This window comes from Macrobrachium rosenbergii, chromosome 8 (genome assembly GCF_040412425.1).
Source record: "Macrobrachium rosenbergii isolate ZJJX-2024 chromosome 8, ASM4041242v1, whole genome shotgun sequence".
Classification (NCBI taxonomy): Eukaryota; Metazoa; Arthropoda; class Malacostraca; order Decapoda; family Palaemonidae; genus Macrobrachium; species Macrobrachium rosenbergii.
The window spans coordinates 67411606-67466649 of NC_089748.1; the positions used below are offsets into that span (position 1 = coordinate 67411606).

Here is a 55044-nt window from a genome sequence, read left to right on the forward strand (position 1 = left end):
AGCTTATTATACACCAAATCACCACCTGAATAAACAGATAAAATCATAATTAAAACTTGGTAAAAAGAATATGAGGTTTTGTTTCTACACATCACACAGCAGTCAGTGCACTTACAAAAACCTTCAACAAATATTTCCAGAAACCTCCATTTTTTAGAGCTAAAAATACCGTTAAATATTTGAATACACTTTCTTGAAGAAACTTATGAGTATGAAGAAGAACCATAACAAATTTTCAAAATACTATGAAAAGGCAGAGGAAAGATAAAACTTACAAATTATACTGTGCTTCTACTACCAATATTATAAAGGATAACCATGAAAATAAAATTCACCATAAGTTACTCTGGACAACCATAGTTCTAAATTATGGTGGTTACATACCTCTGGAGTTCAGCTGCCCACCTGAAGGTTTTGCCATACTTAACATAAATTAAAGAGTATAGGAATCGGAGAAACTTAAAAATGACAGACGTTAAGTAAACCTCCACCAGATCTTTTAATAGGTGGATGCAAAAGCTATTTTACTTCATACCTTTTCTATTCCACAGAAGAAAAGTTGAGTGTCTCTAAAATACTACTGAAATTAATTTCCTGATGCAGGCACACTCGAGTCATTAATAAATACCAGCTCAAGAAACCAAATCATAAGCTTGTAGACTTGTCCTGAACAAACAAATCCAAACAAAGAGTTACATCCCAACAGAATTGTCTGATGGTCACACAACCATGAAAAATGATTAAATGCAATTACAACATGGTTAAGCACAATCTATCCCAAGAAACCAAAACTTGTCAAAACTTAGAAAGTAAGTTGCTTCAACCACAAATATAATAGTCATAAAATTCATGACACATATATACCATAAATCAGAATAACAACATATCTGAAAGATACTAGCAAAAGCTTGAAGAATGGAAAAAACAAAACATAAGACACTGGAATTGGTAGTACAATCTACAGTGCATGAGAACTATTTAGGAACTGGTTTGTATATAGTAGAAAATTTACAGTAGTCTCATAAGACAGTAAACATTAAGATAGGATCTCTGAAATTTTCCAAAACCTGAATACTTTTCACCATTCTACCAACACAACCTACTCGGTTATGGCAATTAGTACAGGTTACAGCTATACACTTCAAGATTTGAAAAAATTAACTGTACATTTTACAGTACAATTACACAAGTTAACCTTCTGAATGACTATGTATTCATTGAGATTTAGTATAACTACTACAAAAATTACTTGCCCAGGTACTAGGAAACAAATTCCTGTAATCACAGTAACCAAGAAAAATATGATTATGGCATTCAGTTAAGGGGATGACAAGACAAAACACTGAAGATAGTGATCTTCAGTTGTAAAAACTAAGCAATTTGATAAAATCATATATCTTTGTTCTTACAGGCCATTTCCAATTACACTGCTGGAGCACAAACATACTATTCATTGTCACACAGCTGCTCTCTACATCAATGTACTCTAACAGCACCTATGATATGTTTCAAATACAAAGAAGTAGGATCAAGACAAACATACCTTAAGTACAGTCAAAGCTCTTTCCTACATATGGATTAGGACGGACTCAAATCTTGAAAAACCAAAATGTAGCAGTGTGAAGTTACATGAGGAAGGGAGAAAACAGAAAGAAATATATCCATAAAATCACAGAAAGAACTTCTGACATCGAGCCTAATACCACTAGTTATACAAAAGACAATGGAACATTTGCTGGACCCCAGATACAATTGCACAAAAGTCTGTTGTCCAACTTACAAGGATTCCTGGCGTCAGAAAAGCTTGCAACCCAAAAATTTACCCATAGCAATCTCTGCGATCATAACTATATAATGTAAGCCTATATAAAAAAAAAAATTCCAAAGCTGTCAATAGTAAATTCATACAAACATAAAATAATAATTGGCAGCATAATTAGAGGAAAACAGATTGACATCATAAGCACTTATGCCCTATACTCATGATCTGTGAACCAAATATAAATGAGCCTTGACTGAACTACCAATTTTTCTTAGTGTAAAAATCATCTATAAAATTTCAGACCCTCTGTTTATAATAGCCATTAATTTAGTGATGCACATATTTTTCAAATGGAGTAATACTGGATTGTCTCCAATATTTTAAAATACCTTTAAATATATCTGGTTTTCTGTTTCTCTTGTTCTATCAAGATTATATCTATCACACTGATCAATGCCCTACTCTGGAGAGTTTCCCTAGGTAGTTAACCGTAAGTCTCCTAAAATACCACTTTTCATAAGTTTGAGTTCATCTTCTTATCCATTTGTATTTATTCTAATGCTGACATATTGACCACAAAATAAAATGACAATGCATGAATTTCCATAAAAATGGTTTATTTTGATCACTGCTGGAGTTTTTAAAAGGCAAGTTACCTACCCTTAATATGGCCAAAAAATATATGTTTTATAATGCAATCTGACAAAAATACACAATTGTAACCATACTGAATTCTGTATAACAGAAATCCTTCATACAGCATGGCAAAAAGTTATAAACATCATCAATTATATACACATCTATGTAACAAAAAATAAAATAGCTCAAAAATTCCTGCATATTCAGTAAGACCACATGCAAATTATGCCTACATTTAACCCTTGACTAACAAGAAAGAGATTAACCAAGTCACGAGAGAAACATTTTTCAAAAGATCTGTTCGACCTGTTCATTACTTACATCACAACTACTGGTTTCCTCTGATATCAGCTAATACCTTTCTTGGAAAGTGGAGGTAATGGCACTTTAGCACACAATTGAAAAAAGCACAAAAGTACTGCATAGAATTCACTGATCACAAAATGTAATTTACTTTTAAAAACGAAAGGTCTTTGTCCATGGGTAATCAACTTACATTTTAAACTAAAAATATCAGCAATAACCATTGTCAATACAATGATTAGAAGTGTAATAATAAAACAATACTATAATATTTCAATCCATCACAGATATTTGGACATCCACCTGAATTTTAAAGTCAACAATATGCTCTCAGAGTATTCTAAATAAGAAAAAATTCCATCCTTACGGGAAGCCCACATTTAAAGGATAGTAATTTTTTGATAATTTGGCTTTTCTTGTTAAGCAACTTATCTTAAGAATAATAATAATACAAGTTACTTTCAAAACACAGTAAAATGAAATACCTAAATACTATATATCAAATAGGTACATCAACTGTACTAATATCAAAGATTTAATCTAGTTGTAATATACTATTTATGATTCTCAAAAAATAAAAAATTCATTTGGGTTTACATGAACTGTATTTTATATCTTACTGGTGCAGTAAAAACAACAGCTCGGCCCCAAAGTCCCACCAAAATACATTGTTCATTTATGGCCACTAACCTTATCTGTACCACTTAGCACATTGAAGGGCTTCTGCATTTTCTATCCACTTAAGCACAACCAAAAACAAGAAAAAAAGTACCATTATAAATCACTCAAAAGGGAATTCCCTTCACAGTTTAGCACAAAACAGTCCATTGACATGACTTTTGACAAGAATTCAACCTTTCATGATGACTGGAAAAACACGACAACGCGTAATACCCATAATGATGTATGAGCATGATGTCTACTATTTCTATTGTGTTGAAACTGGTAAAGTAGCTTCCCTGTAGATATCCTGCGAGTTATTTTCAGTGGTGTGGAGAGGATGCTGTTGCACATTTGAACTAAGATCGCAAGTTGAAAATGGCTGGGAAGATGCAGATGTGCAAGGAACTGGGTTTGGGGAAGTTTCAACACCTGGACCTTTCTGATGCTCAGTTGTTCTTGTTGGAATGGAACAGTTCATGATCTGATGCTGATATAATGGTTGTGTGAGCGTAACAGGTGACTGATGCTGTGTGGTGGAAGACAACTGTGATACTGGAACTGGGGGATGATGAGCATGTGGAAAATGCTGAGGAGGAAGTTGAGGGACTGAATTGGGTGTTAAATACGGATGCTGAGGTTGTGAAGTAAATGATGGAGGAAAGTTCACTTGTCTAGATGAAGTCAATGAATTACTTTGTGCCATGGACCAAGTATACTGGTACGTGCCAACTAAAGCTGGCATGCGAGTGTAAGGAGAATACTGATGGTTTCTATGTTGCGCTGGCACAGAGGACGGGTAGTGGGTGGGGCTAGGGGCCACCTTGCCTCACTGATACATAGTATGCTGATTAAAACCCCCTGGAATGCCTTGCTGCTGCTGCAACATATTCTGCTGAAACTGTTGCTGGTGATTATGTTGAGGTGTGGACATAGGGAGAGGTAACATAGGCCCTAAAGATACGTAATACGGATTATGTAAGTTTAGCGGTAGTGGAGGGGCAGCTGCCGGAGGAGCTGCAGTAGCTCCAGGGGGTTGATGGGGAGGTGGAGGTTGCATTGTTGGTTGTCCTTGATGATTAGTTTGTAAATTTAAAGGTTGTTGTTGAGCAGGTGGAGGCTGCTGCTGCTGACCTAAACCAAACAACAAATTTGGCTGTGCTTGCTGAGTCATATATGTTGCTAAAGAGTTGTGTAAGGTAGATGTTGCTCCCATTGCAGCCATTGAGGAAACTGGTGCAGATGAGCCATCTACCCCTAGGTTCATTAAATTTGGCTGTGGAAAAGTGAAAGAAAATACTTAATCCTTAAAATACTTTACTAAACACCTGAAATTAAGGAGCCCACTATTTATATATTCTATTCAATTTTACTGTTACACTGAAAGCTCCTAATTTTACTTTTAAAAAACTTTAGATGCACAGATAAAAGTTCTTAAACACTAGCTTCCCCTACTTTCCAAATGTCTGCAAATCATTTCTTTAAACTTTACCAATATCCACTGAATCTTTTGCTTTTTAATACTTGCAACACTTTTGTTACTGGATGAGTGTTAACATATATCTATAACTTAGATAACAAATAATTCCAAATCCCAGTGAACTCTTGGTGCATCAACATAGTAAGCTTACCTTGCATGCTTAGATAAACCTACAATAAATCATATATTCCAGATAATTCTTGACTTACTTCTGTCCATACAAAAACCAAAATCCTGCTACTAAAAGGCTGGGCCAGTTTTATTATATACAGTATAGTTCTTGTACATAATAGTCTACATTCATTTATGGATAGAAGACCATTTTTTTATGATAAGACAATGATTAACAGATAATTATCTTTGATATTTTTATTCTTTTGGAGCATAACTGTTAATGCAATGGAAAACAAAGCCTTATCTACCACTAATGTCTTGTCTGGACATAATCATCCTCTGCACTACTGAAAAGTCATTATGTTCAAAAAAATTTATCTTTTAATACAAATCCCTCATTCAAATACATCCAGTACCCATGGTTTTCCAATGTCCCAGTCTCTTCAGTCTTTTGTTTTCCAGACAAAAGAACCTACATAGCATTGCATTTGTGCCACAAATTGTTGGAGCCTGGAATATTAGCTGCATGGTCAATGGGGAACACTTGTTAATGAATGATGAGTTTGAATGGAAAAAAATAATAAAATAAAAAATAAAAAAATTTTTATTTAATCTGCTGCACCACCAACTTGATACTCTTATACAGCCAATATCCCAATTTAGGAAGGAGGGTCAAGCTGATGATGTCCTAGAATGCCGGCTATGACCTGCAGAGTCCATGGAGTTTTTGAGGGGTTATGCTAGTTAAGGAACTCAATTCTCTGATCAGTAAAAGGAGTCTAATATGAAAGGAAGACCTCCTGTGAGAATAAAATAAGGAGCTTGTAATGTGTAGGTGCTGACTGACACCAAGAAGATAAATCATTTTGTGAAACATACTTACTAATAACCCCCAAAACATCTCAAAGGATTCCATGTATGACATAAGGAGAGGAATTAGAAAGATTACAAAGGCCTGTAAATCCTATCCTAAAGGTGATACCTGCCTGCTGCTTCAACTGGTTTCAAAGACTAAGTATCCAGCCATTTTTAAATTACATCCATTGGTTCCAAAGAATATTTATACATCCTTTTTTATTATTTTTAAGTCACATCCCTAAGATAAGCGTAGCAACTGATATCTGTGGAGAGAGCTTTGGTTTTTGCACATCAGAATTCTTTTGCCTTTTATTACATCATTCTGGGTCCCCAGAACTGTTCTGAACCAGACATTGTGCTCCCTGGAATGTTTCATAGAACATGTTGTGGAAAGAAACATTATAGGCAAATCACTTCTGGAATCCCCAGTCCTGATGTAAAGGCAAACTAGCCTCTGTGTCTGTTGTGTACAAAAGAGCAATTTCGGAGAGAGGTGTTGCTGTAAAGTCCAGGATGCCTGAAGTCCAAGTCATCATAATGAAGTTGGCTCCAAATGACAAACCCTGATAAATTCAGCCATTACTTTGAATGACTCTACCACGGGCAAGTGAATCTCACTGACCCTTACTGAAGATGCAGAAACTTGAAAAAAGACCATCGTAAGTGTCAGGTAGATCAGGCAGTGAGGCCTCCTCAATAGGGATTTGGTAAGGCTCTCCCTATTCCAAAGAAAGGTCTCAGGTGGAAAACTTTGATTATTTCTGGAAGTGTCTTTTAAGACCCAATGATGATACTACACCTAGTCACCAGAACTCAAAAGATGAAACATGACATAAAATTAATTTGTATTTTTCATAGCTAACAAAATAATTTATTATAATGTCTATAAAACAAAAGGATAGCCACTATTTAGGGATAGTAGCAACAACAAGATTAATGCCACTCTCACCACACCAACTACATAATTGGTACAACTTAGCTTGGAGGAGATTGTTGTCTGAAGCCTTGCAAGGTCTGACGACAGCTTATAGCCTCCATGTGTAGATACAATGTTTTCAAGTCCCTGTGGAATCTCCAAAAGTGTGGTTAGTGAGACAACTTTACCCAAAGGAACTCATCCAGTGGTTGTCTATTAAAAGGGACAGGAGATAGGAGAACTATTCTCACTGAGGTCAAAATGGGGCTATAAAGTCACTGTCAGGTTCTTGGAGGTTCTGAAGCTTGCCTTGAACCTTCCTAATAAGTCCAAAAGGTGGAAAGGCATACAGTTTAAGATTGTCCTAAAAATGCACCATAACATTAGTTTCCAGGCTACCTGGTCTTGCTGAGCAGTAAACTAGCAGTATGTAACTAAGGTTCATTGCTGATACTGTCACCATAGTGCCAAGCAGATCACCAGAAGGGAGAACCTGTTTACTACTTTGAGGTTGTTGGCGACCATGTTTTCCCTTTCTGGAATGAAGCCGAGTGCTATCTTGACACTCTTGTACCACTGATTCCTTACATAACCCAGTGTTGCAGAGTTGTCAAACAATACATTTACTACCTTGCCTATACATAATGAGTAAAAGCTTAGAGGATTAGGAACACACCTTTAATTATACAAAGTTGATGTGCTGTACCCTGTCCTGTATAGACCAATTTTTCATTAGTTGCTGATTTAGATGGTGTGCTATCTATTCTTACCTTACTTTGAATTTTCCATTAATTGCTGATTTAGATGGTGTGCTATCTATTCTTACCTTAGTTTGAAGTATTTATGAACAGCAATATCTCTGGGAAGTAAAGGATTGTTAACCCCCTTAGTAGAGGAATTCTCTCTAAACCTTTCTTACTGTCTCCTCTCTAGAGTCATCCAGTTGGAAGTGGAAAGCAAAAAGCTTGTAGATAGTATTCTACACAGTCACTGCTGCCTGTCCCTCCAGTGCAGTCACTTGGTTGGCAGCCAGTTCCCCTAGCAAGAATTATGATATGATGGTCTGACTAAGATCACAGTTCCCACATGGTTCTTCATGGCTGTCTTGGTTACAGGCAAGTGTCTAGCTTACTGGAGAGTTGCCTAACAAGTCCTCCAGGAACAAGGACAGCTTTAAAAAAAATAAAAAATCCAACAATCATTGAGGTCAGAAGGTAGAAAGTCATAGGGTTCCCTCTTCTTCACCATCTTAATGGTTCACAGATATTGCACCATCTACATGTGAGGGATGAAAGCACAACCAAGACACACCAGCATCCTCTTGGCCTAAGTGATGTCACCAATGTTTTGGCTCCTGACAGAAATGCTCTGACTGCCCCTAACTTCTATTCCTGACAATTCACCACAACCAATAATCTCTGAAGAAAACAACTGGTTGTGTCATTCTCAGCTACAATGAAGTTCACAGAGGATGGGGAGAGTAAGAGCAGACGATGCATCAATATTAGACAAAGAATGACGTACCTATGAAGAGCAGTCCTGAATATAATAATACTTCTGTAACTGCTGGTCTGAAAGTGAAAGGTATGGAACAGCTATTGGTTTATCATTTCCCTTGCTGGAGTCTCCCCCTGCCATCCTCAGCTTCAGGACTGCTTTGGGTTTGTCAACAATTGCTATGTGCAGAACTTGAGTCTTGCCAGCTGGAGTTTTTGGAGTCCTAAGTGTTATGGCCAGGATAATAACAGACTTCAAGCCCAAGGTCATGGGTATTCCACTTACTCCATAGAAAAGTAAGAGGTATCTCCCTGAAAAATCTCCAAAAGTTACGGAAGATACCTCGCTGAAGACAAAAAAGACAAACTTGGGAAGACTTCTTTGCTAGTGCCCACCTCCAATTCAACAGTGGAATGTCAAGGCTTTGATCCTCCAAGTTCAATGTATGTTGTGGTTCCCAGACTGTATCTTGATTGCTCATACATGTGCAGTAGCAGTAACGGACTCCCATAGCTGGTTTCCTTTGTCCAGGGAACTAAAAGGTCATGATCTCACGTTCCAGCAACGGTCTGTTATTCCTGTTACTGCTGCTACTGCACTCCTGAGTCTGGGTAATCACATGATACAGTCACATGTTCCAGCTGTTGGTATGTCAATCTCGGTACTGCTACAGCTTCTAAGATGTACCAGAGCACCTGTGCTGTTGAACAGTTACAGCTCTGTCTTGATTTCTGGAGTTGACATTGTCAAGTCCTAATGAGAATCAGTCTTATGATGACAAAAGTGCTTAAACCCAAGGTAGCTAGCAACCATGCATTTCCCGGCTGGAATAACTGTCCTTCTCACAGCTGAGACCTATACCATGTCACTGAGGTCAACATATCCTGAAAAGATGTCTGTCAATAACCAGGTCCTGGATGCAGGATACTGTATATTCATGCCAAAATTGCAGTGGTAAAAAAAATGGGAGTTGAGCTGATCAGCTTTCTCAGATGGTGCTGCATTTAATCTTTAAGAGGAAAATATGTGCTCTCTTTAAATGGGTCATGTCACTGTTTTCTAGAGCAAGTTGGCTAACATGGTGGCGTGGATTGCATCAGGTTGCTTGAACACAACCTTATCTGAAGAGGAGTGTTCACTGATCACTATCAAATAAAATCCTGATGTCATCAAGATACCAAAACTGAAGACACTGGTGAGGAAGAACAGGGACATCAGAGGTAGCACTCCTGACACATCTCAGCTTGCATGATCTTCTCTACCGAGTAAAAATAGTCAACTGGGGGAGAGACCAATTCTTTCACAGCCTTCAAGCAAAGTTAGGTGAGCATAGCTCTGTGATATTCACTACACAACAGTTGAAGGTCCATATCAAGGTGAGACATAAATACTCAGCAGAGTTTACCTGGCAAATCTTAACATTCTCATAGGCTTCTTAAAGACAAGATGAAAAGCTAAATAAAATAACACAATAGTAGGCGAAACAACGCTAGCATCAAACACAAAGGTAGGGTCATGTAATGCCAATAACTAAGAATACAATGGTGCTTCAACTTATTGGCTTTCGTTAATTATTAGATGCAGCCAAGTCCAGAAAAATTTAATAGAATAATCCGTTAGTGAGCTAGACATAGTGGATCCAGAAATGAATGAGTCCTCATACTTGCCTGTCTAACCAAGTAATCTGTGGTTTCTTTGAGTCCAGGGTAGCTGACCCATCATGGCCCACTCTGTCTCTTTACCTTCTCCCACTCCCTTGAACAGATTGCAAGTGTTTGTCTGCCTCATAAAGAGACCACACTTCATATCAAAATGCTACCTTTTATGTCTATAGTAATATTGCCACACAGCATACTGGCTGAGCTATTCTTTGGGGAGTTTTTACTGTGATACAATTTTTCTTTGTGAATGAATATAAGCATAATGAAACAACTGCCGAGTTTTTGTTTTAGTAATATCATGCTCATTTATATGAAGATCAATTATTCATAGGCCTTGTAAATGAAGTTAATTATCAGTTATGTCAGGCTAAGTTGTTGACTATATGTCCACATAAACCTTTCCTTGATTTTTTTTGAGAATGAGTTTTCAACCTATATTAACAAAATTCTTAGAAAACACTGACTATCAAATACATACAGATGTAATAAGTATAATTAATACATCAAGATGATATAAGTGTAATTCTTAATATAAATGCCATTTTTATATATATATATATATATATATATATATATATATATATATATATATATATATATATATATATTTAATTCATAAATATAAACAATGCATCTATAAAATACATGAAAAAGTGACAGACATAAAACTGACATACATTAATCTTATGATTCCTAGCTGACTCTTGACTTTAGCTTACTACTGTTCATGTTGCTATTAAGTGGAAACATTATGCATTGAAATGTTTGTGTATGTATATAAAATAATATATCAAATATAAAATTATAAAATAAATAGAATACAAAATTACTTATTGAATGATAGAATATAAAATACTAAAATAATACATGACAACAATACCAGATATAAAATTTTCCAATGTTAATCAACATTTTTTTTTTAACTGTTACTGTGCATACAATACTGGTGGTGACCATGACAACACTATTATTGCCTATAAGTAAATATCTAAAGTGGTTGACATTAAGTGTCTTCACAAATTGAGTTTAACATCACTACATTTTTTGTGAGTACTCTTCATATCCTGACACAGGAAGGTGAAAATCGATATGTGCAATCAATAAAAACATGATCCTTGTATTCTGATAAAAACTGTTGCTTTGAACAAGAAACACTACAAACATAAACTTACTTGATAACCTGCTGCTGCATTACTAACAGGTGGATGTGTTGAGGTAGTGGCAAAAATTGTCCCTGGAGGTAATGCAACTGTACGACTCATATCTGTAGGTCCTCCGTTATTTACATTGTGACTATTATTCATGCTGTAGTCCTGTGGCATGACCTAGAAAAAAAATTACAAGAAACATCATATTTCAAAGAACGATAAAGTCAAACCAGCAATACAACTAATTTAACCAGTCCCATATTTGATAAACCGATCAAAAACTTAGAATTAATTGTTTACAAATAAAAAATTCCACAGGTTGCATGTACATACTCTTCAATGTTTAGCCATTTCCCCTAACCAGGGATGGCTCCAAGGGAAAAACAACACAACCGCCACTGCCACATTCATACTCGAACAACTAAATCATGGATGAACCCCTAGGCAGTAAACTTTCACAATTTTAGCTACAGTACTACATACACCTACAAAGAAGTAACATCAGCAGCACTTCAATCACTCAACAACACATCTATTCATCTCTATTTTGCACACAAAATTCAGTCACACTTCTTGGATTTTAACCCTTAAGGGACGGATTGAGCCTCAGTGTGAAGTAAAACAGGATTGGGGAGGTGGACACATTGAGCCTGAGTGTGAAACAATATTACGTACCACTGATATGGTAAGAATGTGGCGAGAGAGAGGTGCCAATACTTCTATATGCTATAAATTCACTAATGGCAACTTTTATACTGACCTGAGAGTCGGGCCAGTTGCCGCAGAAGTCTTTTCAGTTCAGTAATACTTCTGACTTGGAGGGGAGAAGTACTGCATCTCTCTCTCACATAAGTCTTTTTGTAAATTTGCTTGTAAATATATGAAGGGGTTGCTGTTGTTTTTTGTTTTTGTCTTTTACGATAGTATGCCGGTTGTAAATGTAACTTAACAAAGAAAATTGCAAAGAAATATTAGAAAAAGCATGTAAAAGTATAAAAAAAGTTACTGAATCTTCCTTCTTGTAAATGTACATGAATATTTTTCAACAAATAAGCAAAAAAATTTGTTACTGCTTTTATTTCTTATCTGTTTTGATATTGTGTGAGCAGTAATAATAATTTTACATAATGCAATAAATTTATTACAAAAAACATATATAAGTTGGTAAAATTTACGATTGTCTTGTAAATGTGGCCCCCAAAAGGGGTTGTAAATAGTCATTTTCAACTTCTCGTGGAAGGTAGGGAAAATTTTAAAGATTTTACTATTGATACAGTGTGCATGTACATGTCATTCTCTTTCCACTGATGTAATTTTTTTTTTTATTTTGCCGACCTCAAAGTTTCCCCAGTCTGGGGTGCTGCACACTGATAAATTATGCCGTCCCTTAAGGGTTAAGGCCCTTCTTTACAATAACTCTTCCATCCAAACTATCTAACTATTTAAAAGTCTTTTATCATAGATCTTAGAGTAGCAGAAGGCTGTGTGGTGGTTGTTATAAATCTTAGATTAGTAGAAACCCGTGGTATATTTTACTGAAATACCTCTACGTACAGCTAAAAAAAGAAATGAATTCGAAAGAATATTAATAAATAACCTGTTGTTGTGGAGGGGGAGCAGGTGGTTTAGGCTTTGGTGTTTTCTTTTTCTTCTGCAACATAACGCTCTCAATGCTACGACGGAGGTCACCAAGAAGTCGCTTACAAGCATTGTAGTCAAAATTTTTAAATTCGTCAAGGAATATTTTTCTATAAAGCCACTGCTTTACTTTAGGTTTGTACTCTCTACTGGGATCTGGAAAATACAAAATATTCACACATCAAAAGCCAAGAAATAAATGTCATCTTGATGAAAAATACTGTAATACTCAATATAATTATTTACACACACTCACTATAAAATAAAAATTACAACTGTTAAGACAAAAAATATACTGTACATATTACTTTTATAACATGTTTCTAAGTCTAAATTCACCCTAAATATTGTGACAATTCTCTGGTTATACTGATAGTTTTAGTGAAGTTCCAACATTCTACAGTAATTTATAAAAGTACTAGTAAAGCACCAAAATAAATATGGCTGGATAGTGTTTGGATTTTCCATTTTCATAAATTTGGATTCAATAAATCACTATAAAAATGGTGAAATTTCTTACTAAAGTGATACTGCAGAACATTACTATTGCCACTTGGTAGTTAAAAGCTTGGCACTTTTAAAGGTCCTTAGTCACTTATCATATCTTTCATTTTCTTAAATGTTGGTGACAGATGTGTTCATTCTGGCAGAAGTGCTATACAAACATTGAGGTTTCAAAGGAGCACTTCAGCCATTATTTTCCCTTTTTGTCACGCAAGTTTCAAAAAGTTTTCTAGACCAACTTTCATTGTGCATTGAAACATCAACCTTTTGATTCACTGGTCTTACTAGAGTATTGTATAATTTAAAAATGACATTTTTATGATAAAAATTACATTTTTATAATTAAATAAAGTTTTATATATACTTACCCAGTAATTACATAGCTATTAGTTTCTTTTACCCGGCAGCTTAAAATTTTGAAATTGCGGGTCCCGCTAGTTTGTTTTGGTTATGGCGACATGCCCCGCCCACTTTTGGGTGTAAGAAATGGTACAACATAGCAAAGAGCTTCAATTTGTTTATGCCCTTATGTCCAAGTGAGGGGTAGTAGGCGGGCTCCAATCATGTAATCACTGGGTAAGTACTGTATATATAAAACTATTATGAAAATGTCATTTTCATATAAGTAACTTACCCAGTAATTACACAGCTGATTCCCACATTGACTGGAGGTGGGAAGGTTGGACATATCTACACCAAAACATTACTAATAGTAATGAGTTTGAGGACAGAAATTTGCTAACATTGAAATCAATGCTGTTGAACCTTACCTGAGAGCTGCTACAGGTAGATACTGCCTCTGAATAGCGCTCATCTTATCCAGTAGAGGCGAGGTGGCAAAGCCTTGAGGGCCTACTACTACAGTGGGTGCTTTGTAGCGATGGACTAATTTCCGAGGGCTAGCAAAGTAAAACAAGATGCCCTTGCCCAGGGTGCAGTAACATAAAAAATAACCAGAGCAAACAGTCACCATCATCACCAAAAAACCAAATTAAAAACACCAATACCCAAACATTAAAACCAAAAGACTGGAGGGTACTCCAAGTACGTAGCACTCCCAGGCTCCCCAAAAACTCAACACCCTAAGCAAGGGGAAGAGATCAAAGAAAGGACATTGCTTTCTATGTTTCCTCCCCCAACACCACGCCAGCCGCGTAAAACGGACCCTAGGTACTGCACTGATCGTAAGTAGTTTCAATATCCCTTAAGTAATGCGATCCAAACACCGACTTGCACTTCCAAAACATCACTTGCACAACTGACGTGAGGGATAAGTTGCCCTTAAACGCCAAAGATGTAGTGTCCGCTCTTATCTCATGGGCTCTTACCTTGCAAGAGGAGAGTCTTCGCTCACCATGGAATGTGCTTCTGAAATCAAGTTCCTGAGAAAGAATGCCAGGGCATTCTTAGACAAAGTCGAGAGGATATTCCACAGAACACGAAGGGTTCCTTGAAGTACCACACGAATGTTCTTCGTTCTGTGAAGATAAAACTTAAGGAGCCCTTACTGGACAGGTTCTTTCTTCTTCCAGAGCGGGCCTACTATCTCATACAAGCTCTTGATCGTAAAAACAGGCCATGGACTCAATGGTGATTCGTTCTTAGCTAAAAAGTCTGGAAAGGCAAACTGCATTCCCGAGAAAATCCGATATTTCTGTCCAAAGCATGGATTTCACTGGATCTTTTGGCAGTGGCCAAGGCGACCAGAAAAAGTGTTTTTCTGGTAAGATCCCTTAAAGAGATAGACTGCATGGGCTCAAAACCTGAACTGGCCAGCCACTTAAGTACCAAGTCTAGATTCCAGGACAGCAAAGGTTTTTCCTTAAGCTTTGTGGTATCAAAGGACTTAGTAAGGTTGGACAAATCCTGGTTAGACGATAAGTCCATTCCTTTATGCGGAAAACCGACCTAAGCATAGCTCTGTAGCCTTTAATGGTAGAGGTGGAAAGTCCTTTAGTGGAGCGTAGGAACAGAAGAAAGTCTGCTATTTCTGCTACAGAGGTAATAGAAGAGGACACGTTATTTCATCTACACCAAGACCTGAAGATGGACCACTTAGCCTGGTAGACATTATCTGATAGCTGTCTTCTGCACTTCACAATTGCATCTGCAGCCACTCTTGAAAAGCCCTTCTTTCGGAGCAGTCGCCTAACAGTTTGAATCCTGTTAGGGCCAGAGAAGACAGGTTTTGGTGGAACCGTTGGGGGTGAGGTTGCCTGAGAAGTTGTTGCTTCTGTGGCAGCAGTCTCGGGAAGTCCACAAGAAACTCCAGCAGATCCAGGAACCACTCCTTTGCTGGCCAGAAAGGGGCTTTTAAAATCATGGACAGGTTTTGATGAGACCAGAATTTGTTAATGACTTGTCTCACTAAACTGAATGGGGGGAAGGCATACAGATCTTTGCCCAACCAGTCCTGCAACACTGCATCAGTTGCCCATGCTAAGGGAGCTGGTGCTGGTGAGTAGAAGAGAGGAAGTCAGTGATTCCTGGAGGACGTGAACAAATCTATCATGGGTTTCCCCCAGAGCTTCCACAGATCCAGACAAACTAACAGGTCTAATGTCCCTTCTGTGGGAAGGACTGTTTCTGACGGCTCAATTCATCCGCCAGAGCACTGAGTCTCCCCTGGATAAACTGTGTTGTCGCTTGAGTGTTGTTCTGGTGTAACCAAAGAAGAAGACCCCTCACTGCTTCACTGGGAGAAAGAGTGGGTTTTCCCTTGTTTCTTGATGTACGCCAGTGCTGTCGTGCTGTCTGAATGCACTGCTACTGTCTTCCCAAGAACTTCTGAAGCGAAGCACTGTAGGCCCAGAAATATCACCTGTAACTCTTTTACGTTGATGTGCCAGTTTTGCTGTTTCTGAGACGAGGCACCTGACACTTCTTTTAACCCCAAAGAGCTCCTCAACCTAGGTTTGACAGTCTGAAAGAACTCTGAGCTGGGGTTCAGAGAGTAGAAAGATTTCCCTTCTGATAGCCTCTTCCCTGGAACTCCACCCACGAAGGTCCTCCTTGATTTCCACCATTTTGAGACACAACCCAGGTCGGAAACTTTCCTGTTCCAGCTGGCTCTGAGGAAGAATTGCAGAGGTCTCAGGTGAAGTCTTCGAGTGCCAAATTGTTCCATGGGCGAGAGGGTGCCTAGAAAGATTCATCCATTGATTGGCCAAGCAAAGTTTAGTTCAAGAAATTCTTTCACTGTCTGGAGACACTTTGTCTATTCTCTTGGGACTGGAAAAACCCACAGAAAATCCGGTTGATCATCATTCCTAAATAAGGAATCTCCTGAGAAGAGGTCAGGAGAGACTTTTTCTGATTGATGAGAGGCCAATTCTTGGGCCATTGACCTTTGGCGGGCGTGTAGTAACCGAGTGGTCTAGATACAGGGATCCTTATCCCCACCAAATAAACCATTTTGCTAGGAAGCCAATACAGTAAACCCCTATATTCGCATTCTCACGATTCGTGGACTCATGCATTCGTGCGGTTTCTCTGTGGAACATATCTACCCATTATTACGGGAAAATTAAGCCCATTCGCGGTATTTTCACTGAAATATTCACTGATTACTGTATTTTCATATAATTTTGCATGAATAAATGCACTTTTTGTGATAAAACTATTAAAATACTCAGGTATAACATTTTACAGGGTTTTCTGTGTTTAAACTATCAAAATGGGCAGTTCTAAGTGTTTTTACAAGGGTTTTAAGTATTAGGCAGTTTTGCTATCGCGAGGGTGTGTGGTACACATCCCCATGAAGCTCTGAGTTTACTGTACCCTGGTGAACACTTGCGGAGCCGTCGAGAGACCAAAGCACACGAAATTGGAACATCTTGCCCTGAAACACAAACCTGAGGCACTTACTCAAAGTCGGGTGTACTGGAATATGAAAGTACACGTCCTGCATGTTGTTGATGGACGCCATCCATTCTCCCTGGTGAATGGATGCAAGGACCGACTGGTTTGTTTCCATGTCTTTTTGACAAAGACATTTAGAGCACTTATGTCCAAAATGGGTCTCCAGTCCTCCAATGATTGGGTACTACAAAGAGATGGTTGCAGAAACCTGGTGAATGAATGTCCTCTACTATCTCGATAGCCTCTTTCTGAACAAGAGACTCAACCTCTAGCAAGAGAGCAGCAAATCTCTCTGAGTCTGGAGAGTAAGCCATCAATTCAACAGGCTTGCAGACTAGAGGAGGTTTGTTCAAAACGGAGATAGTGTAGACCTCCTTCAGGACAGACGCTATCCAGGGTTCAGCTCCTTTTGTTCCCAAGCGTTCCCAAAAAGGAGGCGCCTCCCTGCCTGAGTGCGGAGGACTATAGCTTCATTTCTTGGAGGCAGACTCTTCTTGATGGAACGCTGTGGGAAACGGGTATACGCTCTTGTTCTAGTATATGTTCTAGAACGGGAGCTCTGAAAAGAAGTAGGCTGCAGCGGGAGACGAAGATCTGGGAGGAAGAGCTGAAGAATCCTTGGGGCGTCTCACAGATTGGGAGAGCAGGTCCTGAGTGTTCTTTTTCTGCAGGTCACAGGCAATGTTCAGTACTGTAGTCTGGGGAAAAACATGCGTCTTGTCCAAGGGGGAGAAGGCGAGGGCCGATCTCTGAGACGGAGTGATGCCTTTCAAAGTAAAAGAACACCAAACTCTCTTTTCTTAAGCACACCCATGGCATAAAGACTAGCTAACTCTTGCATACTATCGCGAATGCTCATATCAGTACAGGAAAGTACTCCTAAGAGGTCCATAGAAATTTCTTGAGCTAACAAGGAGCATTCTCTAATTTTGCGCTAGTGCACCCACTGCCCAGTCTAGGAAGCTCATCACTTTGAAAACCTTTTAAAAATATTCTTGAGAAGGTGCGCTGATTCGAAGCTGAAAACATAATTCTGGCTGAAAAGCTGATCTCTAACAGTCGATAGCTGGAAAATCTCCTTTAAAAAACGTCTCTTTTGCCAATGGTCTAGCTCCGAGGACGTGAACATGATCTTAGCAGAGTTAAAAGCCAATCTCCACATAGAGTCCACAAGGCTGGAGAAGTCTCCCTGGGAGGAGATAGAAACTCCCAGAGAAGGAGCCTCCCTAATGGAGTAGGACAAGTACCTCCTTGGTGACAGGTGGGAGGGAGGTGCGCTGAAACCACCTTACCAAACTCCCTCTTCTCCACTAACCAACTGTCAATGTCCACTAAAGCCTTCCTAGAGGACGAGGAGAGGACCATCTTCGGTAGCCTGAGGCCTCTACCGGCTGTCTCGTCATGAAGGTGAACCAGGAGACGACAGGACCCTTGGAAAGAAGAAAACTGGATAGCAGAAGAGGATGTACTTCCAGAGTGTTACATATGCTGTTTTAGGATGCTCTTGATCGATGGCTTCTTCACTGGATGAAATGGGAGAAGGAGCTAAGTCTGCCTGATCCTGTAGCAGAGGTTGCGCTTCTGTAAAGGCCGGATGCTTATCAACTTCTCCGTTGAATGAGTTCCAAAATGGATCCTAACGGCAGGGTTCGCCAAGCGGCAGCTACTGGCGCCAAGTGTGCGGTAAAAATTCTGACTTTGCCTAGCGGAAGCTGGGTGTACAGACAATGGGCACTTGGACAACTCTGGGTGCTTAGACAATGAACGCTCGGACATTCGACAGTCTGTCACTGTGCGTTCGGACACTTGGCGCTTGAAAGTTGGGCGGTCAGAACCTGATCGCTCGGACATTGGGCGATCCAACACTACATGTTTGGACACTGCGCTCGGAAGATGGGCGCTTCGACACAGAACATTTGGACACTGTACGTTTGGAAACTGGGAGCTCGGACAACTTGGATGAGGAATGCTGCGTCAAAGACTGGCTCTCCATCAACGAAGTGTCATGCACAGCCCATTTTGGACTAACCCAAAAACTGCAGGAGGGAAGAGGACTATGCCTTTGTTCACCAGGAGCATGCCTTTTCAATGGCCTATACATTTTCGAAAAAAGCTTATGCCCTCTGTTCGCACTGGTGTCCGAATCACTGGGCGACAGGGCATGCACATCCATATGGACGCCTTTCCAACGGCCATCCGCCGAGTCCTGGGTTCGATCAACAGGCTTGGCTGAGGGGGCAACTACCCATGGGCAAACCCCATCGACCTCCCTTAGACCTTCGGTTTGCCTCCTCCCATGTTTGGGGGATTTTGACATTGACCTTTGTCTAGGAGCATCAGTGGGACGGGTAGTCATCTCCTCCACTGACACTGCACTTGCACCAGCACTAATCACACTTACCTGGTCCATAAGGGCCTTAACTGAAGACCTGATTTGGGTTACAGTGTTAACAAGTAGACCAAACCTTTGGTCAATCCAAGTTTTGAGGCTGGTGATGGCATCGGGTTCGGAAGAATGGGAGCCGGGTAGTGGAGTTTGAGGAAAAGTTGCAGGGCTGGTGATAGGGGAGAAAGCAGTAACAGGTGTTGAAGGTACAGGATGAAAAGCAATATCCGATTTCAGAGTGGAAACCTGACCAACTAAAACTCTAGCCTCGGCTCTAGCAGCTGCCGTTCTCTGTTTGTCTCCCTGGAGTTTATCGACATGCGCATCCAAAACTTTTCATTTACCCTAATCCCAGTCTTTGCATTCGTCACAGTTAAGTTCAAAAGAGCAAATTTGCCCTCTACAATGGCAACGCAAAGTGTGCAAATCATACCTAGCAGAAGTAAGACTAGTATTACAGCCTTTGCTGCAATACCTAATACTAGATAAGCTAGAATCTGACATACTTAGTCAAAATTAGTCACTCTGGAACTAGCTAAGCTAATAAATAGCACACTACCAACACGAATGAATACTTCAAGGCAAAAGATACAAATCAGAGCTGCTCAACCAAACCTTGTTCAGTTGATTGGCAAAAACAAATTGAGCTCTTCAGCACTGTTGTACCTATTCTTCCCCCGAAAGTGAGGGGGGGGGTCTAGTTACCTACACTAAAACAATAGCGCGTTACCGTGAATTTCTAATTTGAACTGCTGCGGTTAAGTGAAACTAATAGCTATGTAGTTACTTGGCAAGTTACTTATATAAAAATGCAGAACTGAAGAATTCAAAGGTAGCATGACCTAACAAACGCTACACATCCCATGTACTGTATTTCATCTAAAAACCCTCATACCTGGGGTGCTGTTGACTTCCGCCTCAATACATCACAGCATATGAAGAAATGCCCTCAACCTCATTCACACTTGATATGGTTTTCTCTTTTCAGGATTAGCTGTCACATTAGCTGTTCTCCATTCTCTTCTATATCATGCACTTTCTAGCCTAACTCCATCTGGTCAGGGTCTTCATCTATACTATCTCTATGACCTTCTAGTGCCCTGTAACTTCCATACCAACCATTTTGTTCACTTATGCCTCTTACCCTTTCTCTTGTGCCAAAAATCATCTTAAGGGGAGCGCACGCTGATTTTTGATGAATATTTTTGAAATTTTAAAAAATGGTTAAATGGCAAAAGACATGAACAACACCTTCGTTACCGTGACCAAAGCATTTTTCGAAATATTAAAATTAAAGGGTTTTGGGCCTCCACTTTAGACAGTGAAGTAGAGCTGACGTTTGACTCCCAATGACTACTTCATTTTTTCCTTTATTTGCCTAATTTATTCATTATTTTGGTTTTTGTCACCATTATCTCCCTACGTCTGGCAGCGTATGGCAACAACAATGTGAATGCGTGGTGTAAGAGACAACTCAGACAAAGCGACCGAGTCAGTGGCCCCCAAACATTGAAAAGTGGAGGTGTGCAACTTTTTTCTCTGAGCATTGTTCTCGCTATTTTCGGTGTTTTTTGCAGTTTTTATACATCTAGTAACACAAAATACAATCCATATACTTCTGTGTGTGTACTAGAGTGAAAGTGATACAAAATGCCAAAACGGAGAAGATGCAACTTTAGGCCCCTTTTAGCAAATTTTGCTAAAGAGACAGGGTCGACGATTGAGTAGCAAGAGTGAAGTTGGTGGGCGTGTTAGCCATGCCATCGCTCTCGCCATTGTTGCCAGATGTTTCAGCTCTGTCCCAACACCATCACCACCACCAGCAACACCATCAAAATCAACAACATCAACAAGAGGCTCTATTTTGATAGCTGAGCCCCGCCCTCATTGCTTCGGCGTCATCTGCCGCACAAACAGCTGATGTTCTTTCACCTTCATAGAAACACGTTCACAGTTGATGAAAGGAAATAGAAAAAAAAGGGAATATATGATGACAAGTTTATTATATCTAGATCCCAGTTAGAGAAAATAGTGTCGGGTGTTAGATGCAAGGTAGGAAATTGTGGGGGCAAAGTTCATGTCGATGTCTCTGCCAATAGATGGGATACTGATTTATTTATGAAGTGCCAATCGTGTGGGTATACGGTTAGTGCCCCAGCAAAGCAGAATTAGCAATGGAAAATCTCAGCACCATCAATTGGTGAGGTAAATATTGAGGAATTTATCATTCTTTGATTTCTGGTGTTGGACAAGCTGGGCTTAGTGAAAAGGAGTGGATTTATAGGTAAGGACCCTATTTCATCGGGGTCATATGCAAGACATTGCCGCTTTTTGTATAATAAAATGAAAACACATAGTGATAAATATTAAAAGAAGGCACATGAGTTCATAAAGAATTATTATATAGAAAAGGAGTTAGCTGAGATGGATGAAAATGGTATGATAAAATTGAAGTTTCCTTGATGGGACTTAGCTTACTCGGGGTCACAAGTCCCATGTAGGTGTTGTTTTTGTGATTGAAGTGTCATACGGCAACTATCATAGATGTGATTGTGCTAAGCAATTATTGCAAAGACTGTGAGAGAAAGAAAATGAAGAAGCACAGATGCAATAAGAATTTTGATGGCCTGGCAGGTGCTATGGAAGCTGAGGAAGCGTAGACGTTTGTGGTCCCGATCAGAAAATTATGGGTTACAGTGCGTAACATTTGTGGGGACAGTGATTCAAAGGCATACAGCTGTGTGTGGTGAATGAAGGCGAGGACCATATGATGACCATCAAGTAATAAAATTGGAATGCATAAATCACGTGCATAAACGACATGGGTAATAGGCTTGAGAAAAAGCTGCAAGTGAACTTTATACTAAAAAAATCGGGCAAGATAGTGAAGAAAAGTTTATTGGCTGGGCGACAAGCTCACAAAGACCACAATTGAAAAATTTCAATCTTTTTATGGAAAAGCAATAAGAGACAACATCGGCACTGATGTGAAACAATGAGACGTGCAATAATGGCCTCTTTTTACCATCATGCGTCATCAGACGATCGGGAAGGAACGTCATAACTTGTAACCAAAGGGACTTCGATGGTGTTTTTACCAGCGAGCTATTGCACATGGACGGAGACCATCATCTCATAAAGACCAGAAAGATTTTGCTGACTAAAATTCCAGGAATTTTATGAATATGTCAAGGAGTATTTACGGACCTTTCATCCCCAACCCTTCTCCAGCGATGTTTGAAAAGGGTTCACACAAAACCCTAATGAATCCATTCATGAAGTTGCCCAAAAACAAAGTTTTTGGCCTAAATAAGTTTATTTTTGTGCACAAATAACAGCAATAGAACATAACTTCGCTATGAAGTTCAATTTACTAACACATCTGTTTTAGCACAAGCGAAAGTATAGAAAAAGTTCTAAATATTCGAGAAACAAAAAGGCTTGAAAATCAAACTCCAAAGACAAAAAAGACCAAACAAGTGAACAAACGACTGAAAATGAGTCAAGAATATCAGCCTGGTAGTTACTAAACTTTTACTTTCTGTTTCAAACCAGGCAACAATACTGAGTCAGGTGGTACTTGATGACACCCTACCGATCGAGCAGAATAATACCCATTTTTAAAGGGGGACCTGAGCAGAAACAAAGAAAAAAACACTAAGAACTATTAGAAAGAAGGAAAGGCAGTCTGAACCGAGCATTATGAGTATTAAAGCTCTTAAATTAAGTTTTTCCACGAGTGCCAAGAAAAAACACTTGTTGACTTTTACCAGTCGTTTTCTCAGTTTCACTTTTTGCACTTCAAATGCTAACTACTTTTTCATTTTTAGGCCAATTTTAAAGTAAAATATATCATTGGAAAGAAGAAAGAAAGACGAATACTTTGTTGGGGCTAGATTTTTTCTTAGGTTGACGGGAACCCATACACAACAAATTATACACATTTTGGGAAAAATCTCCCCTCGCCCCCATCAAAAAAAAGGGAAAAATAGAAAATCTGTTCCCAAACTTTTTCCTACTATGATACTTTCTGTGTATGAAGCCGAATTGCAATAGCTCTAAAAATAGAGGAGGAGTTACATTTTTAATATTTTAATTTTTTTTTATTTTTTTAATAAAATTAAAAATATTCATCCGATCACTCTCAAAATTTTTCTGGAACATCCCCTTATATATATGCATAACATATTAAAATTTCATAAAGATCAGAGCATTATTTCTATGTAAGCGTGCGCCCCCCTTAACCCTTACAGCACAGCAAGGGTGGCAAGAAAAATGTAACCCCCAATATGGCAAAATTAAGGAAATCTCAAAGGAAATCAATAAAAACCAAGTACAAGACATAGCCCAGACACCAGGGTCACAGACGGAATTTGGTCGTAATTAACCTTTCGGATGAGTGTGTCATGACTGGGGTGGAAGGGTCAATATACTTTTCAGTAACTAAATACAAACAACTCTGCTAATTCTTCATTTTGTGACTTGACTTCCCAAGCACATTTCTGCCTCAAATATGATATTTTCATAATAAACGAAGGTTTTATATATATAATGTATATATATAATTATAATTACATAGCTATAGTTCTACTTTAAATGGCAGCTTAAGAAATGAAAATTCGCGGTAGCGCTCTTTTGTTTTGGTGCAGGTAAGTGCCCCGCCCACTTTCGGGGAAGAATAGGTACAACATAGCTGAAGAGCTCAGTTCGTTTATGCTCTATGTCCATGTGCGGGGAGGAGAGACAGGCTCTGTTCATGTAAATTACTTTGTAAGTATATATACAAGTAATTACATAGCTGAATCCCACATTGATAAGAGGTGGGAAGAATGGACATGTACTACTCAAAAGACATTATAAAGGAATGTATTTGAAAAAAAAAAAAAGTTAGTGTTGTGGTAATGCTTGTCGTAACCTTACCTGGGGAGAGAGCAAGAGCAGGAAGATACTGCCTCTTGGTCGTTGCTTATCTCGACCCGTAGGGACATGACCGGTAGTGTCAGGATTGCCAATATTTCAGTGGGCACTTTGTGGTCAGGGAGTAGTTCTATGACTCAACAAAGCTTAAACAAAACAATTGCCCTTGCCCTGGGAGAAAAATAGACATCGACTTACACACAACAAAATGTTACCTGTACACCATTTACAAAACATATACAGTATTACCCATCCATTTAAAACGAAGATCAGAGGGTACTCCAGGTACTAAGTACTGTCGGCTTCCCAAAAACTCAACAACTTTAATCAAGGCTAAGAGATAGAGAAATAGAAGGATCACTCCTACCACTCATTCCCTAGTGTCATGCCAGCTACGGAGAGTGGCCCCAGCGTGCGTAGTCCTCGAACACAGTTTTGATGTCCCGTAGATAATAGTTGGCGAAGACCAAGCAACACTTCCAATAAGTCGACTGGATTATGGTAGCTAGAGAGAGGTTGCGTTTAAAAGCCAACGAAGTGGCTACCGCCCGTACCTCATGTGCTTTTACCTTTAACAACAGTAATTATTCTCCTGAATTCTCAAGGGAGACTCTATGATAATGTCACTCAAAAATAAAGAGATAGCATTCTTGGAGACAGGATATAAAGGGTTCTAAACTGAACACCATAGATTACGAGAATCCCCTCTGATATTCTTGGTTCTCTCAATGTAGAATCTTAATGCTCTCACTGGGCACCATACTCTCTTGTTCCGAAGGTCCCATCAATTCTGCAAGGCTCTGGACGGAAAAAGAACGAGGCCAAGGGTTAGACGGGTTCTCGTTTTTGGCTAAGAAGCCTAAAATATATGAGCAAATAGTTGTCTCTTGCAAAAATCCCAACTTGTCTGTCCAGCACTTGCAACTCGCTGACTCTTTTTGCTGTGGCTAAAGCGATTACGAAAAGTGTCTTTCTAGACAGATCCCTAAAGGAAGACGCCTGAATAGGTTCAAAAGGAGGGCCGGACAACCACTGCAGGACTACGTCTAGGTTCCACGACACTGGCTGCTGAGACTTCCGTTTCCTGGTGTCAAAAGACTTGACTAAGTCTGAAATGTCCGGGTCTGAGGAAATATTCAAACCTCTCTGCTTGAATACTGAGTTCAGCATGGATCTGTAACCCTTTATCGTAGACGTCAAAAAGCCTCTGGAAGATCTTAGGTAAAGTAAAAATTCGGCTAGTTGGACCAAAAAAACTGCCCACTTAGCTGGTAGAGCCTTGAAGAAGACTCGCGTCTACATTTTGCGATAGCATTCGCAGCTTCTCTTGAAAATCCTTTTGCTCTGACAAGCTTCCTGACAGTTTGAAGCTTATCAGAGCAAGAGTGGACGAATCAAATATCTGTTCAGAGGTTGTCTGATCTTTCTCTGGGAGGAGCCGCGAAAGTCCGAGAAGTTCCAGAAGGTCTGGAAACCACTCCTTTGAGGCCAAAAAGAAGCTACTAAAGCCCCTATCTGTGGGGATGCTTCCTGACAGTTGAAGCTTATCAGAGCAAGAGTGGGCCAACCTTGATGATATCTGTTCAAATGAGGTTGTCCGAAAGATCTTTCTCTGCGGGGAGGAGCCAAAAGTCCACAGTTCCAGAAGGTCTGGAAACCACTCCTTTTGAGGCCAAAAAGAAGCTACAGTAAAGCCCCCTATCTGTGGGGGATGCGTACCAATCCCCCTATCGAATAGATAAAACCCGCGAATACTTAGAACCCTTCTAAAAACACTTAGAACTGCCTATTTTGATAGTTCAAACAAAAAAAAAACTAAAAATTCTCATCCTATTTACAATAGGGTTAGGTTCTAAAAAACACCGTTCTAAAAAAAACCATCGTTTGTTGGAAAAAACCCATCCTTTGTTGGAAAAAACATATCTCGAATATGCTTTAGCCTTAGGTTCTAAATACATGTATGGTAGCCTACCCTACACTATAATGTATACTCTACAGCAGGTGTGCAACCTATTTTCCCAAAAGGGCCCACGAGTCACGACTCTGTTGGTATGGAGGAACTCTAACCTTACTATTTCATGTTATTTACTTTCGAAAACATATTATGTGAGATTATACTGATAAAGATAGATAATTAGTTTTTGTTACTGATTTTTATTTAAATTAGGATCACAAACATAAGAATTGTTCAAAACAAAAGTATTTTCCTTACTATAGATGAGCAAATGAAAGGGCTACCGTACCTTATTATTATAATGTACAAACATAAATAATTACTTATTATTGGTTAACTGGGATCATTAACATAAAAGTTATCCAGGTTTCCTCTGAAATCTTGCGTTTTTACTTTGTAGAAATACATTATTAGTACAATAAAAATCTTTCCTGCTGATATATAGCTTATTTAATTTTAGGAGAAAGGGCCCCAATGAAAGCCTTTGAGGGTCATCACCCCTTGGGCATAATTGCACAGGGCTGCTCTACAGTATACATATATATACATGGTATAGTAATTATTAATATCAGCTAATTCTGGAGTTCATGCAGAGTGACTTATGATAATTCAATACAAAGAGAAATTGAATAACAAACAAAAATTAGCTTAGCCTACACTATGGCATATTATATACATATATACGGTAGCCTAGTCTACATTATAATGCACGCTATATTCACATATTGTATTGTACAAACATCAACATAACGAATATGCATCTTTTCCATGGATCTTTTAAAATGTTATGCATTAATTCACTGTATCAATAACATTGTACAAAAAAAAAAAGCATCCCTAATTACTGTAATAAGCGTTCGGACTTTTCTTTGCGATTTCCGCCCCGAAGTATATATTTTCCCAATTTATCGTTAGGTCTGGCATGTATTGTCGCTGTTTAAAATGCACTGATACTCAAGCTATCACAAAGGTCGGCTGTCATTGTATGCGCTTTCGTGCCCCATTCACTGTCGTCACCGCTACATTTTTGGCCAAATAACTTCCTTATCCTTGGTTAAGAAAGAAATTGTGACCCTATGGAAAACTGGCAAGTCAATGTCAGCTATTGCAAGAGAGCTGGGAATCTCTAAAAGCACCGTCTCATTGTGGTGCAACCGCGCTCCAAGACAGGAGACCTTGATTCATCACTGAAGGGAAGAAAGGCTCAGGAGGCCACGAAAACTACAAAAAGAACGGATAACATTTTAAAAAGATTGTTATGGAACATCCATCAATGCCAGCCAAAATTTTGAAGTCTCAAAACCCTGATCTGCTTAGGAACGTTATCTGAACATCGATTGCAGAAGAGCCTTTGGTCTCCCCATTGTTGCAGCAAAGAAGCCACTCTCACTAAGCCTATGAAAAAAAAAGGATTTTTGCAAAATATTTGAAGTGGACTGAAAAGGATTGGGAAAGGGTGGTTTTTAGATGAATCAACTTTTATTCATAGCTGGCATAGCGGATATCTCTCCAGAAAGCACGATAATGAATGGAGATTTATGAAAATGTCTTGGAAAATGAATTAGTCCCTTAATGAACTTTTGGGCATCGCGTGTATTTATGCAAGATGGACACCTTGCCACCACGATTTCCACAAAGGTCACAAACCTTCTTAAGGAATTTAATATCAGAAATTGGACTGGCCAGGCAATTCACCAGGATTTAAAACCTAATTGAAAATTGCTGGGCATACATGAAACGGAAACTGAGTAACAGATGAGAAAACGTCCCTCCCCAAATTGAGGATGCCATCCGTAAGTTTTTGGTTTGAAGACATGGATGCACAATGTTTCAAAGATTTAGCACATTCAAAGCTAAGAGGTTAAAAGTGTACTTAAAAATAATGGAGAAAATGTAATTGAAAAAATATAAGTGAACTAAAATTTTCCACTTTTTTTCTTTTTTATATCATTGCTATGACAAATGTAGTGGGCGTTCGTTTTTGCGCCGGACTTATATTGCTTTTGTATTATAAATTGTGATCATGGCGATCAATGTTTTGGTTTGGAAATCGATTATGCGGGAAGTTTATTTTGCTTTATTTAATTAAGTTCAGAGCATTTTTCTTGCTTCTAGTTAGCATAAATGAATCTCTAGATACTTTATTTATATGGGGCAAGGTTATTTTTCGTTATAAGAAGTGTTTTTAAGTCGAAGTATAACTTAAATACGTCTTCTTGTGAAATTAAATTGGCTATTTTTTCGTTAATAGATGACATTGGTTGTTTGGGGACGTTTGTTTTGTGTAAAAAAATCAAGATACTGTTCGCTATTTTCACTTGATTTCATCATAATACAAGCTTTACATGTTTATCGTTTATCGGCATAAAAATAGAAGTAATGTGTTCTTTCAAGCCCAGTAGTTTTGATTAAAATACTTTCTCTCCAATTTTAATTACGGTTGAGTTTCATCCATGTTGCCGATGCATGATAATTTATAGTCATTAGTAGCTTGAACACTGTTTTCTCAGCTACAACTTGCAGCTTAAAGTGTATTTCCTTGCTGATCTTTTATCCATACCGAATAAGGGTATAATGTAAAAATATATCAGTCCTATTCTACTTAACTTCATTTGTACTATAACTACGGTAACTGTGTATTACCTTACGATGGTTGAAATACAAGCAATACGGCTGTTGTTATCCGATTCAGTGATAAGCAAAACAACAGTTTCTGGTCGGTTGTTTATAGCTGTACGCATTTACTGTACACAAGAGTACTGTATAACGTTACTAACAATACTTTTATCATTCTCTTTTACTTTTTTAACTAGAAGATCGGATAAAGAGATGGAGGAAAAGAAGTTGGTTTATTGTAATTTGGTCTCTCTCGCTCCCTGATTGTACACTGCTGCCTGCGCCCGCACAAAATTTAAAAATATTTTATAAATATTGTCATATTGGTATTAACTGCTTACCCCACTGCAAAATCAAATTGTCGTAAGGCGAATTATTGTAAATTGTAAATCAATCACTACTTGACTATTTTAATAATTTTACCACAAAAACTGCATTTAGTCATGAAAATGAGATGGAAATACAGTAATTAGTAAATATTTATTCGTGAAAAATACCGTGAATGGGCGAATTTTCAGCAAATGTTTTTATATGTTCCATAGAGAAATCCACGAATAGGTGAGTCCGCGAATCGTGAGACCGCGAATACAGGGGGTGTACTGTACTAGGATCATCAATGCCTGACGAGAAGTCTTGAATTTGTTGATCACATCTTTCACTAGACTGAATGGAGGGAAGGCATACATTTCCAGATGTGACCAATCCTGAAGCATCGTATCTGTTGCCCATGCCTGAGGATCTGGAGACAGAGAGCAATACAGGGGGATGTGATGGTTCCTGGGTGTTGCAAACAAAGTCTATCCATGGTGTTCCCCACCATTTCCAAAGGTCGGTGCACACTTGTGGATTCAGCGACCATTCCGTGGGTAGAACTTGTTAGCAACGGCTCAATACGTCCACCAATATGTTTAACTTGCCCTGAACATAACGGGTAAGAATCTGTGCACTGTTGTTGTGAGCCCAAAGAAGGAGATCCCTGGCTAATTCCCAGTGACAGAAAGTGAGTGCTTCCTTGGTTTAGAATATAAGCCAGAGCCGTCATGCTGTCGGAACGAACCGCAATCACTGAGTCTCGCATTACTGCGGCAAAGTGTTGAAGCGCCACACGAATCGCCTTCAACTCCTTCAGATTTATGTGCAGTTTCCTCTCTTGAAAGAACCACTTCCCTGACACTTCCAATCGTCCTAGTGTCGCTCCCCAACCAAGGTCTGAAGCATCAGAGAACAATGAGAGGTTCGGGTTAGGATGAGACAGGGATTTCCCTGAATGGAACCTTCTTTCTATGAGCCACCACTGAAGATCTTTTATTTCCTGTGTGATGGGGAATACGAAGGAATCTGAAGAATCTTCCTGTTCCAATTGGCCTTCAGAAAGAACTGCAAAGGCCTCACATGCAGTCTCCCCAATCTCCCCAAAGGAACAAACATCTCTATGGAGGAGAGAGTCCCTAGCAGGCCCATCCAGTCATTGGCCGAGCAGGTCTTTGATTACCCACTGATCAGCTCCTCTTTTGCTCCATCTCTTCCAAGAGAGACAAAGCGTGACCCTCACTGGAGTATGAAGGACTAAATCCTCACTTGCGAGAGGAAGATCTTGCGGAAACAAAAGCTGTTTACCCGGAGGGGAAAGCAGGAGGCCGATTTCTGTGGGTCGAAACCCTTCACTAACGAGCAGACCCACAGTTCCACCCTTCTTCAGGACCCGCGACATACAAGGTAGTTACTTCCAAGCGACCCATCTCTCTGGACGCTCTACCTGTACAAGAGAGAAAATTCTCTAGGTCTGCGACTGGCACACAAGAAAGGACATTCTAGACTTCCTGGCGACTGCTCCAAACATCAGTCGAGAAACTCAACACCTGAAGGCCTTAAAAATACTCTTCAACAGATGATCCATCTCCTGAGCTGAAAAGAATGTTTTACTGATGCAAGAGCCACCTCGTCCCCAGTCAATGAGTGCAAAAGTGCCCTGGGAGGCATCAGGCACTCCCAGGGGGAAGCTTCTCCGTTGAATACCACAAGTACCGCCTACGTGAGAGATGAAGGAAAAACACTAAACAGGCCCTTCCTCAATCCTCTTGTCAGAAAGCCATTCCTCACACTTGGCAAAGAGCCCCTTCAAAGATTTAGAAAGAACCATCTTAAGAAGACTAGTCGAATCCACAGGCTGATAGCTCATCATGTAAGACGAGCCTGGAGAAGAAGGAGAGGACGGAGTGAAAAAATCCGGGAACTGCTGAAGAAGGCACTTAAGGAGTGCTGCATACTGCGCAGCAGACGTATCCTGCTCCTCTTCTTCCTCAACAAAAGAAATCAGAGATGTCATCAAATCTGATCCAGGGGCAGTCTGCGCTGCAGGTTTCTGTAAAAGATGAAGGATATTATCCAGTTTTTTGTTGCCAAGGTTCAAGTGCTGGGTCCAAAGCAGAAGGCGGCTTATCCGAAGCTGCAGGGCGCTTGGAAACTTGATGAGGTTCAAGCGTTATCAGAAGTTCGGCAGCTTCAGGGTGCTCCGACAAAAGAGAACATCCGAACCTCTCAGGGTGCCTGGCTGTATCAGGGCACTTGGCTGCATCTGGGCACTCGGTTGCATCAGGGCGCTTGGCTGCAACATTGTGCCCGGCTGCTGCCGGACACTTGTCTGGTGCTGAGCGCTCAACATGACATCCCACCGGTGAAAGGATGTTTCGAAGAAACAAGGCGCTAAAAATCTTGGAGCTGCTGCGTCCTGGAGAGTGTAGACAGTTAGAACCTCCTCCTGGCGCTAGGAGAGGAGAGGAAAACGCTCTGAGTGTCCCAGTTGCTGCACAAAGATTGAGGACTGGAAGGAGGGCTCCCTCATTCTCTGTAAGGGAGATGTGGGACTGATCTTTACCCAAGAAGTGCCCTGAGTGGGCAAGTAACTCTCCTAAAACAACGGTAAGGCTTGGGCTCCTCACGAGGCAGTGCTTCTTCAGAACGACAAAAGTCGATGTACTTCCCGAAACGCCTTTCAGTGGTTGTCTCTGGCGCAACTCTGGGGTGCAACAGGTTGGACTGAGGAGACAACTGCCCATGGCAGACCCCACTGACCTCCCTGAGGGCTACCAGTATGCCTACTACCAGGTAGTGGCAGTATGGCAGTGACCCTCGCTTCCGGGAGAATCAGCGGGATGAGCAGCCGACCCTCCACTACGCATCCAGAAAGATGCTTTCCAATGCTGTCTGTTGATACCTGGGACCGGCAACAGGCTCAACTGAGGGGCGTAATAACCGTGTGTAACCCCCGACCTCCCTTTGACTTCAGTATGTCTCCTCCCGGTGTATGGGAGTATGACAGGGACCTTTGTCTAGGAGAATTGAGGGATGAGTAGACACACTCCTCCACTGCACAACATTCACTATCACCGGGTTAACATCTGTTAACCTAAAACAAGATCATAAATGGCACGAGAAGAAGCGAGAGTCGGGCATGGGAGCAAGTGGATAAAATGGGCAGGAAGGTTACAGTGGGAGACACTTAGATGGCGCCAGGAGGTACCCGTAACTGGCGCCCGGTGCCCGAGCAAACGCCGTGTGCCAGAGAGTGGAGCCCCAGTACCCAAAGCGGACACCTAGCGCCCGGATAGCGATGCCAGGCGCCTGGCTGGCGCTGAGCATTTTCTGCAGTTGGCGGCGTCGAGCCGTAGTTTGGAGCAGGCGCCGAGCCAACAGCTTTCGAGCAGCGCCAGCGTTCTGCAGTTAGCGGCCTGGCGACAGGCCAGCAGGCGCAAAAAGCTCTTCAGTTGGCTGTCGCCGAGCCAGTAGCTCAAGCAGGCGCCGGGCACTCTGCAGTTGGAGGCCGTCGAGCCAGAAGCTCAAGTAGACACCGGGTGTTCTTCAGCTGGCGGTCGCCGAGTCAGTAGTTTGAGCAGGCTCCCAGTGTTCTGCAATTGGCGGCCATCAAGCCAGTAGCTTGAGCAGGCACTGAGCGTTTTGCAGTTGGAGCAGGAGAGAGCTACTGACGCTCATAGAGGAGCTAAAAATGTGTAACTCTTCACTGATTCCTGTCATATTCCGAAGCATGTTAAAACCAAGACAATGAGCACAATTCTCCCCACTGTATTCCTGCCCACTTACACTTTCAGTTCTCTGCAAAGGAAAGTGTAATAATATGTTCAATTAATCTTTTAAGAGATAAATTTATGAAGAACACAGAAGTACCATTATACAGATATCTCAATTCCCTTTAATATATATATCTCAATACTCATCAAATATTTTGAGACTCACTGGTGCATTTCTTCAAAAAAATTGGTCCAGAGTGAATACAGAAGTTATGTTTATTACATTACTCGGAAAAGGAAAGTTAACCTTTACAGACCAAGATGATATCTACATCTCAATTTCTGTCACACGTTTGAGATTTACAGTTTATGCCAAAACGTGAAAATATTGGTTGAGTAGATACCCAGCATTAATATTTTACGCTAAAGAAAAGAGGCAACAAATGCAAAACTGTAAGTTTCTTTACAAAGGAAATTCAGCTTGGTAGCAAACACATTACATATACGCTATTCAAGACGAAGTACACACTGTACCATCATACATAAGTACACACTGTATCATCATACATACAAGTCTCAAATTCTAATTAAGACTGACACTTGCAGATGAGAAACAAAATCATGTTACTGGTTCGGCAACGAACACGTTTACATTCACCGGTAAAGGCGAAATCGTTGGTTAAACTGCCACCATCGTAGTTTGGAGTTCGCTCTGCTTGTGAAATATGACAAATTAAAACAAAACAACCAAAAACTGTCCTGAATGCTGTAAGCTTGAAGGCTCCCAAATCAGCAATAAAACATCACCAAAATCCCGTCTCTGACCGGCAAATTTAAGAACAAAGCTGACAAAGATGCTCTGTGCTGACTCGAGCATCGGCAGAAATGTAATGACGAATGTTTGCCGAGTAGTTCCTGATACTCTTGTTAGTGGGCGAGACCAGTCACCTGCACTAAACTGAAGCACTAACCAGCAAATTTTTTCATTTAGGCTGCCGAGGCAAGAGAAACTCTTAGCTAATGTAATTACTGGGTAAGTTACATATATAAAATTCCTTGATAATCACTGATCTGCTGTAACTTATGCTGGATTTTAGAATAAGTTTCCTTGAGAAAGTTCCATTTAATTGCTATAGTGCACTCCTTCATTAATCAAAGTGAAATATTTTTAAAAACTTTTGCTGTGTCACAATGAAAGGCAGCTACTGAATAATAATGGTATAAAAACAAATCTTAAAAAATACTAACCGTTGGAAGGTGGCGGTTCAAATGCCTGAGGTTCATGCTCTTCTAAGTACGACCGATGCATCTTAGAAATATCTATATCTAATTGGCCATTTTTTTGTTCAGTTTTACAAAAAACAGTATAATCAGGAAGAGAAAGTAACTTCAACATGTGTTTCTTCATCTGTAGCACCGTATCTTCAGGAGTCTTTTTGGACATCTGATTTTTTCTGGAAAATAAAAATGTACAACAAATTACTTACAAGACCTTAATAAAATGAATTCCCTTAATACTGTACCACAATACAAAACTTTTTTACTTGAATATATGAACATACTTTCTATTCACTTTCACAGAGTAAAATACAGATATTGTACCGTATTCCTAACCCTACACTGCACTCGCATTTAGCATTCTTGATGATTTTCTTATCCAAAACAATGTCTCAAAAATTTTGTCTAGGCACTCAGCAAAAGCCAAATGTTTACCAAAATAATTAAAAAATTGATATATACATATTCAGCAATGTTTAATATAACATACATGAAGATGGTCAAGAGCTTAACACAAGTTTTATGAAAAAATATGATCCTCTTCCCACCAATACTAGTGGGGAGATAACCCATCAAGTGTGCATGCTGTAACTCATCAGACAAAGATAAACAGCCTTTGAACTGATGGCAGTAAATAATGCAGATACAGAATTTTCAATAAAGATGAAACTAAAAATTTAAACTGAAGGCTAACCAACCACTCGTAAACATTTGACAGAGCTAAGTTAGGTCGGCCTTACTTTGAATGATAGGGATAACTATTAAGTACATGTATATGATACATAAAAAGATCTTTACAATATTGTAAGCTATACAGGAAAAATTACCATAAATAAAGCCAACTCTATACAAGATAAATTTAATATGGTAATTCAATACAAACTCAATCTTTAAATTTAATATGGTAATTCAATACAAACTCAATCTTAAACTATCCTAAATTTTTAATGATGTCAATTTTCATCAAGGCTACTGACCTGGTCCTTGGAACTACAGTATGTAAATACATGATGTCTGAAATTAGACTTAATTTCTGAAATGACTTCAGATGATCTTATAACTCAATCACAAAAAGCCATTTTACTTGCTTTTATTTCTATGCATTGGTGTCCTGATGTTACAGTAAATGAACTAATATGTCTTATTTTCTGATTTTTATGAGCACAGACAAAAACTCAAAGCAAACACACAAAATCAAAACCAGCAAAGAAAATGTTTTAGAAATAGACCTATGAATATGTATTATTTAATGTGTAACAGTGCTAAAATTGCAAAATACTTTAGGTATGTTGAGCTTGATACACAACTCACAATTTGAAAATGTAGAATGTACTAACAAAATTCCATGCAAAGATTGTAATATAATATATATCCCACGTATCACTGGATACATGGAGTGCTAAGCATACTGCATATGCTAAGCATACTGCATATCATAAATGGACATGGGATATATGAGGATGGAAAAAAAACCTGGCAAAGTAAAGATACACGTGTACCATACAACCACTGATATCAGATTGACAAATATTTCATAGGATGTCTTATTTGAAATATTTATTGTACCTTTAAAATGAATCTTTTATGGCTATGCACAAGCATATACTGCACTGCAATAAACAAGCATAACACACTAACATGACGCAGTTTCAACTGTTATTTGTAATTTTGTACATTGGTTTGTTTTTTGACTATGCAATATTTTCTGGGTAAATACTAAGGTTCTTCATTTCTTTCTCTAAGTCCATAGAGTCAACACCATTTTTAATTTCATACAGATGATCAGTTACTCGAAAGGCGTGATACTAGATTCTCCCCCAAAACTCCAAATCTTTATTTATAAAAATTTTTATTTAGATTTGCAATCTATAATTTTATGGTGTGCAACCTCTATAACAATACGTCGTCATAATGATTAGCCTAACCTAACACCACCCTAACTTGAGCTGCTATATAGTGTGAGCTATATGTTAAATACTGCACAAACGCAACGATGTTTTCTAGTTTTACAGCTTTTACAATATATTTAAAAGGCTGGTATGAATATCAATTTATTTGATAAGACAAACATATTTATAACAAATAAGGTGCATGCACTGATAACCTACATGTATTCATTCAAATGGGATGAGATCAAGTCACAGTAAATTATTTCAAGGGCAGTTTAGTATTGAATTCTTTTAATACTTTAGAAATTTGCTTTTTGTTTTACTACTGAATGCTCCTAAAAAAAAAAAAAGCTGATGGTGTTTGTAGGGTGGTATACTGTTCTGCCTACATCAGGCAAGGCATATTTTCATAAGTATTTTACACTGATGCCTCTCTCACCAAGCCGCTTGCTAATGATTTACTACTGTATGTTGTACCAATTGAAATTTGGGGGTAAATATTTTGTAGGTCAACGGACATCTTTACATTTTTTAAAATCTCCATCCAGTATAAGGTATGTTTTACACCTTACCAACGCTTCTCCTGTTTAGTGTCAATAGGCTACTTCCAAGTTCGTCCAACATTCCAAGAAAGCTCTCCATAATATCCTGTTTTTGTTTTTCCCACTGCAAATCATCTAAACACTTGTTAAAATACAAACCACAGTGGACCAGCCTTCCTTCTTAACCTACGACTGGGGGTACATTTATCCCACCGAGTAGTTGTTTACATTCATAACCAAGTTTGAACTTCGCCTATCCCGGGCTGTCATCGTCAACAACCTCTGTCAGTGAACCGGACACGTCGTTCTGGTCACTTACTTGGCATCAATATGCTTAAAGCATTTTTTCTTGTTACACCTGGAGCATTCCCCGCGTTGGTCATCGTTGTCAAACCTAAGGCCTGAAACATAATCCGTATTCTGGCCTATGATCCTGGGTTTCTTCTTCTCGCCACTCGACTTCTCAGCGGGTTTTTTCCTCTTTTTTGGCTCTTTCTTTTGCTCAGGTTCCTGTGCCACTGCAGGAGTCGGGTGTGGCTGTGGCTGGGGAAAGTGATAAGCCGTTGGAACAACCATTTGCTGGCACATACCACTCGACATGTTTGCCATCGCCATCTTTTATGTTTTGACTGTGGAATGACGTCACTACTTAAGCCACGTATGGGAACGCCCGCTCAGTTTGAAATCCCCCTGTAATCCGGAGGGACCTCTCCGACGCCTCTTCTCCAAAACGCCCCCATCAGTCTCATTTGATCTAGTATTGCGCAATGTCACATTAGCTGACAGAATATTTCTAAAAGCCTTAATTTACTCAGGACGTTGCGTTCCGCTTAAACGTATGGTAGGCAATTTTAACATTTATTATTATATATAATCTAAGCCACCAAAATTTCGAACACAATAGGGCAGCTCTACTGTTCCATTAGTCGTCAATCTATTAATCATTGTTAGAGTAGCAATGCTTAATTATACCAATTACTATAAGTTGGTTTTGGGAGCATGAAATCTATCTGGTTAACGGACAGAGCCAAAACTAACATAAACCTGTTCTGACCATATCCTCAGAATATCCTTTGTATTTTTCAAGAAAAAAAAAATAAAGGTTCACGATAAATAGGCCTTGTGTTGACATTTTTCTTTATTACATTTGAATTTGATAAGACTGTTCCATATCGGATTTCTCTCAAATGCACTATAATTTTTTTCAACATCTATATATTTAAATTGTTTGTAGTATATATTTCCGTTATCTTTGTTTTCATTTTCACCTTAGTTCCGACCAAGTGACAAATTCAAAATCAAGTGCAAGACCGTAAGACTTCCATACAATATTTGGCATCTACTCAGTAGGGACCAAGGTTCTAGGATGCTACTAGACATGCACTTCCTAAGACAATTTTAAGAAACCAAGACGAGCTTATTAGCGCTTGCCACTTTTCCCCTTCCCCCTGCCTCTCTCTCTCTCTCTCTCTCTCTCTCTCTCTCTCTCTCTCTCTCTCACACACACACACACACACAACCAAGCAATAACAACAAATTTGATTTTACAAAGTTTATTTTGTAACGTATAATGCAATCATAGCAGTACCTTACTAACGCACAGACTTGTTTGAGAGAGAGAGAGAACAACGTGGGTAAACGGAATGAAAAAAGTCTACAGCAACAAGTGTGCGTGATCAGAATGAATGAAATGTCAGGTAATTCTCAATAAGAAATGACCTTGCCCTTCGCTACATTACCTTGCATAACCGCTTCGCACAGGTAATCTTTATAAAAAAATGTTACATTATGTCGTCATCGAAATGTTATTTTCCCCTCACACTGCGATCGGCAAAAGAGCGGAAACATGAAACCTTCCTTGTGAATTTCCTAGCATGAGCGAGCGTATTCCAAAGAGAAAACTCCAAAGAAGGAAAACGTTTTGAAACGGTGCACTACAAAGTGGCACGACCAGCGTTTCTCACAGCGAGCACAGCACGTGTTAAGTGGTGAAGCATGACTTGACACTCACTACGCGTTGCTGCTCAGACTTTCACGTGTCACGGAGTGCTCGCGGGTACATTCTTTGCTAGGTGGGAAAAAATAATAAGTGCTCACTTGAAATCCATATTCCAACCGATTTTTAATGAGTGAACATTTCAACTGAAAACCAATAAATTGTTCCAATGCGTATTTGTCGGTCTTTGTGCGTTCGTGTAACGGGTAATGTCGGGGATTCCCCACGGGCAGTAAAAATAAGGAAAAAATAAGTATGTTCGACCTTGACATTCGCGGCAGTAAACAGAACCGGCAGTGTCTGTGACTCTGTCGTTTCTAACTTGTTCGTTTTTACCATTGCTTTGTGGACGTATGTGTTCTGGTGCCAGGTGGTATCAGTCAGATAGACTGCTTTGCATCATGAATATACAATTAAACGAAGATCAGTTTCGTTCGTGCTCGTTAGATTTTGTTCTGAAAAATAACGAGTCAAATGAAAATTATCAGTAAAACACCAAAAGGGCAACATGAAGATTAGAGTGCCACTCCAGAAATCCACAGTCCAAAAACTTTGCGCTGTTGGCTTTGGTTAGTGGAAATAAAAATAAATATCCAGCTGCCAGTGATTTTGCAGTTCTTTCATTCACGCAAATCTGTCGCGAGTGAGAAGTATCATTACAAAAATAGTAACATACCTTGCATGGCGGGTGCTTTGGATGAATTAAGCAGGTGTGAATGATAAAACGTAATTGTAAACCTTTTGCACAGCAGATGAACAGGCACCTCCATAAGCTGAAACAATAGGAAGAAAGCGAAATATTATAAAACCTAGGTATCGACACAATTCTCTCTCGCGTTGGAAATGTTTCGTACTAACTTTCCGTTGTTGTTCGCCGTTTCAATTCTATCGTCACTCAGACTTTCTTATCGGTCAACGAATGAAATTGTCTGATGATTTAAGAGTTTTCTTTGATGACACTAATTCATATCTTGTTTATTTCCATAATTCCTAAAAAAGTTTTGCTTCTAAATGGTAATATAAGTCAAAGAGAATAGGTCAACAAACGAAGTATTAAGAAACTGATAAGAGTCAACGACACACACGCACACCACTTGTAATTTAATCGTTTCAGAATTTTTCGACCCAAATATTAGTCGGATAGTAATGATAATCAGCTGAGGAGCTGGCATCCGTATTTCTTGCTACAACTGGGGCCTACATAAGTTACTGATAAAATATGTTATTGTGTTTAGTGAATTTGCGCACAGTAGTATGTTATGTTCAGGCAATGATAATGTTTCTCATCATTGCCGACCACTAACTGTACGATTAATAACCAGAAAGAAGTCTAGTGAAGTAAAATGAAATAAAGACACACGAAGCAGAAATAATAGCTTTCTCTTTCATTCATGCGGGACAAGACGATACATTCAGAAGACTGGCACCCACTACAGCGAGTTATGGTCTTCCTTTATCGATTATGTCGGCGTTCCGCGTCCTCCATTAATAAAACTAGTTCCCCGAGTGAAGGTCACTTCGTAAAAGTTAGGAGACGAAACTCTTAGAAAATTCCCCAGTCACAGTGATAAAGGAACAAAAAAAAAAAAAAGGTTTTGCATTTGAATCACCATTCCCCATGGAGCTACGTGGCTGTAATACTTCAGTACCTTAGGATTATTTCAAAATATTTCGATAGGCTACCCTCAGGAACCGCTTAGTTTTGTACCGTGGTGTTGCATGACCAAAAATGAGTATTCACCAGTATTGTTTCTTTTTTTTTACATCATCTGATAATATTGTATTAAATGAAGTTTATCTTGGTTAAAATGTAAAATTGAACGAAAATTTTTGATATTGCATCCCGCCTGTGACGTCAGAGCTTAAATAAATTCGTTCCCGCTTTTATCTGTTTACCAAAATTGTTCATACCAAGCAGCAACAAGTTTTCGTGCAAAAAGTCTTTTAAATTGCAGAATGCTTCTAAGTATTTCCGTCACGTTGCTAGTATTCGTTTTTAAAGGGAATTGCTTTATGAATTAAGCGATATGTTAAATTAATGAGCATAAAAATGCACTCACTTTCCCGCGAGAATGTCGTATATTGCAGTTTTCATTATTCAGCTAATAAAATATTGACCTACAGTAGATCGCTGAAGCTTTCGAATGAGATTCGCCTTGTTTCTCTTCCGTCTGTCTCTGTCTCTCTCTCTCTGAACCGTCCCTCCCACCCCCCACACACACACATATACATATATATATATATATATATATATATATATATATATATATATATATATATATATATATATATATATATATATATATACACACACACAGGATATCTCATATTACTGCTGGTGTGAAAAATAAGAGACTCGTTTCGACTTTATTCCAAGCCAATGACGAAGGACTGATACATAGTATCAGAAGTCACAAATATATATACCATAAAATAGTAATAGTACGAACAGACATACTGCCATTTTGAGACTACAGATCCACCCACAGGCGAGGGTCAAGGTAGAAGTGGCCTTCAAAGCTCATTTGGCTAAAAATCACAATATGCTCTCGGGGACAATACTGATAAACATACCGACTATAAGATACTACCGGTTCACACCTGGCAGTTGTCAGGGAGGAGGGGTGGTTGGAAATCTCATCAGCACAGCTGCCCCATACTGTGCTTACAAATATGATAATCCTATCTCATTACATCTCTAATGCCTACCTTAAAATTTAAACAATTTACAATTTTCTTTTGATATTAAAGAATCAGGTTTATATATCCTTTGACTGATATTCATATTATGGCTGTAACCTTTATAAAGGTAGATTCAATGATGTTCCTTTCCGTGCATTATTAGAACATGTCCTTTTGCCCTTCCCAATTGATAGCATGACTGTTCTCGCTAATATGTACAAAGATACCACTGTTTTCCTGTATATCTCACGAATTTTTATGCTGTTCTGTTCTCTTTTCAGTTCTTTACCCATCTGGCCAACATAAAAGTTGTCTAGAACTTTACATGGAATTTTATACACACCCCTTTAGTATTGTCAGGAGAGTTCTTGATAAGTACATGTTTCATTGTTTGTGTGTTCTTAAATGCAACATTGACACCAAAGTCTAAGAAGATGGGGATATCTTTCTTATTATTATTATGAGGCAGTACAAGCAAATTTTTTGTGTTGTAAGGTTCTTTTTGGTTTTGATACATGCCTTTTTTTTTTTAGCCGCTTCTAATGCATTATTTAATACACTGTCAGGATATTTAAATTTCTTGCCTGTATTCCTAATCTCATCTATTTCCTCATCAATATGTTCAGGGCTACATACACTTAATGCTCTTAAAAGCGTAGATGAAGACACTGATTTCTTAACCTTATTCAAGGTAGGCAGTAGAGATGTATGGAAATAGGATTATCAACTGTTATGGAAAAACACAGTACCAGGGACAGCGAAAGTGCTAATGAGATTTAACCCCGCCCCCACCCCTGTCAGGTGTGGACCTGTAGTCTCTTATGGTCGGTACATTTATCAGTATTGTCCCCTGAAAGTATATTGTGATTTTTAGCCAAATGAGTTTTGAAGGCCACTCCTACCTCGACACCCGCCTGTTGGTAGATCTGTAGTCTCAAACGATTGTGTATGTTTGTCAGTACTGTTTCTGTAGTATATATATTTATGACTTCTCATACTATGTATCAGTCCTTCATTAATGGCTTGGAAAGAAAGTCGAAATCGGTCAGGACCTACACCCCGTCTCTTATTTTTCATCTGTGGTAATGTGTGATAAATGAATCACGTACAAAAGTTATTATAATCATAAATATGTGTGTGTAACTAAGGAAAATTTATGTTTTGTCATTATAAAAGCTTCTGTGTACTACGAGAAGGAAGGGGACGGCTTCAGTTCAAGATTTTACGTAGTGCAAGAAGTAAATTTATGCGCAATGTCCATCCTGATCGGAAAAATCTCCGACTCAAAGAATAACGGCATAGCTTCATCTCCCATCCTGAAGAAAAGTTGAACAGTCTAACTGACGAAAGTGAACGTAGCAAGGACTATCGGGACAACTAATATCTGGAATGATGTGCAATGTTTCTTAGGATGTCTCAATATTTGCAGTAAATAATAAAAAAAGCAGATAGTGTTAGCACTGTTTTTGCATGTGCTGTATAGGAAAAAAACAAGGGTGACCCACGTAGTCTTTTGTACGGCAACATGCCTCATCTGTTCAGTATGGAACACTGAAAATCTTTGAAATCTTCCAGAATGATCTGTACGCTATGACATCCATAAAAAGGAAAAGAAGACTTAAAATTAGCAGTTTTATAGCAAAAGTAAGTCTTGCAGATAATCAAGAATTGACCAAAAAAAAGTAGATAGTTATTTTGAGACGCTATTATTTATCCGATCTGAAACACATTACTGCGTATTCAGATATATTATAAAATAAAATTCTAGCTAAAGTACTGGCATTAGGACACTCAAAATAACCCAAATAGATTAAAGGTTCACCTGTGCACGGGTACTTTCCCACAGCACACACAGGTCCTCCTCCCATCCACAAATATAAAACACATACTTTGCATATTTTGATCAAATGAAGTAGACCGTGTTTTGATCAAATTAAACCCTTTGCTTCAGTTCCTATGAAGGGAGCGGTGAGATCAAAGCGACCCACTTTAACCCTCCGCGAAAAATATTCACCACTTTTTCCCCGGGCGTACTTCATGTGATATCTTCCGATGGAAAAAATTAATCATAAAGAAGAAGAAGAGGAGGAGTCGTAATCTTGGGTTGGAGCCGCTTTGAATGTGTGAGGATAGCCTACTCGAGACTGGGTCGATCTTTGAAGGGTTTTTACTAAGCCGTCAGATCTACTTAGAACCGGATCAGGGATTCGGATTAAGTACCAAGAAAACTTAAGAAAGAGGGAAGGAAAATATTGCATTCAGTAAATATCGATAAATATATCAATTGGAATATTGTGTTCAGTCTCAGCAAAAATATCTGTGAGGTAATTTGTACTTGGAATCAGCTCACAAATCTCTGAAAAAATTATATGATTGAATTCTTTCCTATGGAAAAATATAAAAAGTACTATTTAACTCATTCTTACGAATAGGATTCGTGGAAATTCTAATACAGCACTGAAGATTCAATTAAAAAAAATATGGGGAGTCTATTACTGATTTCGTTGTTATGAAAGAATATACGGAAAGTCCACAACTGAACTCGTTCTTATAAAAGAATGTAGAAGAATCTGCAAAAGATGGTGATGAAGGAAACAAATGTTGAAAATAAATGCATAAAATGCTAATAGACAATGCCGTAGACCAGCAACTCAAAGTGAAATAAAAGTCCCAGATAAAACGAAAAGAACAGAATATCAGATGACAATACCAAGAAGAGGCTTATAGGGGTGTGCCCTGAAAAGGCGCCCTTGTTTGGACACAGTCACAAATATTTAAAAAAGAACGTCTCCCGGCCTGACCTTCAAGAATCATGAATTACGGCTTATACATCATCATCATCATCACCATCATCATCATCATCTCGTATGGATACGGGTCTGTCTCATACTTTCCTTTCTGTATTTCACTTACATCATTCGTTACCCGTCCTTTCTTACCATCGCGACCCCCTCCCATCAAACCTTAGCCACCCCCGTCCCAGTGAATTCAGACAGGTTCAGACATCTGTTATAATATTACTTCAACAAAGTCAGATGAATTAACATTCAAGTATACACAACGAAATCTTAGTAAGTCTGATAATTAATTAATAGTTCCATAGAGCACAACTGGAAAAAGCCTAAAATACATATTGGGAATACGTGTTAAAATTAGTAAGAAATCTGATCGTTATCTTAGGTTATGTAAAAATATTGTTAAGATTTTAAAAATCATATCTATATCTGGAAATCAATGTTAATGGTCGGGGAACTTCCTTTGTAAATGGAAATTGGGAAGTTTACGTTTCGTTATGACGATTGCTGGGTAGAAATGCATGAAGAGACGTAAAGTGAGCTAACAAAAAAATAGGGATAATGACAGAATAACCAAAGACATTCTTCAATGAAAAGGTTTTCGAGCATAAATCTTTTCAGCTCATCATGCAACACAACCCTGAACAAGACTCTTCGCTGGATGAGTCGGTACAGCTGCGGACTGTCACTCGATGGGCCGGAGTTCAATTCCCCCGGCCGGCTGATGAGGAGTTAGAGGAATTTCTTACTGGTGATAGAAATTCATTTCTCGCTATAACGTGGTTCGGATTCCACAATAAGCTGTAGGTCCCGTTGCCAAGTAACCAATTGGTTCTTAGCCACGTAAAAATAAGTCTAATCCTTCGGGCCAGCCCTAGGAGAGCTGTTAATCAGTTCAGTGGTCTGGTAAAACTAAGGTATACTTAACTTAACAACCCTGAACAGGATTCTAAACTTTGCTGAGGGTTTAAATTGCACAATGATGACCATTCGTCTGTTTATGCAACTATCTGCGAACGCAACTGCGCACAGAAACTCATTATAGCGCAGTTTAGCATACCCCAACATACACGAGACGGAATGTCGCCAGTCACTCAGCTGAATGAAATGGTGTGAATGAAGAGAAAGAGGCGCAACAGAATGAACAGAAAAGAGAATAGATCCATTTGTTTTATGACCTCCGAAGGCCTCGTTATTTTCCCGGATTCCACCTTTAAGAGTGCAGTGATGACGTAGCAAATATGACTGGGGAAACTCACAATGGTTCTTCCTTCTGGAAAGTCACGAAATGATCGAAAATGACTGCTGATAGTGATTTCACCAGTGGAAGTCTGTCTGTATGTATATATGTATGTATGTATGTATGTATGTATGTATGTATGTATATACCAACGAGTAGATTCCTACCCGTAAATTCCAGATAAGATGGAATTTTCGATTACGTTCCCAACTGAATAAAACACAGCTGGATCATGAATGAATTATCATATATATATATATATATATATATATATATATATATACACAGTATATATATTATAATAAAATAATATAATAAAATCTTAAATTTTTTAGTTTTAATTTTACAGAATTTTATGTTTCATTTTAACAGCCCTGATGATGTAATTAAATGGACAATTACGAAACAATTGGACTAAAGATAGCTTGTATATCTGTGTGTGTCCTCTTTGGATATTGATGATTATTATTATGGATTGACTTGACTCTCAAGCTGAGCTATGATATGTATGTATGTATATTTATACAGTATATATATATATATATATATATATATATATATGTATATATATATATATATATATATACATATATATATATATATATATAAATTACAGGTAGGAATCTACTCGTTGATGTGTAAATAAGCCTCGTAAGTACAGTATTTTTTACAACATTCTATTGTCAAATGATTGATTATTTGTGATGTTTATTAAAACAACTGCTGATTGTTTGTCATTTGATATTGTAAAATACTTTCAAGTAGATAAATGTAGAAATGTATGAAAAAGACAGACAGACACTCAGCACAAGTCCTGAGAACCTCCATGGTGTTTTCAACAGAAGGGAAAGCCCTACGATGATTCATTCACGGCCCATCCGTGTTTTATCCAGTAGGGAACGTAATCGAAAATTCCTTCTGACTATAAAAGTGATTTAGTGCCCAGTCTTTCCAGTAACGTACTTCACTCCACTCTGCTTATTCTCTTTTGGTCTTTGAAATATAAACAGTATTATGACATTCAAGCATAGTTAATTTCAAAATCCTCTTAATTATGCAGTTCGAATTTACTACTAGCAGCTCATGGTCTGTTTCTATCTCAGTGTGGGCACCAGTAATAGAAAAAATCAGTTGGCAATTATTCATTTTACTTATATTCCTTCATGTATTGCGGCCATTAATATACAAAAACAAAATTCTTTAGGTTTCGTTATAATACCAAAGAGAGAGAGAGAGAGAGAGAGAGAGAGAGAGAGAGAGAGAGAGAGAGAGAGAGAGAGAGAGAGAGAGAGGTAATTAGGCGCTATTAAAAACATCACCCTGTATTCGGGATTTTTTTTCATATCACAAACTTCTCTAATGTCCTGATTCGGTCGTTGTCTTCTGCAGCGGTCTTCCCAAGATGGCGTCTCTGGCGGCAAGAAACTGACATTCCTAACATGCTCAATTACAAGGTTCTTGTTCTCGAATTCTCGAGGAAGTCCATCAGAGACTCCTGATTGAAAAACATTCATGGAAACGTTTCGTATTCTCTCTCTCTCTCTCTCTCTCTCTCTCTCTCTCTCTCTCTCTCTCTCTCTCGTGTTGTCAGAGTATTCACGCAAAAAGTAGTACACAGCGGACATTCTATTTGCTTAAAAAGTTTTCACAAGAAGTATGTGTGCTGCAGGGTGTGGGTGCAGGTATCATAGTCATTTGGGATGAGGCTGGTAGCCCTATTAGAAGATGAATGGGGTTTCAAATGAGTATCCATTCGTTCTTAAACAGGATTCGACACAACTCCTGTTTAGCGGGCGAGAATGTTATTGATATATATATATATATATATATATATATATATATATATATATGAAATAATATATATATATATATATATATGAGCTTATATGTGTTGTATTTAAAAGGTTTTAGGGTCTTATAGTGTTATCGGTAAAATATATATGTCTACTGTATATATATATACTCTCTGCTGTGCGTATTGTGTGTGTGTGTGTGTGTGTGAGTCTGTGCGCGTATGTATTTATAATAGTCACATGTGAAAGGAAAAAATCCAGAAAAACCCTAAGTCAAAAAGAGTTAGGACACTGTTCATCAGTTTGGGCTTCTCAATGTCATCTTAGCTTTTTGGAAACGCTTGTCAGTCAGTAGAAGCATCATTCTGATCCAGACGGGGAACAATCCCTACCTCTTATCCTCCCTGTTAAAATGAAAGGATCATAAATGTTTCCACGAGCTCAGACTGACGTATGTCCCTTACAAGATAACTGAAACTTATTTCATCAAATACATAACTATTCCTCGCCAGCATTTCTTGAAAGAGTCATCTCACGACTGTCATTCGATGGGCCGGAGTTCAATTCCCGCGGCCGGCTGATGAAGAGTTAGAGGAATTTGTTTTGTTGATAGAAATTCATTTCTCTATAATGGTTCGGATTCCAATAAACTGTAGGTCCGTTGCCATAAGTAACCAAATGGTTCTTAACATAAATAAGTCTAATCCTTCGGCCAGCCCCTAGGAGAGCTGTCAATCAGCTCAGTGGTCTGGTAAAACTAAGGTATACTTTTCCCCCCACTCTTTCGCCTGTAGGAGGGTACCGCTGTCAGGGTACCTCACGCGGTGCACTGTAGCGTTACTTAAGGTTCTTTGCAGCGTCCCTTCGGCCCCTAGCTGCAAACCCTTTCATTCCTTTTACTGTACCTCCGTTCATATTCTCTTTCTTTCATCTTACTCTCCACCCTCTCCTAATAATTGTTTCACAGCGCAACGGCGAGGTTTTCCTCCCGTCATGCCTTTAAAACCTCTCTACTCTCAACTTCCTTTTCAACGATGAATGACCTCATAGGTCTCAGCTCTTGGACTTTGGCCTAAATTTTCTATTCCATTCCATTCCATCTCACTTTCCCGGTCGAAGAGCTTTGTGCAGCCATCGTATAATCTCAGTTGTTTATATTGTTGTATTTCTAAGACGGAACTCCTTCCCCCTTGACGGGACGGCTGAGCACGATAGGTTATGCTTGGTTAAGGAACGTTGGGCCCGACTGTATCCGTGTAACTACCTATCCCCATTTTCCTGCTTATTATCCTGTATTTTCTTTTTTCTCCTAGTACTTTTTTTTAATACACGCGTGAACCATATACACGTACGAGTATGCTATTACTGTAATAGCCACGCACGTGGGGATAGTCGCTCATTACATGATACACGCACATGTGAATAACAACGGCCATTTGAATTTGCAGGATTGGTTCTAAGAATACATGTGCCGGTCGTAAGGGCATGGCTGCCAGTGCATGTGGGTGTAAGCATGGCTAAATTATGTAACAGAAATAGCTTGTCACATTAAGCTCTCATTGGAGGGTTTCACATGATATTTTCAAATTACGTAACAAGTTATCTTCGCCGTTGATGGAGATAGAAAGGAAATTTCTTGGTCAGTGGCTACCAAAAGGAATATTAAGAGAATAAAATATATAAATCTCATATCAACCCAGTCTAAGTTCATTTACTGAATACTTAGAATGTTCACGGTGGGTGAGCTATTTCATCATATGATTATTCTTTTTTGTCATATCTTATCATAAAAAACTGGTGTTGCCCTACTGCAATGGTCATCGGCGTCAAATATGCCTGATTTAAAATGACATGTTTTATAATAAAAAAAAGCAACCACACCTACATTTAATGGGTACTTATAAGTCCCCTTATAACTTACATCCACGAAATTATACATGTATTCTTTTATCCTTTATCAAAATATGGTTGTCATCAAACACGAAAAGAAGAGTTCTGGAAGCCATTAGTGCTATCATTAACTTTGGCGGTCGATGAAAAATGCTTAACCATCATTATGTTTCATCTCGTGCCTCAGGAGATGAACTTACTCGAATGACAGGTTCCGTTATAATGAATACGTCCACATTCTTCCTTTCCCTCTAATATTCCCTTATCTTTCAGGTGTGGTCTACATGAGGACTTTAGGTTGTTCGCTGCATCAGCATCTGCACGAAGAACGTTTAGCAAATATGGTTATGTATGTCAGTGATCCTATGTTTTGTATATTGTTGCACGTAAGCCATACAAGTCAGACTGCAAAAAGGGAAATTTAAGCTCGAGATCTTTGGCAGTGACTGGTTGCGCACTTCCAGCGTTCTTATATTTGGTAAAAATATGAGATAGAAGACTTAATTCTGCAATCTTAAAACATTGCTGATGTGACACACCACGATTTTTTTTCTTTGTCTACTACTGCTAATTTTTCATATAAGATTTTTTCCTTGGTTTGCAGATCGTGAAGACGTTTTTTCATATTCCGAGACCTTCTCGTCAAGAAATCCTGAAATTCTTATCGTCTCAGTTGGAAACCGGAAATATCTAAAAGGATTCCCAAGATATTCACCTTCATGCCTGGTAAACTTTCTCCAAATATGAGGATTTGACGAGTAAATTCTGCTGAATTTGAGGTTTACTCTTCGCATCTCGGTAAATTTCTTACCTTACTCGGCGAAGTTGAAGGGGAAAACCGTGGAGCCGCTTTTGATAGGATGTTTTATATTCCTGATCCCAGATAGAATAACGCATGCAGTGTCGAAAATAAAATAAGAAAAGTAGTAGGGAAAGTCCAATATATTATGTCATTTGGGCATCTTATTTATAGCATGAATGTAAAAGTGTTGCTTGATATGAAATGGAAAGTTCGTTCTTATATGATTGTGCAATCCGTTGTCGAAAACAAATTAGTGTACATTCTTGTCACTGATATTATTCGAGAGAGTCTTGATTGTGATCACGTATATTCGTGGAAATGCAAATAGCTTCTTCTTTTTATTCCCCGTTTCTATCTTTTTCCAGACCATCTCTTCAACCTCGTCCTTCTTGGTCTTTTCCAGCTTCCAGAATCTGTTGTCGGTGCAAGCGCGCCCTCCCCTGAAAAAGGCAAAACGCCATAAGGTACCGTAGAAGGTAAAAAAAGATTTACGGCAAAGAACGAACTCGCTCCATCTGCTTTTGGCGCCATGTCTCACGACCTTTTTATGCATTCAGATGAAAGGAATGTCATATTGTTTCGTACGAGGTTTCGGAAGCCCCGGATGTTTTAATCTGTCGCGAGCGAAGTAATTGGAGTAGCAAGAAAAGATCATAATCTGCAAGCGACAAAGCAACATTTTTTTTAAAGCCGGTGTTTATTAAGAGAGCATGTCACGGAGGCTCCTGCCATTTTCCTTTTGTATTTTACGAGTTACCAGTGAAGTTAGGTAGTCGTTTCTTCTTCTTCTTCTTCTTCTTCTTCTTCTTCTTCTTCTTCTTCTTCACTGTGGCCTATCTTTCTGACTCTTCGACAAGAAAGCAAGTCTAAATTAAAACTATAAAAGCAGTCGACCCACTCTTTAAAAGAAGAAAATTTAAGCATCAAATGAGAACACTTTAGGAGAAAAGTTCAAGATTATGAATTCTGATGAACTTACATAATTAACAAGAGATAGAACTTACAGGAGCTTGAGCGTTACTTCAGGAGGAAATGAGTGTGCTTGGTCAGCCACCTGACAAGGGTACCGCAGAAAAGATATTTTCAGGAGGGAGAGAGAGAGAGATAAGGAACTTTTTTTTTTTTACTTATGATTTTAACAGAGAAAAACTCAGATGTTGGTGAAGTCAGTACCCTAAATGGCCACCCACTTTCCATATTCACTCTTTGGATATCATCCACACCCGGATAATACGGTTCGGCAAGTGTTTTTCCCTCTACCGCCAGGCAGTGGAATCATAACTCTGACTTTGTTTACCCTAATTCCTACAAACTCGTTCCTTTTATGAGGTCGACCAGTGCCAGATCATCATACTTGTAACTAAGATCATCATGAAGAAATTAGAGGAAAAATAAATATGAGCAAAAGGACTTTTTTCACCTCATTGGAGTTACCAATAGTCACAAAGAGAGCTTAAACGATTAGAGAAAGCTGTGAATAAAGGCATTTTCAACATTCGGATCATCAAGATAGAACACTGAATACAAGCGTAGGTTTCTTGAAGGCTGTACGCTAAAAAAAAAAGAAGTAGTTTATCTTTCGGTGGAACCCTGTGAGACACTTTGTGTAGGTAGGGAGGCTGAGCGCTGATCCCATTTTCGAGATATAGGAGATGAATGATTAAAAGCAAGTGGAACTACATTACAGTCAGTAGTCAAAGTGAGTTCCGCCCCATCGAGTGGCATGGCAGACACGTTTTGTAGAGACATGCACATTTAGCTGTAGAATTGTGCATTATAGGATGACAGGTCCTTTCTCTTCCGTCTCTGACTTCCAGCTGGTAGTACTAAGACCTAAAAAGGAGAGGGCGACTGGTTGAGCCGCTAACGGGAATCGAACCCCAAACCTCGGGAATGCCGGACAGGAGCTCTACCACTGAGTCCCCCCCAAGGAGATTTGTTAAACAAAATCTCGTTGGGCACTGTCAAAGGCCTGAGCAAATGCTAGAGGCGCGACATAGGATTTAATTAAATTCTTAGGGAGCTTCATCAAATACGACATAGAACAGTTTACCGCTAGACTTCGCTGTATTCAGTCTATGTCGGTCAGGGGAAAGATTTTGATATTACAGGCAATTCAGAAAAAAGAATGATCAATACAGTTTCATGAACTGAAATACCTTCGTAAAAAGGCAAAACAAGTAAGCACGTGCATATTTGAGGTGCGAAATAGGCGCCAGCGTGAAGAAAAATAGAAAGATATGAAAAATAGTTGAGGATAGTGTAATAAGAAGATCCGTGCAAAAAATAAACGTATTGTCAGGTCAATTCTGTTTGAAACTCCGCAGTAATGACCTTTTTTACTTGTCCCACAAAAAAGGCCATATCTTGAATAATAATGATAAGAATAATAATTTACGAGTTGTTACATCATTCCCCTGTTAGCTAGATAGGTTCCATCCAGGTCAACCGTCACTGGAATCTCAAAAGAGCTCCTCTCGTCGCAGACTCCAAGCGGTAAACTGAAGAGTCATATATTGTTTGACAGTCTAATTGAAATGATCTTAGGAGGGACATGATATGGTTTTATATATATATATATATATATATATATATATATATATATATATATATATATATATATATATATATATATATATATATATATATATATATATATATATATATATATATATATATATATATATACACATATATGAACGGAGAGGGTGTATGAGTCAGACGAGCAAACATGGCGAAGTGTTACAATTTATTCCGACGCGTTTCGCATTCAGCTGAATGCATCCTCAGGGTTTAGAAATCCCTTAGACAAAATTACACCAGAAATTAAAAGCACACCAATACTCTCACACACACACTTATATATCTATATCTATATTTATATCTATAGCTATATCTTTATATGTATATATATATATATATATATATATATATATATATATATATATATATATATATATTTACACACAAACATATATATATGTATAAGTATATATATATATATATATATATATATATATATATATATATATATTGTATATATATATATATATATATATATATATATATATATATATATATATATATATATATATATATATATATATATATATATATATACATACTGTATATATCTACTGGTTTCAACTGTCTGCCCCTATCATCCTTTCCTTCTTCTTCCTCAGTCTGTTGCCGCCTTTCAGGTCGGTCTCCTCTCTTTCCCCCCTCGCCCGATTCCCAAGTACCACCAAAATGGTAAGCCATCCAATATGGCTCACGGTATGATCTTAGAAGATTGCAACTGCAGATGACGCGAAACGGATACAAATGAGATTTTTCTTTTGGTCGTTAAGGAAGAAAGAGTATTTCCGAAGAGGCATCGGAAGATGAAAGAAAAGACGCATTTCTGACAAATCCTTGCCACAAGAAGTACCATCAGGGCAGTGTAATGTGATGGAGAGCTTATGCTGTTTCCCATTTAAGTTAGTGTTGGAATAATCAATAGATTAGTGTCATAATTTGAAAAATATTTCCTAAGTGGCTTATTCGGAACGAGAGCTTAAATTTTATTATTCTAATTCTTAATTGATCAATTTCGCTGGTGGCTTTTGTAGCCGAGATTGACTCGTACGCAGAATTAACCCTTCTCCCTTTACTCCCTCTCTCCCTCCTCCCCCTCTTTCTCAGGGGGTGGGATTAATATTTTCCTACCATCAAATAAGATTGTAAATTCATCTTGAAAGGGGACCCTTTCCCTTTATGGCTCCAGTTAACGAAGCAATAATGGGTACTTTGGCTTCGTTGATGGCACTTGTTCTGTCGGTCCTCTACTTTTTACTTCATTTTGTAATAGCATGAGGACCTTGTATGTATGTACAGTATATGTATATATATATATATATATATATATATATATATATATATATATATATATATATATATGTATATATGTATATGTGTGTGTGTGTGTGTGTGTGTATTTGTATATATATATATATATATATATATTATATTTATTAGCAACATTTTCTATGTAAATAGGAAAAAAGTCCCAACATGCTTTGAATCCAAAATATCGCGAGGGAGTATCTTTTCAGGGGAATTAGATCTGTGAAACAAGCGTAAAAAAAGAGGAATGATTTAATCTCGTATATTCTTTACTGCTGAGAATCCAACGCATTTCCTTTCATTCGCTGATCCGGTCGACTTTCCGTTAGGTGATAATCTTTCCATTCCGAGAGTTAGTGCTTCATGATGACGCTTTTATTAATTGTCTGCTTTCATGGAGCACTTTCATTCTTATTTTGTCTGTCTGCGTGGAGTCTTTTCCGTTTTATCTCCTTATCGCATTGTTTTTTACTGACAAGGTGAAAGGAACGTATTTGCCAGTCTGAGTAAGACGTAAAAGGAAGAGGAAGAGGAAAAAGACGTACGGGAAAAGAGGAAAAAGTGGGCGGACCCAGCTGCTTTTCACAGTCTCTACAATCCTTTCTTTTGATACTTTAAAGTCCTTTTCTTAATTTTAAAAAGTTTTAGATAAGTTAATCAATGATTAACGTTCATAAGATAAATATCAGCCATTTAAATTATACATTTTACATCCAAGAGGCGTCAACAGTTAAATGAACACTGAGTAGGAGAAGGTTAGTATGGGGAATAGAATGACAAAGTCTACGAGGAAAAGCTCTTCTGAAAAGCCTTGACATAGATCTCTGTAAATGGGAGCCTTAGAAAGAAGATTGAAAAGATTTAATCAGAGAGGCTGTGTTGAAACGGTATCAAAGGACTACTGACGTATAATCCACTGAAATGATACGTCCCACCAATGAGATTGAAAAAGAAAAGGAAAAAGAAGTTATCTGGTGATGAAGAAAATGTTTTCATCCTCGTCTAATTTCATTTGGGTGATTAAGCCTAAATGGAAACACGGTCGATGAGCAGAGCAATTCCATATTATATCCTTAGAAATAATACTTTTTTCGATCTACCAATCCTTTTATCATTGCTTATTTTAGAGACGTTGTTTCTAGAAGTGCTACATATTCGTTTCCAAGCATAGTGAGCATATGATGGCGATCACCTGTCTTACTGACCAAACCCAAATTTCATAATGCTAATGATGGGATGATCAACAGCGGAGTAAACACACACAGGCACACGCACCCATACACACATGTATATATACATACATACATACA

The 55044-nt window shown here is 38.6% G+C and overlaps 1 protein-coding gene across 1 annotated transcript; it reads right to left on the reverse strand.

Moving 5' to 3' along the window:
* Positions 1 to 2298: 2298 nt before the first annotated feature.
* Positions 2299 to 37291, reverse strand: LOC136840947 (uncharacterized). Its single transcript, XM_067107917.1, has 5 exons — positions 36968 to 37291; positions 34188 to 34393; positions 12636 to 12832; positions 11063 to 11215; positions 2299 to 4640 (listed from the first exon to the last, which is right to left on the reverse strand). The coding sequence occupies exons 1-5, from the start codon at positions 37261 to 37263 to the stop codon at positions 4194 to 4196; spliced, it is 1299 nt and encodes a 432-aa protein (XP_066964018.1). The 5' UTR covers positions 37264 to 37291; the 3' UTR covers positions 2299 to 4193.
* Between the last annotated feature and the right edge of the window lie 17753 nt (positions 37292 to 55044).

Coding starts and splice junctions, on each gene's coding strand:
- LOC136840947 (XM_067107917.1), bottom strand. CDS start 37,263: ATGGCGATGGCAAACATGTCGAGTGGTATGTGCCAGCAAATGGTTGTT. Junction 11,216..12,635: donor CTCCCCCTCCACAACAACAG/GTTATTTATTAA, acceptor TTTTTTTTCTAG/GTCATGCCACAGGACTACAG. Junction 4,641..11,062: donor ATGCAGCAGCAGGTTATCAA/GTAAGTTTATGT, acceptor ACTTTTCCACAG/CCAAATTTAATGAACCTAGG.